Source organism: Aedes albopictus, chromosome 3 (genome assembly GCF_035046485.1).
Source record: "Aedes albopictus strain Foshan chromosome 3, AalbF5, whole genome shotgun sequence".
Lineage (NCBI taxonomy): Eukaryota > Metazoa > Arthropoda > Insecta > Diptera > Culicidae > Aedes > Aedes albopictus.
In genome coordinates this window covers 239116335-239188423 of record NC_085138.1, presented here as the reverse complement: position 1 = coordinate 239188423, position 72089 = coordinate 239116335, and the positions used below count along the sequence as shown (strand labels likewise).

At 40.0% G+C, this 72089-nt stretch overlaps 3 protein-coding genes across 3 annotated transcripts; 1 reads left to right on the top strand and 2 right to left on the bottom strand.

The window, feature by feature from the left end:
* Positions 1-36213: 36213 nt before the first annotated feature.
* LOC109420119 (phospholipid-transporting ATPase ABCA3) lies at positions 36214-44552 on the bottom strand. Its single transcript, XM_019694429.3, has 10 exons — positions 43793-44552; positions 43520-43724; positions 41200-41478; positions 40872-41126; positions 40680-40812; positions 38789-40620; positions 38522-38731; positions 37821-38454; positions 36731-37757; positions 36214-36672 (listed from the first exon to the last, which is right to left on the bottom strand). Exons 1-10 carry the CDS (start codon positions 44002-44004, stop codon positions 36489-36491), a joined length of 4971 nt encoding a protein of 1656 aa, XP_019549974.3. The 5' UTR covers positions 44005-44552; the 3' UTR covers positions 36214-36488.
* A 59-nt stretch (positions 44553-44611) lies between these two features.
* LOC109420142 (phospholipid-transporting ATPase ABCA3) lies at positions 44612-70632 on the bottom strand. The gene is made up of 9 exons (XM_029868510.2): positions 70405-70632; positions 69599-69835; positions 52083-52572; positions 51634-52021; positions 49587-50964; positions 49390-49484; positions 48755-49326; positions 46997-48666; positions 44612-44970 (listed from the first exon to the last, which is right to left on the bottom strand). Exons 2-9 carry the CDS (start codon positions 69808-69810, stop codon positions 44784-44786), a joined length of 4992 nt encoding a protein of 1663 aa, XP_029724370.1. The 5' UTR covers positions 69811-69835; positions 70405-70632; the 3' UTR covers positions 44612-44783.
* LOC134291674 (uncharacterized) lies at positions 56800-58333 on the top strand. Its single transcript, XM_062859746.1, has 2 exons — positions 56800-56992; positions 57051-58333. The coding sequence occupies exon 2, from the start codon at positions 57163-57165 to the stop codon at positions 58021-58023; it is 861 nt and encodes a 286-aa protein (XP_062715730.1). The 5' UTR covers positions 56800-56992; positions 57051-57162; the 3' UTR covers positions 58024-58333.
* Positions 70633-72089: the final 1457 nt, after the last annotated feature.

Here is a 72089-nt window from a genome sequence, read left to right as displayed (position 1 = left end):
TTTACTCACGCAAGGCCATTAACAATAAAATCAGCATCAAACTGCGATTTCCGGCCGAAATAATTTAGCATTAGCATTAGCATTAGCATTTAGCAAGTCGCACAAATTCGTAGGTGGTACAGCTCTGGACCGCTGTTATGAGGGTTGCATCATTCCTGTCCGTTATCAAAACACAAAGATTTGGGACTAATCTCTGACTCTTAGACAAGATTGACGCAATCCTCCAACGGTCGAGTGCTGTCATGGCCACGTCCTTGCGACAGCTGAGGGATGGGGAAGGAAGATTAGTTGGACACCTATGAAAGTACATAGAGACCTCTACATTCTGCGATTTCCGGCCGAAATAATTTACACTGAAAAAAAAAAATATTACTGAATGTGAAAATTGTGAAATGTTTGAATTGTCATAACTTTCTTGTTTATTAGTTTACCATCGCCAAATTTTTTATGGTAGATTGCTAATACAATGGACCGTTTTCCCTAAAAAATTACGTTGGTAAAAAGATAGGGTTTTGAGATATTTGAGTTTTTGTGACAAAAATGATATTTTTTATCAGGCTTGGCACTAGTCAAGAAGTTCACAAGCATGCTACGGTTTTGCCCAAGGGGCCTGCAACTCTAAACTTTTCCTAGTATTCACTAATAGTAGCTTGATAGTATTTCTAGTATTTGCAAAACTTTCATCGAAGCAACACGGTTGCTATGGATAAAGAAATCACAGTTTGTTGTGTGCCAACATAACACGAGCAGCTGCAAAAGAAATTCGTGTTTTCAAATGTTTGTTTCCGGCTTCTAAAAGCCGTGATTTGGTAGGTAAAATCGAATGTAATTCCATTAGATTTATTCAATCAGCAACCACAATTACAGCTAACAAATTTGTAATCCAGTACCGACCAGTTTCAAAACCAATTCGAAGACGTACCCTACAAACTCTGAAGATTATTGGCATACAGAGGCAAACTTCTGAAGATGAGTTGGAGTCTGTGTTATAGGCATTGCTCTTCGTATACACAAGAAGAGAAATAATTTAATTAATTTGTTTGATTGAAACAATAAAGACTTATCGAACAAAATGTTCAATCTATTGCTTCTTCAACAAAGTTTTGAGCCACAATGTGTGTGAATGTTTCTGGCGGAAATGACCGCGAACAACCAATATGATATTATTCCATCTCTCTACTTTTTCATCGCCACAATAAATACTCAATACATACAATCCAGTGCATTGATCAGTGAGCCCTTCACAATCACTCAAGAAAACTCAAATCTCCAACATTTTACTTATTTAAATTTTTAAGCCCTCCCTGGGTATCAGTAGGTCGGCTCTAGAGGCACCTGGGTAACTTCATTGCTGTATGCATCGCTGCAACGACGTCGTTAGTTTTAATACAACTAACTTCACAAGCATTTAAACTAAAAGCCGATTATCGCTGTACCACGCCCTGTCCGCGTACTGTGTAGTACAGTTCCTGGAAAAATACGCCTCCCTGACGGGACCTTTGGTACGTGGGTCGCTCAATTTCTGGCCAAAAACCTACTCCCAACAGGGGAAGATGTTTCTCGGCGAGATCGAGGAAATCCAGGACGTGATGGAACTGCCACAGTCACATTTAGGAACATCAGCACTTTTTTCTCGTTTAACCAGCGTTTAAATGCTTTACTTGTCAAAATCAAAACAAGGTTCTGAAAACCAGGACTCTTTGATCGATTTTCCTTCTGTATCTGCTTAGTATTCGGCTAGTATTTTTTAGTATTTTACGATACTATGAAGAGTTTAGAGTTTTGCCCATGTAATGCGTCGCCAATGAAAGCGATGCTACCTAAAGCACATCGACACGACCCAGATACCATAGGTAACCATAACGACTTTTTTCGTTAAGTAACCATCGCCGGCTAGACCATCGCTCATTTGACCGTCAATGACTAATGCTGCCCGTCTTAAAGTTCTAGGTTGATGCCGTTTGTAAAGTTTGTATGATTTATATGTAATTAGCATTATTTTATATAAATCGTTGAGGATAACTCATGCTATTGATTTAGTGGTGGAGCTTATAGAGAACCTGCGCCAACAGTGTTTGAGGATGTAACACCGTTTGTGCTGTGTACAAACAGCGCGTTTTCACAAAGGTCGGGCACTCGACACACAGTGCGATTCGCTTATTTCAACTTCATGTGTTTCTGAATAATAAGATTCAATGATTTATCCAACTTAAAATAAGCGAACGTTGCTAGTCAGAAATTGCGATATCAATCGTGTTGAAACACAAACACCTTTTCGCTACGTAGGGTTTCTAATGTTGAACTGTTGAACTGTAAATCGTTGCATAGCCAGTATATTGCATGTTGTACACTTGTATCTTTTTTTTTTTATTCCTTGTTGGGTATCTAAGTCACTGCGACCAGTTGATAGATCTATTGTGACATATGCCCCATTTTTATTTAGCTTTGTCAAGTCGACGTATCACCATTGGTATTGGTAATAATCAGACTTTGACCAGAAGCGATATCCCAACACGGTGCCACACTTCGAATGAATTGGACCACCGTATTTGGGTTTGTCCTCCAGACATCAAAGGGTTCTATTAGCCCTTTGTCGAAGAACCTAATTCTTTTAGTTATAACTGCCGAACAACGGCATAACAAGTGTTCCGAGTCTTCTGTATCTATGCCGCACAAGCGACATACATCATCTTGAAGTTTTCCAATAACCTTCAGATGATACCGGCTCGGACAATGACCTGTTAAGAGGCCAGTTAAAGTACTAATATCTTTTTTGGAAAGTTCCAGAATTTTGCGAGTGTTTGCAACGTTTGGCTTTATAAAACGCTTAGACTGCCTCGCAGTTGTGGTGTTTTCCCAAATGGATTTTATTTTCTGCTGTTCCCAAGCTTTAAACTCCATTCTGAGAGAACATCCAGAAATGCTACAAAATGGTTCAGGACCAGGCACCAAATTTTTCACTCACTCACGCGAGTAACGATCTATCACACAGTGATATTATCCGGATAAAGCAGCCTGCGATATTTTCCTTGCACCCATAGACGATTGAAAAGGCGCTTACTCCGGTTCCTTTGCGTGATAAAAGTATGCTCTCTCCAACTAGCGCTCGTTCGCTCTCGCAGGAGAAAAGGGTTGGTCAGTCTGCACCAATCTACGTTTTCATCCGGTTGACGTCTGAGCGGTGCCGTGTTATCTAGATGGCCTTGAAAATAAGTAGATTTTATGTAAACACGGTACCACTAAACGTCAAATAATTAATCTCGTGCATCGGTGGAGACGTTATGTGGCTCGCGGACGGAATGAAAATTTGGATGCTTTGTTGTTTATCCGTGAGTTGTGCATGGAGAGGAAGAGAATTATCGTGAGCACTGGTGTGAGAGACTTTTATTTTTCACCCCATGCAGTGAATAATCATGATCGCGGAGGCGGATAAATCCGGAGATTTTGATCGCGTGAGTGAAAATTTGGTTGCCTGTTCAGGACCTATGAATTGATGAGACGATCCAAGTCTTGCTAGCATATCGGCTTGCTCGTTTCCTTCAATTCCGCAATGTCCTGGAACCCAAAACAGCTTCACCTGATTGCGGAGAGCTAATTGCTGAAGTGATTGGATACACTCCCAAACATGTTTTGAAGTGCATGATGCTGATTTCAAAGCATTGTAAATTGTATCGTCTGCTCATCCAATCACCATTGCTTGTGACTAGCGAGTTGATACTAATTGTTTTTTGAATACTGAGGTGTCCTCTCAGGTCACCTTCAAAGAGGTATTTAGATCTTTTTAGTTTCAAAAGACTCTTTGCAGCTTCTAATTGAACAAAGTGATGCAATGGAAGTAGGTATAGTAAAGTGTCTAGCGCTTTAGATGGAGTACCTTGCATTGCACCAGTAATTGAAAGAGTAGCTATCCTTTGAAGTTTTTCCAGCTTCTTTTGAGCTAACCTTTCATTAGTTTTCGGCCACCAGACCAATGACGCGTAGGTAACTCTGGGTCTCACAATCGCCGTGTAAATCCAATAGATCATTTTCGGCTTTAGTCCCCATTTTTTACCAAATGTTTTTTTAGTTATCCATAGAGCATTTATAGCTTTAACAACTACTTGCTCAAGATGTAGATTCCAGTTTAGTTTATTGTCAAGATATACACCGAGATACTTGACTGAATCTGAAAGTTCCAAAAGAGTTCCTTTCAATTTCAAATTACTTATCGATATTTTTCTCTTCCGCGTAAAAGGTACGATCGTGGTTTTAGAAGGATTCACATTTAGTCCTTCTTTTTCGCACCACGAAGAGACTAAATTCAAGGCAGTTTGCATTCTGTTAGCGATGACATTGTCATATTTGCCACGAACTAATATGACTATATCATCTGCGAAGCCAATTATTTCGAAGCCTTGTGCTTCCATTTTTTTGAGGAGATCATCGACTATCAAAGACCACAATAGAGGTGATAGCACGCCTCCTTGTGGGCACCCCTTCATTGCTTTAACTCTAATAGAGGAGCTGCCAAGGGTTGATGATATTTCTCTTTTTGATAACATTTCCCCTATCCAATCAACAATGCATCTGTCAAAACCACGCTTTGTCATAGCATTCTTCAATGAAATGTAAGACGTGTTATCGAACGCTACTTCAATATCGAGGAACGCAGCAAGTGAAATCTCTTTTGCTTCGAGAGATTTTTCCAATTTTGTAACCAGGTTGTGAAGCGCTGTTACCGAAGATTTGCCTTCCTGATACGCAAACTGATTTTTGCTTAACCCGTATCGGCCTGAGTCAGCGCATATGAACTAAAAATGTCGCCGATCAGCGAATACACAACGGATTTGAATAATTTTTTAACAGTACACTCGTACATATGTCTAGTTTGTAAAAGTGGACAAAGAACGTCGGAATGGTCCCTATGGCCGGAGTTATTCCGGTGGGTCACTGGGTCAGATTCTTATAAAAAGGGCTGTTTTTCGGTACACAGAGTGTTTTCCATTATGATTCGCTATAAAACTCACTCTATTTTCACTAAAACTTATAACTCTGCAACCAAACATTGTTTCCACTCAGTTTTTGACCGTTTAGGAACTACCGGATGTGGCCACCGGACATAATCTCCGGAGGAACCTGCCACATACTGTATACTGGGGTACACAACCATAACCCATTTTTTGCAGCTCTATGTATTGACTTTAGCGGTATAGTGTCTTAGAAGATTTTGTTCTGTATACTGAACTCTTTATTTTAGGATTTTCACTTTTGTGATTAATCCACCTAAAAGTGCGACAGAAATTCACTTTTTTCAAAAATGAAGATAGAGTGTTGGTGTCTTCTGCAAAGTTGAAGAAAAATGTATTGTTGGAAGGTTTGCCGAACAAACTATTACCTTAATTGCTTAATTATAAGAGATATGTGTCGTTTTTTGTGAACGACCCCCTTAAAATAGTTTTTTCGTTATATCTTTTTCTGGGTATTTTTGGTAATTTTCGTGTGTTCTACAAAGTTGTTCTGTGTTATGAAATACACCTCCTTCTGCTTTTTTATCATTGGAATAACGCTCCAAGTGGAACAGAGCCTGCATCTCAACTTGAGGAAACGTAAATAGATTTTCTTAATGAGTCCTTGGAGAAATCCCTGGTGGAATCATGGAACGAATATTATAGAAATACCTGGAATGATAATAGGTCTCCTCCAGAATTTATTGAAGAAAGTCCCCTTGCAATAACAACCACTAGCGTAGGCAGCCTTTTCTTTTTTTCATTAATTCTTTTTGATAAATACTAATAAAACGGGATGAAGGAGAGGGCTAATCCCCCTCTTCCATCTGTCTCTGTCTTGTGCTTATTAAGGAGAGTGAGAAGCTTGCCAAAGCTAGTATTTACAGCTGAGATTCCTTCGAAATTTATTGCTGTAATTCCTTCAAGGGTTTCTACGAGGATTACTACAAAAATGTTCTTAGAATGTTCCCAGTAATTCCTTTTGGAAATCATCTTGACATTATTTTAGATATTCTTACTGGTATTACTTCAGGCATATTGCTGGGATTTATTTATAAATTTTTGGTAGAAACCATCAGGAACTTTTGCTGGGATTACGCAGGTATCTCTCGCTGCAGATCATCTTGGAGCTCTTTCAGCTGAAAATGCTTGAGAAACCCCAGCAGTAATTTCTGGAGAAGTCCTAGTAGTAATATCTGTTGCTATTCTAAGACATAGTCCTGAAGGAATTCTTGAAGAAATCTCTGGAGACATAGCAAGAGGATTCTATAAAGGACCCCTTAGATAAATCTCTGGGGGAATCCTTGTAAGGATATGTAAAGGAACTATTGCAGACACCTTTGAAGCAATCCCAACAAGAATATTTAAAATAATCCCAACAGGCATTTATTGAAGAATTCCAAGATAATGTTTTCATAAATTTCTCTTGGATTGTCTCCGGAATGCCTGTTGGGTTCCTCTAGGAATTGTTACTGGGATTGCTGATACCATCCAGGATTCTTCCTGGGAGTGCACTTGAAGTTCCTCCAGGAATTCTTCCTGTGATTTGTCAAGTGATTTCTCCAAGTATTTTTTCATGAATTCCTCCGCGGATTTTTCTAATAAATCCTGCAATAGTTCTTCCGGTGATTTCTCTATAGATACTTTCAGAAATTGCTCTCGAAATTCCTTCATGAATTCCGCCTGCAGTTCCAATGATTTCTTTATAATTTATTCTTCAGAATGCTCCTGCAATTTTTGCAAAGATACTTTCAAAAACTCTTCTGGCATTTTCACTAAAAATTCTTGCTGGGATTCCTCCAGCGATACCAGTATGGATTTCTTTAGAAACTAAGTACTCCTACTAGGAATCCTCTTCAGATTATTTTTGGAACTACTGCTGGGATTGCTACTGGACTGCTGCTGGGATTCTTCTATAAATTTCAGACTGGAATTCTCCAGGATTTTTTCTGAGTTTCCCACCTGCAGGAAATCATCCAGGAATTCCTGGAAGATTCTCAGCAGTAATGACTGGAATAAAATAAGAAATTCCTAGAGTTATCTTTCACAAATTCTCTGAAGGATTCATATCAGAAATTTCTGGAAGAATTACAAAAGATTTCCTTGAGGAATCCCAGGAAGAGTTTTCAGAGACACCCCAGCAGGAATCCCAAATCTTTTGAGAAATCCTCTTGGAATTCCTCTAGAAATATCTGATGGGTTCTCCTGCACATTTCTGGAATTTTTCATGGATTTCTCCTAGGATTCCTCCGCAAATTGCTTTGGTCATCCTTTTAGGGATTTTCCCAAGGATTCCTCCAATAATTTCTCTCGGAATAACCTTAGAAATTCCTGCATGGATTCATTCATGAGCTTCTACCAGGATTTCTCCATGTATTCTTGCTGAGAATTCTCAAGCTCTTATAGATGGTATTTCTGCAGTTTTTGCTCTTGGGAATCCTCCTGAAGCATTTCTAGCAGGAATTGCTTGAAGAATTCCAGCAACACTTCTTGTAGGATTCCCACCACGAACGCCCGGAAAAAACCATAGTACCATTTCAGGTCCAACAGGAATTCTCAAAGAAATTTGAAGAGGATTTCCAGAATACGAAGAGGAATTCAGAGAAAAAACACTAGAGGAATTCGGCAAAAAATACTGGGTGATAATTTTGAAAGAAATTCCTGTAGGAATCATATGAAGTAATCTTGGCGGAAACTCAGCACGCATACTTGAGTATTCTCCATGGTGAATTTTTGGAGGTGTCTTTTAAACATCCCTGGAGCAATCACAGAGGGAACTTCTGCAGGAATCACTCACTCACTCATGTATCCTGAGCACCTCTGGGGGTACATAGGGCCAACGTAAAAGATCTCCATCCTGGGTTGCTGCTGGCTTCAGTCTTGACCTGGACCCAGGTCAGGTTCGCCTTCGGGCCCTTGGGTCTGTCTCTGCTGCGATGTCCTACCGGATTCCAATCCAGCGCTTGCTTGCAGATTTCGTCTCCACTCTTTCGTGGTGTGTGGTCGACTTCCTCCATGTACGTTCTCGAATTTCTATAGATATCGGTTTCAAATGACATCGTCGATGGAACTCGGTACTCGGAATCCAGTTGTGAGGCCACTAGGCTCGAATTATAAACCGCAGACATCGGTTGATGAAAATCTGTAGCTTTTGTATGGTCTCTGCTGACACGCACCACGTTTCGCTGGCGTACAACAACATAGATTTCACGTTGGAATTGAAAATTCGAGTTTTGATGCATTGACTGATCTGATTGGATCTCCATATATTTCGTAGATTCGGAAAAGCAGTCCTAGCCGTCTTGATCTGTATTGATAGCCAACGATTTGGTCTTGCTGACGTTGATGGTGGACCCGCCGTAGAGGAGCGTTCGGTCTGGTCGTCGAGCTTATTCTGCATGTTAGAGCGTCGTTGGTCTAGTATGCTCCATTGCAATGGACTGCCAAACTAGCCTATGATTTGGTTCATGATCAATCGCCCGCACCATGATCTTGTCGATTACGATGAGAAACAGTAGCGGTGATAGTACCAAACTACCCGGATGGGATCCGTCAAAGCTCCGTTATGCAGGACTCTACATGTGAAAGCCTCGTACTGCGCTTCCATGAGGTTGACGATTTTCTTTGAAACTCCTTTGCGTCTCAGGGCGCCCCTGACGGTTCAGACTATCGAAAGCTTTTTTGTATTCAATGAACACCAAAAAGAGGGACCCTTGGAATTCGTTAACCTGCTCCAGTATAATACGGAGCGTGACAATATAGTTATCACAAGATCTTCCGGCACGGAACCCTCTTGCTGCCGCCGGAGAGCCGCGTCTTTTTTTCTCCTGTATCCGATTCAGGATACCTTTGGCACAGAACTTTGAGAACAACACACAATAGATCAATGCAGAAATCACGGTAGGTATCCTAGAAGATTTTCTAGAGGAATTCCTGAAGGAACTCTTGGAGAAATTCGCCGAAAATGTCAAGAGAAACTCTTGGGAAAATGAAAAAAATCTAACGTCTCAAGGAATTCCTGCTGAAATGCTGAAATTCTTGATGAGATTGCTCCAGAAGTATGTCCACGTTATTATATACAAATCCATTCTGTGATTTCTCCATAGATTTCTATAGATATTTCGAATGATTTTTCCAGATTTCTCTCTTTAGGAATTTCGCTTGAAATACTACTGGAAATCCCTGAAGGAATCACAGCAAGAAATTTTAAAGAAATATCTGGAGGATTCACAGCAGCACCTTTGTAGGAATCTCAGTTGTAAATGCACAAGATAAGGGACTTGCCCTCTCCTTCATCCCGTTTTATTAGTATTTATCAAAAAGAATTAATGAAAAAAGAAAAGGCTGCCTACGCTAGTGGTTGTTATTGCAAGGGGAATTTCTTCAATAAATTCTGGAGGAGACCTATTATCATTCCAGGTATTTCTCCAAGGACTCATTAAGAAAATCTATTTACGTTTCCTAAGTTGAGATGCAGGCTCTGTTCCACCTGGAGCGTTATTCCAATGATAAAAAAGCAGAAGGAGGTGTATTTCATAACACAGAACAACTTTGTAGAACACACGAAAATTACCAAAAATACCCAGAAAAAGATATAACGAAAAAACTATTTTAAGGGGGTCGTTCACAAAAAACGACACATATCTCTTATAATTAAGCAATTAAGGTAATAGTTTGTTCGGCAAACCTTCCAACAATACATTTTTCTACAACTTTGCAGAAGACACCAACACTCTATCTTCATTTTTGAAAAAAGTGAATTTCTGTCGCACTTTTAGGTGGATTAATCACAAAAGTGAAAATCCTAAAATAAAGAGTTCAGTATACAGAACAAAATCTTCTAAGACACTATACCGCTAAAGTCAATACATAGAGCTGCAAAAAATGGGTTATGGTTGTGTACCCCAGTATACAGTATGTGGCAGGTTCCTCCGGAGATTATGTCCGGTGGCCACATCCGGTAGTTCCTAAACGGTCAAAAACTGAGTGGAAACAATGTTTGGTTGCAGAGTTATAAGTTTTAGTGAAAATAGAGTGAGTTTTATAGCGAATCATAATGGAAAACACTCTGTGTACCGAAAAACAGCCCTTTTTATAAGAATCTGACCCAGTGACCCACCGGAATAACTCCGGCCATAGGGACCATTCCGACGTTCTTTGTCCACTTTTACAAACTAGACATATGTACGAGTGTACTGTTAAAAAATTATTCAAATCCGTTGTGTATTCGCTGATCGGCGACATTTTTAGTTCATATGCGCTGACTCAGGCCGATACGGGTTAAAGGCATTTTAATTAGGTATGACGATTTAATATGCTCGTCTATAATTTTTTTCCATTATTTTTAATATAATGGACGATAAACTTATCGGTCTGAAGGATTTTGGTGATGCTTTATCCTTCTTATTTGCTTTGGGAATGAAAGTGACCCGCACTTCTCGCCAAGCGGTAGGAATGTAGCTTAACGATAAGCTTAATTGGAACAATTTAGTTAAAACGGGTGTTAACATTTCTTTACCCTTCTGCAGTAGTACAGGAAAAATTCCATCCCTACCAGGCGCTTTGAAGGGTTCAAAGGAATCAATCGCCCATTCAACTTTTTGCTCCGTAAAAATGTCTTTGGCCAAAAGACATGTATCACTCCTGGTGCTTTCTAACTCAGTTGAATCATTATCATTATGATTATATCTCCTGATTTCATTAGTACCAGTATGCGATACAGATGAATTTTGGTCTTCTATTGAAACAAGAATAGAACACGGAAAATGGGTTTCCATCATTGTTTCTAAAATTTCATTGGCGCTCTTAGTAAAAGAACCATCTTCTTTTTTAAGAGTTCCAAGGCCAATTGAATGGTCTTTAGCGAGGACTTTTTGCAGTCTTGCAGCAATTGGAGTACTTTCAATGTTTTCACATGTGTGCCTCCAATTTATCCTCTTCGACCTTCGAATTTCCTTGTTATAATTTGTGAGAGACTCTTTGTATTGTTCCCACTGTTGTGTTCTTTTAGCCCGGCTAAACAGCTTCCGGGTTTTATGTCGCAATTTTTGCAGATTACTATTCCACCAAGGAACATCTCTATTTGAAGAGCGTTTCTTTGGTGCGCAACTGTCATGAAAGGCCTGTTTTATTATGCTCGAAAGTGTCGAAGCACTTTCTTCAAGCCCATGACGAGAATTTGGAATGTCATTTAAACTGTCCATTCCCGATATAAGATTTGTGGTGTATTGCTCCCAGTTTGTTTTCCTGGGATTTCTTGTAGTTTCTATGAGTTGATGACCAGCCTCATATTGAAACAATATTTGCTTGTGATCAGACAAAGAAACTTCGTCTGACACATGCCAATTTGTAACTTTTTCCGAAAGTGTAGGGCTACAAAAGGTTAAGTCAAGAACTTCTTGCCTTATGGCGTTTATAAAAGTAGGTTCATCGCCTCTGTTACATATATCAATTTCATTCTTTGAAATGAAATCCAAAAGGTGTTCGCCTCTATTATTGATGTTTGTGCTAGCCCATACAGTATGATGAGCATTTGCGTCACATCCAATAATGAAAGCTTTATTATGCTTTCTACAATACGAGACAAAAGCTGCTACTTCTGGTGGTGGTACATCATCCACGTCTCCCGGAAAGTATGCCGAAGCAATACAAATTTCAGTTTTTCCATGGGTTGTAGGTACCTCTACCATAATTGCAACTATGTCACGGTTTATAAACTCAGTAATTGGAATTGAATTCACCCTTCCATTTACTAAAATTGCAGCTCGTGGTGGAAGCTGCCCTTCATGATATATTAATTCCGAAGAATTTGTAGAGATTCCCAATATCCTACTAAGGTATGCGCACAGCAAAATCTGGCCAAAGAAAATCAAGCAGTAATAATTCATTCCAACTTATTCCCAAACCAAAAGCAATTCATCGTAAAAAAGCATTAATTTACTTTAAATCAACATCAAGACATTGCTGATTTGACTTGTTATATCCGTCATCTTGAGTTTTGAGCTTGAGTCCTTCTGTAAAGTTTTGCACAGTACCTTCGACCGCAAGCCATGAAATTTTTACCACCTTTGTGTCAAAATCAATCTTATTTTTCGATGAAAGCTGTCGTTCTTGACATTTTTTGAAGGTTCCAATTCACGGTTACTCAATATTTTTCAATTGGGTTGAGTTTTGAAGTGTATGAGATTTTACGTTTTTTGGAAAAATGCAGTATAATTTCTACATAGTTTTCTGTATACAAACGCAAGCATTCTCCGCCAAAAACAGGGGACAAAAATCAATTCAAATCAATACACAATATCTAAGCTTTTGAATAAGGGGTGCCAGCCATTTTTCCCGACATTTCCCGTAGTGAAAAAGATGATTTGCTGTACATGTATTTCTAAAAGTTCGGTTTTTCAAACCACAAATTCATATTGTTGACCAAACTATGTATTTCTTGCCAAACTTCGATTTTTTCTTGCTCTTAAGTTGATCTGCAACCTTTCCAGGTTGTAATGATGTATAGAACCGAATACTTGAAAGCTAACTTAGGTCTGCGGGGACGGTCGCTTTAATGTACATTGTCAGATTTTCAGCACGTTTGTGCAAAAACTTTTCGAGGACTTCTTGTTCCCTTGACTCTATTTTAAACACAATGTCAAAATATATCCCGAAGTAAATATTTTTCGATTCCTTATACAATAAGCTTTCATTTGCGCCAGAGATTGCCACGATTCGTTGAAAATAGAGAAATTTCTATCCAAAATGCGGTGGCTAGATTTTGCTGTGTGCATACCTTATTATTTGTCCATGGCTCCTGGATAAGAGCAATATCCAGTTTGCTCTCAGCAAATCTTTTGCAAAGTACAGCTGTAGCTCCCTTTGCATGATGAAGATTAACTTGAATGAACTGTATTTTATTGGGTTGCATTTGATCCTATTTAGGACCCAGTATTTGTTGATTTTTTTTTTTTACTATTATCAACACAGATTTGTAGCCTGGCCAAGCATGATAGGGTTGTTTTGTCCTCTTAACTCCACAAGATCCTAGGATTTTTCGCAATGGTCTTTGGCCTTTACGTTATCGCTAGTATTCTTGTAGGTTTTCAGAGTTACAGTTTGCCCAGTGCTTTGGTCTTTAACTACTTTAACTACACAAAAAAAAAACACAAACAGAGATAATAACACACTTAACACAATTAACAAAAAACAATGATTCAACAACAAGCTTTAAAATAAAATAAAATAAAAAAAAGAGGAAAAAAAAATAATAGAATTCAGAGAATAAAAGCTATAAATCTATATGTATATATAAACAAATTACAAAAAAAAAGTACAAAAGTAAAAAAGAAAAATACATCAAACAAAAATATATATATATATATATATATATATATATATATATATATATATATATATATATATATATATAACAAAACTTTTTTTTACCGTTCTAGGTGCATTTGTCCCCTCCCTCCCCTAACGTAGACATTCTTTACTACTTTGTGGTGATATACGCCACTGACATTGTGAGTGCGTTCATCTCACTTATGAATTGTTACTCACTCGACAGATTGTAGATCAACTAGAGGAGGAGCACGACGCATTCAATAAATACCGTTTTGCTCAGTTCGACACTCCGGTGATTTGTACTGAACGCTGATATTGCCATGCAATGGCAGTAAGGTGTGGGTGATTTATAACACTAGGCAATTAATTTCACCGCACAGCACTAGCACTTATTTTGTTTTTACTCGACCTCCGTTTCGGAGGGAAGCATAACTTGCATGCAATTTATCATGCGATTAATTTATTTATTTATTTGCCGTCAATCAAATGTAGACCGTTTAAAATACATCGTCAACTTAACATATACATTAATATTTTAGTGAAAATCTTTTTATAATAATATGTTATTGTTCTTCCATCTATTCCTTTTTTATAATCACTTCACAAATAATGGTAACATATAGAAAAATTGCCCTATATTGCTTAACTTCTACCATTTCGAATGTTATGGAAATATTTCTTTAACTGCGTTCGAGACATGTTCACGTCAATTGTTTCACAATGTCGATTATAAGTGGACATCATTTGATTTAGCGGTCCATATTTAGCATAATCTGCATGATGACGTTCCACTGAGAACAAGTTCCTATCTCGCAAACGCCGGCTGGGAGCATAAAAATTCAATTTGGATAATAATTCAGGTGAATCAGCTCTCTGTGAAACAATATCCATAACAAATGAAACCATAGCATAGTCTCGTCGTTCTTTCAACGTCTGAATGTTGATCAACATACAACGAGCTTCGTACGAAGGAAGAGGAAAAACTGTCCATCCTAACTTACGCAGCGCATATAAAAGAAATTGCTTCTGTACCGACTCTATACGTTCTTCATATTTTTTCATGTAAGGAGACCAAACAACACTACAATACTCTAATATTGACCTAACGTAAGCAATGTACAATGTTTTTATAGTATATGGATCTTGAAAGTGATAGCCAAAACGTTTTATAAATGCGAGCATATTGCTTGCTCTGTGAATAATTGTATTATAATGTTCGACAAACGTTAATTTCGAGTCTGAGATAATTCCTAAGTCTCTTACTTTGTCACATTTTTCAACACTTTGGTTACCTAACTTTATTGAAACATCTGATACACCTCGTTTTCTGCTGTAAGTTATATGATTGCATTTTTAACATTTAATTTCAGCAAAATTTTAGAGCACCATATGTGGAAGATTTGTATTTCATTTATAAATGTATGGACATCATCTTTATTTCTAATTTCTAAGAACAGTTTCATGTCGTCAGCATATATGAGAATTTTCAGTTTATGTAGTATAAAAGAAATATCGTTAACGTATAAAATGAAAAGCAGGGGTCCCAAGTGTGAACCTTGGGGAACACCAGATGTGACCTTGATTGGATTTGATTTTTTATCATTGAATCGAACTATCTGTTGGCGATCAGTCAAATACGACTCAATCCAGCCGAGGAGCCTAGTCGAAATTCCCATTTTTGCGAGCTTGAAAATCAACATAGGAATATCCAGTCTATCGAATGCTTTGCTAAAATCAGTGTAAAGTGCTTCAACACGATTACCATTATCCATTGCATTTAAAGAGTAATTGACAAATTCCAGCAGATTTGTAGCCGTTGAGCGACCTTTAAAGAAACCATGTTGGGCAATAGTTATTCTATTTTTGATCTGAGAGAAAATATTTTTGTTAATGATGCATTCGAAAAGTTTTGGAATGCATGAAATGATTGCAATTCCACGATAATTTCGAACATCGGATTTTTTACCAGACTTATAGATTGGTATCAAAAAAGATTTTTTCCACTCCAGCGGGAATTTTCCAGCTTCCAGCGACATGTTGAATAACCAAAATAATGGAGTTGTTAGTTCTATTGCTAATGGTTTTAAGAATGATGGTGGAATTCCATCTGGACCTGATCCTTTTGTGGTGTCTAGATCATTTAATTTATCTAAAATATCTTTAACATTAATGTGACTAACACCTACATCATTTGGAAAATCAGGGAAATATGAAAAATATTCAAAGTCACGATCGTTGTCAGTATGATTTGTGTAGGTTTCTTGAAAGAATGATGCAAAAAGAGTGCAAATATCCTCTGAATTATCTCCATCTTTCTCGTCTAATGTCATTTTGAAGGGAAAGCTTGTTGACTTAAGTTTAGACTTTACATAATTGAAAAAGTTTTCTGGACAGGATTTGATTTCACTTTCGGTTTTTTCGTTATAATCTGAAACAGCGGAAGAAATTGCTGTATTCAGTTGATTGCAGATATTCAAATACTTCGCCAAATTATCTTGATTTTCGCATTTTCTGTAGGTTTTATGAGCCTTTTGCTTTCGATTCTTTAAATTTAGAATTTGTTTGGTAAACCAAACAGGATTTTTGGAGTTGTAATTGCGTCGCTTTTTCATGAGTGGAACTTCTTCTTTAATAATATCTGATAAAATTTTATAAAAGACCTCCACAGCGCAATCAATATTTGTCTGACTCCTCAAAACGGGTTGCCAGTTAGCCCTATTTAACTTAGCCTTAATGTTGTCAAAGTTTGCTTTATTAAAATCCAATACATTTTCGAATTCACAGTCAAAGGGGTTACAATTATTATGTACAAATACAGAGTACTCAATTGCCGTATGAAATATTTCATTTTTCCATAAAGGAGCAAGAGATTCAGTCACACAGAAATCTTCATGTATATTTGTAAGTAAAAAATCCAAGAAACAGTTTTGTCCATTTTTTACGTGATTTATTTGATTAAGTCCCAAGTTGGCAATTTTCTCAAAAATAAATTGTAATGTGTCCTTATCCCCAACGACTGGCAGAAGAATACTCTCATTTTCTGCATCAGGAATAAAGTCTGCACCGCGCTGATTGAAGTCTCCGTACACATGTACTTTATATTCAGGAGGAAGCTGAGTTACAATTTTATCAGCTGCTTCAAAGAACTTCTCATATGTTGATTTACATGCTAGATCAGGTGGAAAATACACTGAAGCGAAAATGTGAGTTTCCCCATTAATATGAGCTTTAACCCACACATGTTCGAACTCCTAAAATTTAGGCGAAATTATTTGTTCTGAATTATATTTGGTAGAAATTGCGACTACTACTCCTCCGCCAGATTGTCTTTTGGTTAAAACTAAATCACGGTCACATCTGAACACGTTAAAGTTGCTACCAAAAGCTTCTTCATTTTTAATACCATCGTTCCAACTAGTTTCAGTGCCCAGTATGACTGAAAAATTTGAACTTAATATATTATTATACAGGGTGACTGCTAATTCGTGTTACACCCGAAAGGAGGTGAAAGTAGACCATATTTGCAGCAAAAAATTGTTCTACAGGTAGGGTCGGAAATCACTGCTAAGTGAGTTATTCAAAAATTAGTGTTATTAATCTACCCCATCTTTAAACATCTCTAACTCAGAAACTATGAATCGTATAATCAATCTTAGCGCATGGATAGAAAGCCTAAAGCTTTGTCTTTTAATGCTCTTTGGACAAGTAATTGATAAAAAGTCATTTAAGTGCAGAAATTTTGACTTTTATGTAAAAAGTGCCTAAAAATGTACCCCCTTTTCACCTTTTTTGATAGTTTACTCGTGAAAAACGTGATAAATGTGAGAAATGTTCTTCTACAAAACATTCATTTTTTGATACGCTACCAAACTGTCCTTTGGTGCAACATTGTATCTTTCATAGTTTTGTCACAATCTTGAATTCAAAATTTTGTGAAATAAATCAATGTTTTTATTGCAATACTGTCTGGCAACCCTACACGTTTGCTTGCTGTTGGTCGTCGTGCGCATGGCAACGAAGTCCAGCGTCGCGGCGGCGGTCATCGTTTGACAGAGCCAACAGTGAAAGGCAAATTGCGCGCAATGTTTATGAATCAATCTCAAGGCATCCTTTTCTTTGGGTGAAGATTCAATTCGCCTAGATGCCATACACCCAAACCTAGACCCAAACCCACTCACTGGTGGAATTTAGCGAGATCATACCGCTGGGTGGCACCGTTTTAAGGGATATTCAAACCTACGGGCTGAGACTGGGTCCGGGCCGGGGCCGCGGCCGAGACTCGATAGGGCTTTTGTCGCTTCGTTCTCACTGCACACAATGCTCACCGGGCTATAGCGCCTGCGCACCACCTAAAGACACTGTATGCTAAAGACACGAAATCTGATGATTGTTGCTGTTGATGATGATTGTCGCGTCATGACGATGATGCTGTCGAGCAATGCTTTTAAAGCGCGTTTGACAGGTCTCCTGCTCGATTGGAATAACATTGACAGCATATTTGGAATTCCAATTGGAACATTTCGTGTCTTTGCGTATAGTGTCTTTAGCACCACCAATTTATGTTGCGCGAACGCACGCACAGTGGCACAGTATGAAGTGGTTGTCATTTATTTTTGTTTTTGTTTCTGCGCACTTTCTGTGTTTGATGTACATTCATCCAGAATTTTCTTTTGTTATTTCTACAGGAATCTGGGATTCCTCCAGCTTTTTTTATGATTTCCCTTGGAGTGCTTTCTGGGACTCTCCCGTAGTTCTTTCTGGAAAACCTCTAATGAGATTCTTCTAGGAGTCCTTCCTGGTATTTCTCCAGCTACTCCGTCTGGGTTTTTGTCCTTGAGTTCTACTAAAATTTCTTCTGGGATACTTTCAAGAACTGCTTTAGAATTTTTCTCCAGAAATTCCTCCAGGAGTAGCTTCCCACAGTTTATTTATTTTCAGTTCAACGGGAAGCCCTCCTGAAGTTCCTGAGAGTGAGTCCAGGAGCTCCCCAGGCATTCCTCCAGGGCAACCCCAAAAAATACCAAGGGAATTTCTTTAGAATTAGCCCAAGAATTCCTCCAGCATTTGTAGTAGAATCACCCTAGGATTTTACTGGGAATTTCTCCATTATAACTCTGGAAATTAATTCAGGAGTTCTCCAGCAATAATGCATGCTTCTCTTCAGGATTTTTCCCGAAAATTATTGAAGGACTCATGGGATTTCTTCAGAAATTCCTGCATTAATACCACCAGGACTTCCTCAAGGGATTCCTCCAAAAAATCCTCCACGATGTCAACTAAAAATTCTTCCAGTAGTTCTTCCAGGAATAACTCCAGAAATTCATCTCGAAATTCCTCCAGGAATTTCTCTTCAGGAATTGTGGAAGGGATTTCACAAGACAATTTTTCAATAAATTGCTCCAAGACTTTCTTTAAGAATTCCCGCAAGGATTTATCTAGGGATTCCTCTGACGATTCCTCTAGATTTTTTTTCCACGGTGTCCCCCAAGAATTCTTCCAGTTATTCCTCCATGAGTTCCTGCAGGAATTCATCCCGCAATTCTACCAGGAAGACCTGCAGGGATTCCTCCAGGAATCCAACCATAAATTCCTCCTGTAATTGCTGCAAGAGATTCTCTAGAGGTTCCTCCAAAGATTCCTCTAGAATTCCTTCCTGAATTTCTCCCAGGAAATCATCAAGAAATTCATCCCAGGAAATCATCAAGAAATTCCTCTAGAAATTCCTTCAGTAATTCCTCCAGAAATTCCTTCAGTAATTCCTCACAGAGTTCCTCTAGGCAGCATCCATTTATTACGTAACGCTAACATCGAGATTTTTATACCCCCCCCCCTCCCCCCTCCGTTACGCTTTTTTGTATGAAAACCCACAATTTTTGTATGGACCGTAACGCTCGTCCATACTAGAGCGTTACGTAATTTGTGGACGGTGCCCTAGGAATTTCTACAGGGATTCCTTCAAAAATTTCTCCAGAAAGTACTCCAGGCATTTCTCTAAGAATTACTTCTTGAATTGCTCCATAAATTATTCCAGGAATTCCTCCAGAAACTACTACAGGTACTACTCCAGGAGTTCCTCCAAGAATTCCACCGGAAATTCCTCAAGGAATACCTCCAGAAATTCCATCAGGCAAGTCTTCTTGGAGATACTCCAGGCAGGAAGTCTTCTTGGAAATACTCCAGGCATAACTCCAAGAATTTCTCCGTGAGTTACTCTAGGTATTCCTACAGGATTCTTACAGATGTTTATCCAGGAACTACTGCAAGATGTCCTCAATTTTTTTCCAGGGATTCCTCCAGTGATTCCTTCATAAATTTCTCCAGTAAATGCTCCAGAAAATTCTTTAGAGATTCCTTCAGAATTCCTTCCTGTATTTCCTCCAGGAAATCGTCCAGAAATATCGCCAGTGATTCCTTTAATAAATCTTCTATGGATTCCTCCAAGAGTTCGTACAGAATCTCCTCCAGAAATTCCTCCAGACATTCCTCCAGAAAACACTCCAGGAATTCCTCTAAGAATTTCGCCAGTGATTTCTTTCGTCCAGAAATTTCGCCAGTGATTCTTTAATAAATCTTCTAGATTCCTTTAATAAATCTTCTTTCTAGGAATTTTTGGAGGAATTTCTGGAGAAGTTCGTGGATGAATTTCTGGAGTAATTCCTGGTGGAATTCCTGGAGGAATTCGTGGAGTATTTTCTGGAGAAATTCCTGGAGGAATGCCTGGATGAATTTCTGGTGGATATTCTGTAGGAATTCCTGGAGGAATTCCTAGAAGATTTATTAAAGGAATCACTGGTCAAATTCTTAGAGAAACTCTTGGGGTGTTTTCTGGAGGAGTGCCTGGAGGATGTTCTGATGGATATTCTGTAGGAATTGCTGGAGGAATTCCTAGACGATTTATTGAAGGAATCACTGGCGAACTTCTTGGAGGAATTCCTGGAGTGTTTTCTGGAGGAATTCCTTGATGAATTTCTGGTGGATATTCTTTAGGAATTCCTGGAGGAATCCCTAGAAGATTTATTAAACGAATCACTGGTGAAATTCTTAGAGGAATTGCTGGGGGAATTCCTGGAGGAATTTTTGGACGATTTCCTGGAGGAAATTCAGGAAGAAATTCTGGAGGAATCTCTAAAGAATTTTCTGGAGCATTTACTTCCAGTTATTCCTCCACGAGTTCCTGCAGGAATTCATCCCAAAATTCCACCAGGAAATCCTGCAGGGATTCATCCACGAACTTCTCCAGAAATTCCTCCAAAAATTCCTCCAAGAATTCCTTCAGGAACTCTTCCATGAAGTATTCCAGGAAATACTCCATTAATTACTCCAAGATTTGCTTCAGGAATAACTCTAGAAAATCCTCCAGCAATTGCTCCAGGAATGACTTCAGAAATTCCTACGGGAATTTTACCAGAAACTACTTCAGAATATCCTCTAAAAATCCTCCAGGAATTCTACAAGGAAATACTTACGGGATTCCTCTAAGAAAGACTCCAGGAATTCTTCTAGGATCTACTCCAGGGATTCCTGCACAAATTCTTTCCGATATTTATCCAGGAAAGCCGTCAAGAATTCCTCCTGGAAACAATCCAAGAATTCCCATAATTTCTCTTTGCATTACTCCAGGAATTCGTCAAAAAAAACCTTCCGGAATTTTTCCAGAATTCCTCCCATAATTCCTCTTAGGAATACCTCAAGGAAATGCTTGAAGAATTTATTCAGAAATTCTTTAAAGAGCTGCTTTAGAAGTGGCTCCAATCTTTTAGGAATTCCTTCACGAATTATTTCAGGAATTCCTCCAGATACGAATATCTCCAAAAATTCGTCCTGAAATTCTTCCCGAAACTTATCAAGGTTTTATTTTAGAAATTCCTCAAGAATTTTTCCAGGAAGGCCTCCAGAAATTAATCTCAGAAACACTCTAAGAATGTCTCCATGAATTACTTCAAGGCTTTCTCCAAAAATTATTCCAGAACCTACTCTAGGAATTACTCCAGGATTTCCTCAAGAAATGTCTCTAGAATTTCCTCCAAGAATTCCTTCGGTTAATCTTCCAGGAATTCCTCCCGGAATTATCTCAGGTACAGGAATTCTTTAAAGAGCTACTCCAGGGATTCCTCTGGGAAGCGCTTCATATTTTTTTTTTCAGGAATATCTTCAGAAACTCCGTTAGAAGTTACTCCAAGAATTCCTCCAGGAATCACTCCAGTAATTCCTCTAGGTAGGATGTCATCCGGAAATTTATCTAAGAATTCCTCCCAGGAGTTCCTTCGGAGTTTCTTTCAGGAATTACTCCCTGGAAGAATCCCTGGTGGAATCCTTGGAGGAACTCTTAAAATAATCCCTGGAGGATTTTTTGAAGAAATACCTGGAGGGAGTCTTGGAAGAATTCCTGGGGGATTTCCTTGGAGAAATTTCATTAGGAATCCCTAGAGAAATACTTGTAGTAAGCCTTGAAGGAGTTTTTGAAAGAGTCACTGGAGGAATACCTGGAGGAATTCAAGGAGGAATCCCTGGAGCTATCTCACAAGTTATTTTTGGAGGATTTCCTGGTGGAATTCATGGAGAAATTCTTGGAGGAATTTTTGAAGGAATTACTGGAGGAATTTGTGAAGGAATTCCTGGAGGAGTTTGTAAAATAATTCCTGAATAAATTTCTTAAAAAAATCCAGGAAGAACTGTTCGAGGGATTTTTGGAGAAATTCATAGAGGGATTCTTGAAGCAATTCTTGGTGGAAGTCTGGGAGGAATTCCTAAATAAAATTTTCTAGGATTTCTCCCAGGACATCCTCCAGAAATTCCTACAGGATCTTCCCCAAAAATCACTCCAGAATTCTCCCTGAAAATCCTCCAGAAATTATTCCAGAAACTGCTACGGGAAATCCCCCAAGAATTCTTTCAAGATTTCAATCAAGAATCCGTTCAAAAATTTTTCCAAGAATTCCTACAGAAATTCCTGGATGACATCCTACCTTGAGGAATTACTGGAGTGATTCCTGGAGGAATCCTTGGAGTAAACTCAAACGGAGTTTCTGGAGCTATTCCTGGAATCCCTGTAGTAACTCTTTAAGGAATACTGTACCTGAGATAATTCCGGGAGGAATTCCTGGAAAGTTAACCGAAGGAATTCTTGAAGGAAGTTCTAGAGACATTTCTTGAGGAAATCCTGGAGTAACTCCTGGAGTACGTTCTGGAATAGTTCTTCAAGACGAATTCCTGGAGATATTCCTAAGCAATATCTGGAGAAGTTCCTGAAAAAAATCGTGAAGGAATTCCTAAAAGATTGGCTGGAGGCACTTCTGGAGGAGCTCTTTAAGGATTTTCTGAAGAAATTCTTGAAGCATTTCCTTGAGGTATTTTTATCAGGAATTCTGGGAGGAATCCCGTAAGTATTTCCTTGTAGAATTCCTGGAGGGTTCTTTTGAGGACAGCCTGAAGTAGTTCCTGGAAGAATTCCCGTAGGAATCTCTGGAATCATTTCTGAAGCAATTCGTGGAGGAATTCCTAGAGTTATACCTGAAGTAATTCTTGGAGTAATTAATGGAGTATTTCCTGGAAGACTTTATGGAAGAATTCCTGAAGGAATTCTTGGAGGAATTTTTGGAGAAATTCCTCGAGTTATTCCTGAACCAATTCTTGGAGTAATTCATGAAGTATATCCTGGAAGACTTTATGGAAAAATTCCTGAAAGAATTCTTGGAGGAATTTTCGGAGGAATTCCTGGAGGAATTTCTTGAAAAGTTCGTGGATGAATTCCTGGAGTAATTCCTGGTGAAATTCCTGGAGGAATTCCTGGAGTATTTTTTGTAGGAATTCCCGGAGGAATGCCTGGAGGAATTTCTGAGGTAATCCCTACAAGATTTATTAAAGGAATCACTGGCGAAATTTCTGGACGAAAGAAATCACTGGCGAAATTCTTAGAGGAATTTCTGGAGTGTTTTCTGGAGGAATGTCTGGAGGAATTTCTGGAGGAGATTCTGTACGAACTCTTGGAGGAATCCATAGAAGATTTATTAAAGGAATCACTGGCGATATTTCTGGACGATTTCCTGGAGGAAATACAGGAAGGAATTCTGAAGGAATCTCTAAAGAATTTTCTGGAGCATTTACTGGAGAAATTTATTAAGGAATCACTGGAGGAATCCCTGGAAAAAAAATGGAGGACATCTTGCAGTAGTTCCTGGATAAACATCTGTAAGAATCCTGTAGGAATACCTAGAGTAACTCACGGAGAAATTCTTGGAGTTATGCCTGGAGTATTTCCAAGAAGACTTCCTGCCTGGAGTATTTCCAAGAAGACTTGCCTGATGGAATTTCTGGAGGTATTCCTTGAGGAATTTCCGGTGGAATTCTTGGAGGAACTCCTGGAGTAGTACCTGTAGTAGTTTCTGGAGGAATTCCTGGAATAATTTATGGAGCAATTCAAGAAGTAATTCTTAGAGAAATGCCTGGAGTACTTTCTGGAGAAATTTTTGAAGGAATCCCTGTAGAAATTCCTAGGGCACCGTCCACAAATTACGTAACGCTCTAGTATGGACGAGCGTTACGGTCCATACAAAAATTGTGGGTTTTCATACAAAAAAGCGTTACGGAGGGGGGAGGGGGGGGGTATAAAAATCTCGATGTTAGCGTTACGTAATAAATGGATGCTGCCTAGAGGAACTCTGTGAGGAATTACTGAAGGAATTTCTGGAGGAATTACTGAAGGAATTTCTAGAGGAATTTCTTGATGATTTCCTGGGATGAATTTCTTGATGATTTCCTGGGAGAAATTCTGGAAGGAATTCTAGAGGAATCTTTGGAGGAACCTCTAGAGAATCTCTTGCAGCAATTACAGGAGGAATTTATGGTTGGATTCCTGGAGGAATCCCTGCAGGTCTTCCTGGTAGAATTGCGAGATGAATTCCTGCAGGAACTCATGGAGGAATAACTGGAAGAATTCTTGGGGGACACCGTGGAAAAAAAATCTAGAGGAATCGTCAGAGGAATCCCTAGATAAATCCTTGCGGGAATTCTTAAAAAAAGTCTTGGAGCAATTTATTGAAAAATTGTCTTGTGAAATCCCTTCCACAATTCCTGAAGAGAAATTCCTGAAGGAATTTCGAGATGAATTTCTGGAGTTGTTCCTGGAAGAACTACTGGAAGAATTTTTAGTTGACATCGTGGAGGATTTTTTGGAGGAATCCCTTGAGGAAGTCCTGGTGGTATTAATGCAGGAATTTCTGAAGAAATCCCATGAGTCCTTCAATAATTTTCGGGAAAATCCTGAAGAGAAGCATGCATTATTGCTGGAGAACTCCTGAATTAATTTCCAGAGTTATAATGGAGAAATTCCCAGTAAAATCCTAGGGTGATTCTACTACAAATGCTGGAGGAATTCTTGGGCTAATTCTAAAGAAATTCCCTTGGTATTTTTTGGGGTTGCCCTGGAGGAATGCCTGGGGAGCTCCTGGACTCACTCTCAGGAACTTCAGGAGGGCTTCCCGTTGAACTGAAAATAAATAAACTGTGGGAAGCTACTCCTGGAGGAATTTCTGGAGAAAAATTCTAAAGCAGTTCTTGAAAGTATCCCAGAAGAAATTTTAGTAGAACTCAAGGACAAAAACCCAGACGGAGTAGCTGGAGAAATACCAGGAAGGACTCCTAGAAGAATCTCATTAGAGGTTTTCCAGAAAGAACTACGGGAGAGTCCCAGAAAGCAATCCAAGGGAAATCATAAAAAAAGCTGGAGGAATCCCAGATTCCTGTAGAAATAACAAAAGAAAATTCTGGATGAATGTACATCAAACACAGAAAGTGCGCAGAAACAAAAACAAAAATAAATGACAACCACTTCATACTGTGCCACTGTGCGTGCGTTCGCGCAACATAAATTGGTGGTGCGCAGGCGCTATAGCCCGGTGAGCATTGTGTGCAGTGAGAACGAAGCGACAAAAGCCCTATCGAGTCTCGGCCGCGGCCCCGGCCCGGACCCAGTCTCAGCCCGTAGGTTTGAATATCCCTTAAAACGGTGCCACCCAGCGGTATGATCTCGCTAAATTCCACCAGTGAGTGGGTTTGGGTCTAGGTTTGGGTGTATGGCATCTAGGCGAATTGAATCTTCACCCAAAGAAAAGGATGCCTTGAGATTGATTCATAAACATTGCGCGCAATTTGCCTTTCACTGTTGGCTCTGTCAAACGATGACCGCCGCCGCGACGCTGGACTTCGTTGCCATGCGCACGACGACCAACAGCAAGCAAACGTGTAGGGTTGCCAGACAGTATTGCAATAAAAACATTGATTTATTTCACAAAATTTTGAATTCAAGATTGTGACAAAACTATGAAAGATACAATGTTGCACCAAAGGACAGTTTGGTAGCGTATCAAAAAATGAATGTTTTGTAGAAGAACATTTCTCACATTTATCACGTTTTTCACGAGTAAACTATCAAAAACCCGATTTAATCCACCTATGGTGAACAGAACCCTTCTTACACTTATTAAAAATATTGTTGTATTATGCGTATTAAGCATGTGTGATTGACCAAATGTTCTAGAAAATATTGTGGATTTGACATCTAGTGAATTGGTTCCCAAAATAGCATCAGACCATGGACTTACCAGAAATGTCAGACACCTCCTGGAATCTTATATGGAATGTTAAAAAAATAGCTTTCATATTCTGGAATATTTTATCTTTTGTTAACTACCAAATAATCTTGAATCGATTAACAAATGGATAAGAAAATCAGCGAGATGCACTTTGTCTAATATCTCTTAATCAGTCGATTAAATTAGCTCCAAAGTACTTGGTATTCATGGTTATGGTGTAAAAAGGAAAAAATTACATATCTACTAAGTTAATCAGTTTTGACATTAACTAGTTATTTTGGCTGTCCGGTTCTTGCATTTTTCCCACAATATATAAATTCAAAGCTTTCATTTAACATATTGTTAGTTTTCATAAAATTCCTGTGTATTTGTAATTTGTTAATTATAATTTTGTTGAAAACAAATACCCTGCTAGAATACACTTTGCATGAAATCAGCATTATTTATTGAAAAATAATTTCCCATAGACTGGTGAAAAACTAATGCAAGATAACAAGTGAATATAATAATAAAAAAAAGAATTTATTGAAATATTCTTCGTAAGATATCTCAGTAATCAAATGTCGAATCGAAATAAAATTTCAGGGCCTTATACAAGGATATTGTAGCTTTCATTCGGTGCTTAGAGAACCCAAATCGGTTGACAGATGGCTGAAATATTTATTATGGTACCCTTGGTCTAAAATCTTTCAAAAAGTTAACCTGTATTACTCCCAAGTACTCTTTGAAAGATATCTCGGTAATCAAATGTCCAATCCTAATGAAATTGTATGGGGTTCTACTAGAATGTTGTAGCTTTCATTTGATGCCAGGGTAACCGAAATCGGTTGACAGACGGCTAAGATATTTATTATTACACATTTGGTCAAAAATCTCAAAAAGTTTAGTTGTATAAATCCTAAGTACTCTTCGAAAGATGTCTCTGTAACCAAATGTGCAATCGAAATGAAATTTCTGGGTGATCTACTAGGATGCTGTAGCTTTCATTTAATGCCAAGAGAACTTAAATCGCTTGACAAACGGCCGAAATATTTATTATGATACACTTGGTCAAAAATCTTAAAAAGTTTAGAAGTATGACTCATAAGTACTCTTCGAGAGATATCTCGGTAACCAAACATCCAATCGAAAAAAAAATCAATAGCGTTCTACAAGGATGTAGTAGCTTTCATTTGCTTCCAAGAGAACTCAAATCGGTTGACAGACGGCTGAGAAACGTGCGTGACTTTTTTTTGTAACGCACATACACACACACACACATACACACATACACACACACACACATACAGACATTTGCTCAGTTCGTCGAGCTGAGTTCATTGGTATATGAGACTCGGCCCTCCGGGCCTCGGATCGAAAGTCGGTTTTTCGAGCGATATTTATACCCTTCTTATGGGTGTAAGAAGGGTAAAAAGGTGAAAAGGGGGTACATTTTTAGGCACTTTTTACATAAAAGTCAAAATTTCTGCACTTAAATGACTTTTTATCAATTACTTGTCCAAAGAGCATTAAAAGACAAAGCTTTAGGCTTTCTATCCATGCGCTAAGATTGATTATACGATTCATAGTTTCTGAGTTAGAGATGTTTAAAGATGGGGTAGATTAATAACACTAATTTTTGAATAACTCACTTAGCAGTGATTTCCGACCCTACCTGTAGAACAATTTTTTGCTGCAAATATGGTCTACTTTCACCTCCTTTCGGGTGTAACACGAATTACCAGTCACCCTGTATATTGCATTAATTTTTGGTGCACTACTCATACGATTAAAATTCTGACAATAGATCAGGATTTCAGTGGCAGATGAATTTGTAGTAACCGATGGTAGTTTGTCAATTTCAAGATTAGTATCAATTGGCCGGGGTTCTGCTAAACCGAACAAAGCGCCAAAAAGATAATTCCGAGATAATTAAGCTTAAAGTTTAACCACTCACAAATAAACAACAGTGGAGATTATTTGAAACTTTTCCGCACACATGTAACTTGCAAGCCTTCATTAAGCATCAGAAATGAAGAATACATGTAAATTATTTGAAATCATTGATATAATTACATTTTACTTCCCGGTACTTTGCACTCAGTTCACTCTGGCTGATCAAAAACATTATAAAATGGTTTATAGTTCAGTTTGGCTGAATGTGTTTTTTTTGTTTCAGATAAAGCCAGTTGAATAATGAAAAAAATCGAGATTTTTCATCGTCTATCAAGTTGAATTCGATATCACTCACAATGCTTTACATGAATCAAAGAGGACGCGTATAGTATGGTAGCACGAAGGTCTCAAAATAGTTTGGAATATGAACGGCGGAAGCCCTCCCAGCTCAGCCCTTCCCACCCATGCTTTTTCTTTATAAGCGGTGCATGTGGAGGCACAGAGCAAGAGTGATTATGTCAAACAATGTCCTTGCATGACCTGACGTCCTGAGATGTGAATGCGGATCAATTTGTGTACTTCAAATTTATGCTGGTCGAAGAAAACCATGAAAATGTTCTGTTAAAGTGCACTAAGTACAAAAAAAGTTTTCAAAAATATGAAAGAGATTCGAACTTGGATCATCTGCGTGATAACCAAGCGCGTTACCTCTAGGTCATATTACCTTGCTAAAGGTCAGTCGTTAAGTCTGAATCAAGTTCTAAACATTCTTCTCAAGGAAGGTTTTTGTGAAAACGCCATTTTTCGATCAGCCAAAGCGAACCAAGTGTTTGATTATTTTCAAGTTTTATTATTCTAATTAGGCTTGTTGTTCAATGACGGCTCCTGTGTTAAATTACCAGTATGAGATGTATCGACATAACGCTGGTATTTTAAAACCAGTTGGTTTTTGTATTGTTAAGAATAAATTGATTCTAAAATGCTGTGGACTTGGTTCGGTCTGGCTGAATGTGATTTGGAAAAATGGCGATCAGCGCCATCGAAACATAATTGGTTTCTCCAACACCCATATTTCTAATAACGTCTTCATTTCTCTCACAGATTGTTTCTATGAGTCGATTAGAAGTTAGAAATCTGACGACGATGAAGAGAACTTGAAATGTTCATCATCTGAACCAAAACTAAAATATTTCGCTGATTCTATCGAATGGTTTACAGTTCACTCTGATTGGATGCAAAATAATGTTTTATATGTTCTGCCAAACAGAAATATTGAATTTACTCCACGAAGAGCTGTCAGAATTACTGGATTTTTACATGGAAGGAAGATCATCATTTTCTTCACCCAATGATTAAGAAAACTCAATTTTTCAAAAAATGGTCTTTGGTTCGGTTTAGCAGAACCCCGACCAATTATTAATAACGATTTATTACCAGCTGTGTCCGGCTCGTCTTGGTCTGCCTCTGATGAGTGCGTCAGATTGTGGGAAAACACGAACGTTCACAGGAACACGAGGTACAGTGCTGGGAGAAAGAATTCCTCAAGGCGGGTCCAAATGTCCAATTTGAAGTGGGTGTCGGGCTCGATTGTGGAAACTGGTCATCAACCGGATATGGATTCAGCGTTTCACCCTTTTGAAACCTAATTCCATGTTGTTTTTTAACTGGTGGCTTGGAGAATGTAACTTTCGCAGCTGCGAGTAAATCCTTATCCGGAGGTAGAAACGTAGTAGCTGGTTGGCGAACGCTGTCGTTGTTGTAATTGTAGTAACTGCAGCTGGGAGTGTTTTCCCTTTTGTCTTTGCTTATTTTTGAATTTTTTCTAGTGCTCAAGTGATTGCAATCCATTTTATCGCTTAAATTGGGGCGTGCATTACCGTTTGAATATAATGAACTGCTGTGCCGCTGTCTTCTAGCCTTTCTTCGTCTTCTGGCCTTATCTTTTGCTTTTTGCTGGTTTTCGCGACGCTGCTGACGAGCATCATAATCTGTCCAGTCAGATCGCCAGACGTTTTTGGAACCTAGCTTGCGCCAACCAGATTTTTCAGCATTTTGTGATTGGGCCAGATCCATTTCCACCGAAGTTTGAGCTAATTCGTCCATCAAACTAGGGGGTTTCGTCGATGAAGAAAAGCGTGCATTGCAGATATTGGTGTCCAATGTATTAATTGCTCTAGCAAGCGACTTTACTTCCTTCAAAACGTCGCTTTCAACCGTTTGTGCGGCTTGCAACTGGCTTGAGTTATGCTCGTTGCAATGAGCAGCCATCTCTATAGTCAGGCTGCTTAAATTTTGTACTTCGCTGCATATAGTCTTAAGTTCGTGCGACAAATCGTTGGTAATATTTGTTAAATAATCTTCAACTCGCTGCTTAGTTTCTTCTATTGATGAGTTAACGAGGGAAGTTAGAAGATCTTTTAAATCTCCAAGTCCATCAGCGGCTATGGCACCTTTATTTCCATTTAAAGTTTGCATCGACAACTTTTTCTTTATGTCGATGAGCAACCCCTCCATGCGATCGACTGCGTCGTGTAACACGTCAACTTTGTTTTGCTGACTGAGGCGGTGGGTAACCTCTGTGTTGTTATGCACGAATTCAGCTAGCTGCGCCTGCTGCTTCACTAGCGAGTGGAATTCAAAATTTAGTGATACAAGTGTTTGGCACGAACTGCAGCAAGGCAGAACAAAAGACTGTGCGTCCACTTTTTTCTCCTTTTTTCGCAATGAGATGCGTTGAGTAGTTAAGCCCAAGCAGGATGGGTGAAATATGCGCGAACATCCCACGCAGGTCCACATTACGGAATCGACGACAGAGTCTTGGGCGCAAATTTCACAGCTCATATTGACTAATTAATTGAACGGCACACAAGACGATACGCGCGGGTATGCACAAAAAAAAATAAATATAAAATATTGATTGCGGCTATGTAATCTTTTATTTGTTTTTTCTCCCGAACCGGACAGAATAAACACAATTCACTGGGAGCTAAAAAACTGAATTTTTGCTAATTTTTGCAACTTCCTGCCGTTTAACATACAAAAAATATAATTCTCGGCACTTGTTTATTACACGCACCATTCACTCGCGAATTATAAAAACACTTTTCAAAGCTATTTTATTCACTTTCTCGAGCGGATACGAATCTCACTTCTTGTAGTAAACAGCAGAGTTGCCACCAACACTTGTATCGTATCGAAGCGTAACTAATGTATTACCACAATCTCCCGGACTGATACTTTTTTATGTGAAACAACGTTCAAAAGTTTGGATGCGTCATAGAATCCCCTTTTCCTTATTTCCTAGGACTTTGTGACGCATCTGCTTGTTTGGACGATATGTCACGAAAACAAAAATCGTCATAAAGACCTGGGACACACTGCTGCCGTACTGTCGCGACCGTCATGACTATCGATTCAATAGGCCTAAAAATCCGAACGTCATTCAAAACATAATCGTGAGTGTTGAAGTCCCCGAGGTAACGACGCAACCGACAAACAATTTGTTTTTTCATCTTGACTACGTAGTACGGCGATTTGATGAGCCTATTGCGATTGTGTGGCAGTGAAAACGAATGCATGCTCAGGTCGGTTTGAAAGTGAGTATAAACGGTGACCAATGCCAAGCCTGTTTTTTATTGTTAAAAAAGATTTTTTTCACAGTGTATATTTTTTTAGGAATCACCATTTAGTTATCTAACTTTGCTGAACAATAAAATCAGCATCAAACTGCGATTTCTGACCGAAATAATTTACACAGAAAAAAATATTTACCAAATGTGAAAATTGTGAAATGTTTGAAATGTTATAACTTTTTTGTTTATTAGTTTACCATCACCAATTTTTTATGGTAGATTGCTAGTACAATGGACCGTCTTCCCTAAAAAAATTACGTTGGTAAAAAGATAGGGCTTTGAGTTATTTGAGTTTTTGTGGCAAAAAATATATTTTTTTTCATGCTTAAAAAGATTTTTTTTTCACAGTGTATATTTTCTTAGGAATCACCATTTAGTTATCTAACTTTGCTGAAAAATTCATAGCAATCGAACGAACCATTTTGGCTGTACAGATTTTTGAATATTTTTGAACCATTTTCACATACACCCTTTTGAAAAGTTAGTCGTGATTCAAAATAAAAATTTGATATCGAAAAATGGTGATTTAGATGGAACTGAAAAACTGTGCCAAGTTTCAGTTCAATAGAAAATCATGAATTAAAAAATTTCCTTAATTTTGATGCTGTTGCTTGGAATCGCTGATGAATCTCATTTATCAATTTTGGAAACGTGTTGATGTCAGAGTTTGATGTAGTACGTTCCTTGTTTTTGTTGTTCGCCATTTGGTTTTGTTGTCCACCCCTGTCTGTCGTCGTCCCCCTTCCGTTTGTCCTCTTCTTGTCGTTGTCTACCGATAAAGTCCTTTCTTTTTTGTTCCGTTACAGATTTGGACAATTTGTACCATCAATGTTTTTAGTATAAGTTAGCAAATAATTTAGTTTTAAACCGATAAATTCCTCCTTCTCAATTTTTATTTTTTCTTAAATCCTTAACCTCGAAACAGCCGCGAGTACTTTGGCTTCCCAAACTAACTTAGTATCCTAGTATTAAGGCAGTAATAAATTGTAAAATGTAAAATCAATGTATAAACAAATGATTTCGGTTCAGTTATGCCCATATGACGCCCGAGTCTTCCAAATTAACGAATAAGTTAAAAAAAATATAGTCAAGTTAAGAACATCCTGTAGAATTTTGGAAAATGTTCAGCATTATTGAAATATGGTAAAATGAAAGCATCTCACAAATTAACATATTAAGTTTGTTTATTAAATGTCTGTTTTTCGAAGAATTTTCAGCGTTTAGGTTATTGAAACGAATAAGATTTGTATGGGGAAAAATCTGGAAATATATTAATTATTGTTAGCAGTTATGTACACATAACATATCACCGAACACCAACCTAAAATAAAATATTTTTGATCGAAAAACTCTTAACATTAAAAAAAGCATATCCCAAAAAAACACTAAAATTTGGTCGAACTTTGGCACTTTGTTTTAAATATCTTCAAAGGTTAAATAACTCCGTTCTCTAGAACAGCTACTTCGCCAATAAGTTTAAAAACATTTCCAATTAAAAAAAATCAACCTAATGTATTTTTTATTTGCGTAATCGTGCTTTGAATGAGCATCAAAAAGGGTCCTTGAAAAATAACCTTTTTTCATTATTTAAGCTAAAATGGAGTCGATTTTTTCTTGAAAATAATTATTTACCTATATCATGAGCAAACTGGAAAAGAATATATTCGCGCAAAAATATAAAAAATACAAACATTTTTTCACACTTTTTGCAATTTCAATTTTTTAAGAGGTGTCCAAAATTTTAAGATCATGCGTTTAAACATTGAGATGAACGACCATATTAAATGATTATTTTTTTACAAAAGCAAAAGTGCCATTCTTTTTTCTAAGGTTTTATACAGTATTTCCAAAAATAAAATTATTTATAATTCCAATAAATTATTTTTTAGGATATTTTGAACATTTACAGTTAATTTCCGATACACTCCTTATGCTGGATGACTACAGTGAATCGATTGAAGAAGTGGAGTTGATTGCTTAAACGTGTTGCTGCCCACTCGATCGCTATTGTGGAGGAGTGGATGAGCTCCAGGAAACTAGATGTATCTCACCACAACATTGGTGATTGTTTTAAACAATCGGAGCAGCCGGTGGTGATCAGGGCTGGAGACAGCTCTTTGAAGCGCTCCGTCTAATATTTGGTATAAAGATCGACGTTAAGTTCACCTTTGGTAGTCATATCGATTATGCTTGCAACAGAACCAGTGTTGCAAAAATTCATCTCATTCATTTGAACACTAACCAACAAATCTTTTCAGTCATTTTTCTTTCTAGTCATGTTCAAAACGATTTCATTCAATCAGAGCACCTATCAAATGAGAAGCGAATCCTAGTCAATTGAATAAATTATCACTCGAATGAGCAGCTGGGCACGAAACACGAAAAACCCTGCAAAATTCCGCCAGACTGAAAAAATATCGAATGTCGGATCAAAGTCGTGTCAATTTTTATCGAATGTTGGACCACTGTTGGACCAACATCGAACAACTGCTGGGTCTATGTTGGGTTTGGTGGCCAAAATAAAAATTGGTGAATGATAGGTTGATGTCGGGTTTGACGTCATCAATAATGGTAAAAGCCTTAAATCTACAACTACACATATTTTGCTTCCCAGTTGGGGTTCAATCGAATAATATGTGCTTTGACTGAGGCTAGAGCAGATGTCAATTGAATGATCAGAGGCTAGTCATTTGACATTCCGATGGTAAATGGAAAAATGAGTGGTTACCTATCTCAATTTCAGTTTAATATGTCGGTTGATACTGACACTTTGCAGCACTGAACAGAACCGCCACAGCTATAGCGACACAGACCCGGATGATGTTCAATAGCTCTGCGGTGTGTGTTAATAATGGGCTGCGAAACGGTGAGTCGATAAGGAGAGCGTCCAACATGGCTCTGGTCCTCACAAGTTCCTACCTCATGCTTCCACGGGTCAAGCGATGGCAAAGACCGCCAGCTAAAGTTGTGTGCTCAGCTGGTAGTGCAGCCTGGGCACTGTTGTCCTTCTGATTTCAGCTAGATTGAAAAGGTACGACCCGAGCGTCTATTCGTGGTGCGGCTCCAACAGCGTCTGTTCTGGCATCCAGCGGGTAAGAAATGTTGCATCACGCCCAGCTAGATCCAAGATGGTAGCCCCATCAGCGTGGTCGTCCCAGTGTTGGTTGGGACGTTAAACAGAACTGGCACGATGGCCCTCCGGCGAGACAGGAGTGTTGGTGTAGGCCCAATAAGCCCCATTGCGAATAACTTAGGAGAAAATACGACTCGATACAATCGGCAAAGACCCACGCGACGAAATATGGACTACGATTGGTAACTTGGAACATGGAATTACAAGTCACTTGGTTTCACAGGATGTGGCAAGATAGTCTACGACGAACTACATCCCCGCAACTTCGACATCGTGGCGTTGCAGGAACATTGTTGGACTGGACAGAAAGTGTGGAAAAGCGGGCATCGGGTGGCTACCTTCTCCTATCGACGGTGATGAAATAGAGGCGGTTGAAGAATTCGTGTTCTTGGGCTCACTGATGACCGCCGACAACCAGCAGAGAAATACAGAGCCGCATTGTGGCAGGAAATCGAGCTTTCTTTGGACTCCGCAGAACTTTACGATCGAATAAAGTTCGCCGTAACACGAAGTTAACTATCTACAAAACGCTGATTAGACCGGTAGTCCTCTATGGGCACGAAACATGGACCCTATGTGCAGAGGACCAACGCGCCCTTGGAGTTTTCGAACGGAAGGTGTTACGTACCATCTACGGTGGAGTGCAGATGAAAGACGGGACTTGGAGAAGGCGAATGAACCACGAGCTGCATCAGCTGCTGAGAGAACTAACCATCGTCCACACCGCGAAAATCGGGAGGCTACAGTGGGCGGGTCACGTCATCAGAATGTCGACTAAAATGGTTCTCGAGAGTAGTCATCCGACCGGTACAAGAAGACGTGGTGCGCACTGCGAGCTAAATGGGTCGATCGTGGAGGACGATCTGCGAACCCTTCGCAGAGTGCGAAACTGGAGACACAAAACCATGGACCGAGTAGAATGGAGACGGCTACTATGTACAGCAGAGGCCACTCAGGCCTTAGCCTGACCGGTAAGTAAGTAAAGGCAAGTAAGCGCAAGCATCTGGATAATCTGACCTCGTCCATACTTACTTGGGTATAGGAGCACGACGACAGTTCTCGCGGTAAGCTACAATGCACGTATATGCTAATCTGCCAATGGGTGGCAAGTGCGTACCGTGTCATATCACACGATGCTTTTTGTGTCATCACCAGTGTGATGCCTATCGGCATCTTTATCGTTGTGGATATACAATGCTTCGGAATGTGCGCCACAAGGGGCATACGTAGGACTACCAGGTTGGCCTGAATGATCAAACATGAACCCACAGGTTGATTCCGAGGGTTCCAAAGTGTTCCGAGAGAACGCCGTTTCATCAGATATCAAGTCGCAATCAAAGTGTGGTTCCAGGGTTCGGAACCCAACAAACATTTTTGCTGTACAAGAGTGCAATACACCACTCTTAAACCAACTTTAGCTTAAAAAAACTGTTATTCAGCTAGTTCTGTTTCTTGGGAAGTCGGCTATGCAGGTCAAATCGGTGCCCTGCGGTCGAACTCGACCCTTCTATCGGACAGTTGGTTGCGCGAAAGACTTGTATCCAAACCCGTAGTATGGTATGATAGTTAGTTTTGGGGAAGACGGTTTTGCAGATAAAGGGAAGCTTTTGGACTTTTGGCGGTTGAGAGAAAAATAATTAGTTAAGAAATGGTCTACTTTTCTGTTTATTTCCAGTAATAAGGTCGGAAACAGCGTCTCCCCTATGACTTGGTACATATGTATTTCTGATTCATTTATTCAAATAAATATTAAATTATTTTTATCGAGATAGCCTTGAAGTCTGTTTATTGATGAAATAGATTTATCCCATAAAGCTTGTTCGCCATTCGTTTAATTCAGTAACCAAATCGTTTTCCACGTATCGTTCCGTACAGAATTCGGTTCTTTTTGCACGTGTTGATCTGCAGTCTCGTGTTACGCATCGCTAACATTCACCGGATGTCAGTCCGCAACTACTCGTTGATATTTTGTGAATGCCAAAAACACCTGTTCGAGCGTGGTTTGTCCCAGTACATAGTCTTCAATATCCAGCACTGTTTTGGCTTGCTCCATTAGTCCAAACATCGTTGACCAGCGAACATCAGATTTTGGAATCTGATAGGTGATTGATTCGAGGTATTCTTCCCTGTAAATAAGTTTGCGTTAGTTCTAAACTTCTCGAGTGCGAAAAACTCTCAACTTACTTGAGCTCTGCATCTGGAAAATGATCGTTTATATACGCTTTAATTTCTGATACTTTTTCAGGCCCTTCTTCAGTGGCCTTCTTCTTTAGTTTTATTGTCAGGAAATAACCGTTTGAGAACTTGTTCTTCAAGTGTTGCGTTGATCCTATACATTTGAACTCCCCGTTGACCATGATGGCTAATTTGGTGCACAACGCTTCACATTCTTCCATACTATGAGAAGTCAGCACAATGGATTTCCCTGCATTTCTTTCTCTGCAAATCACGTCCCACAACTGGCGCTTGGCACCGGGATCCATTCCGGTCGTAGGCTCATCTAGGTAAACTACAGTTGGATTTCCCAACAAAGCCAGCGCAGTGCTAAGTTTCCTTTTGTTTCCACCGCTGTATTGTTTGGTGCGTTTATCGATATGTTTTTTGAAGTTTAAATCCTCCGCAAGCTTCATAGAAACTGCGGATATCTCATTTTTTGGCACTCCTCGAAGCAGGGCGAATATTTTCATTGTTTCCCTCCCAGTTAGGTCATCTATTAGGGCATCGAACTGTGGGCAGTATCCAATCTGCTGGTGTACTGTGGTCATGTCGGTTTTCAAGTTGATTCCGCTAACCCAAGCATCTCCAGCGGAAATGTTCTCATCGCCGGTCATCATCTTGAAAGTTGAAGTCTTACCGGCTCCATTAACACCCAACAATCCAAAACATTGAGAATGTTCAACTGACACAGATATTTGATTCACTGCGAGGAATGATTTGTAATATTTGGTAACGTCCCGAAGCACAAGGTTTGTTGCACTTATCTCATTCATGGTCATTTGTCGAACACGTTCTTTTTCAGTCATAACATCCGAGTCTACGTCTGTTGGATTCAATAGCGGAGGTGGTTTCTTTGTAGTTATGATGTCATATAATTTATTGAACACACGATACTCGACAAACATCAGAATGGCAAAGCATCCCATTCCTAGTCCAGTCATGAACAACAGGTTTCGGTTGATCCCGGTTGGATCAAAAGAAAATATTTTAACTCCTGCAAAAAAAATATGATGTCAAATACTTCTGAATACACCAACAACATTGAAAGCAAACTCACCACAGCAGTTCGGAAACAGTTCACAAATGACTTGCTCGTTGCATCCTGGAATAATACTGCACTGAGCATCGCAAATCTGCAGAGTTGTCGATGCAATGTTTACATTGCTCAAAGCATGGCTTAATGCAAACAATGGGAAAATCATGAAACCCCACTCCAATCCACGCGCAACATGCTCTAGATCGAAACCGTCGAACAGCAGAAGAAACACAGCCATGAAAAATATTATACCCGTAAAGATGTTCAACAACATTAATTTCACAAAGCCACTAGCCGGAACTTCGAAACGGAATGACAGTAGATACGTGAGCGGTAAGAATGCGAATCCAAAGACCATCAGAATCAGAAAGACACGTCCAAGCTCTTCCGCCGTTGACCAGCCGTCCTCCTGAAACGCAGCAAGTGTTGCTACGTAGAACAGAACTGTAATGATGTAGGTCATATAGTCCCACAAAAAAGACACCATCCAGAAGGCAAACACGTTAACACCGCTCACGAACTGCAGCAGTTTGGCCCGGGATACTCGTTCTCGGATGTAGAACAAAACGTACAACGCTGCCACGAATGCCATGGCGAATCCAGTGTTGAAGGCCAGCTGGAAACCCATGTTATTGCCAGCCTGAAGCTGGGTGAACTGAAAAAAGAAAGACGCAAAATGGGTGTTTATACGATCAGTGGTTTAGTTACCTCCAGCGACTTACCCGTGTTTCCGGCCGGAATGGCAGAGGTCTGTTGGAGACATCTATCGAACAACTAGGGCACGTCGATCTTAGCAGGGCATTGTAATACAAATTGATAGCCAATGGTGCAGTGTGGAACCCTTGCGAATTAAACCACATGGTAACGTTATCGGAGCCGATGGTTGCACCAACGAGAAATTCGTTCGTTACCAACGGTGTGTTTTCTATTGTCTGTAACAGTCAGAATTATAAAGCTATGATTCATATAATTTTGTTTGGTCTCTTTACCCTTCGCAATATGTAGTCGATCATTGATTCCGTGATAGTCAAAAGTTGAGCGTCCTTTCCGTACTGTTGAATTAGTTTCTGATAAGAGTGTACGACATCCAGCTCATTAGTGGCTGCCTCAAGAACAGTAGTTGTTCGAAGATAGTCATTGAGTGTGATTCTCAATGTCGGTAGTTGAACATTATCCGGGAAAGTCCGTACAATAATTATGGTCATGATAACGAAAAATATGGGAATGAAAATCTGAACCAGCATTGAAATCCATCCTCTGTACGTTGAGATGAACTTCTTCAAAAACATCGCATGTATTTGGTTGAATGTCAATGCAGCACCAGAAAGTAGTTTTTCGTTTTCATCCAAGTTAATGGTTACAGTGGATCCTATGGCTCCATTTTCGTAAATGTGACCGTTAGTTTGATTTTCTGGCTTCTCCTGAGATAATGAATCGCTTCCAACTTTGAGGAACACTTCTTCCATTGTTGTCAGTGAAATTCCGTAGCTATTAATATGAAGTTGCTCTGAATTTTCTTCCAAGTCTTCCAGCAATGGTTGAAATACATTAGTATAGTTCTCTTCTAGAACATATGAGAGCTCTGTTCCAATGTCGGTATCCACCTCACAGCTTGGAATGTATCGTTGTATCAGAGAGGTGACATTTTGAGGAACACATTCGTCTCCTTTAACACAGATAAGACGGTAGCCTACGCCGAATTTCTTTTTGAGAAAAAATGATGAACCAACAGCCTTCAATTCCCCATCAGCCATGATGGCTATTCGATCTCCAAGAATATCTGCTTCGTCCATGAAATGCGTAGACAGCAGAATTGTTCGCCCATTCTTCTCCATGATCAATAAGTCCCAAAGTGCACGTCTAGCAGCTGGATCCATTCCAGAAGTGGGTTCATCACACAGTACGACTTTCGACCCTCCACACAGAGCAATTCCAACAGCCAATTTCCGCTTCATTCCACCTGATAAAGTGTGGGATTGCGAATTGATTTTGTCGTCCAACTCCAGTATTTTAACGTAATGACGAATCTCACTAGCGATATTCTTTCTCTCAACGCCTTTCAATCGAGCGAAAAATTCAATGTGCTCTGCAACTGTCATCTCGTTGAACAGAACGTTATGTTGCGGACAAAGACCTAGAGATTGACGAGCACCTTGAATGTTTGTGCGAATATCGCAGTCATTTATCAGAGCCGTTCCTGAAGTGGGCGAGAACACTCCTGTCAGCATCGACATCGTTGTGGTTTTTCCTGCGCCATTATGTCCAAGCAACACCGTTATCTGATCGTCAAACATATTCAAATGTAGACCTTTGACGGCCACCTTCTCTTTATCGAAAGCTTTACGCAGACCCTTGATTTTTATGCCTGCATGCTTCCCCACTGGATCCGGTTCTCTGGATTCGGAAGCTTCTAAGATTCCATTTGCGTCATCTGCAATGTCCACTTTATTTGTCCAAAAACTGACCGTAAATGGAAAATACCAAGGTTGAGCTATGCCAAATTCTCCGGGAAGTACTTTTTCCACGTAGAGTGCTATCAGAAGATAAATTACCGAATCTGCCAGTAGCATCATCATTGTAGCTCCTACACTGAGGTCGTCATCAACGGTCACTGGACTAAATAAGTTATGCCATTGTACTCCCGCTGTTGTGCCTTCGTGGCGCATCATCAGCATGAACCCGAACGACATTCCTGAATTGTGGAACAAACACAGAGCTAACTTCGCTGACAAGGACATTGTATCGTAGTTGGAAAACGCAATGTTATACGGCATCACGAATATGAACCACATAAGACCGGCGATTCCAGCAGCGGTATTCGCTGTAATAGAACATTTATCAAACATCTGATTATCCATTAGATCATTGCGACACTACTACCTTTAGAGAAAAATGTACTCATCATGAAGCAGAACGTAATGGTAGCTGTACTGTATACTAACAGGTAAACCCAAACCACTGACCATTCTGCATATGTAAACACGGCCAAGTCGGTATTGCTGGTCATACTAACCTAAACGTTTAGAATAAATTTATCATTTTCCTCACTCAAGATCAAGTCCCATCACTTACGCAAAGTAGAACCGTAATCAAGGAAATCGAAACCAGCAGCAGTACCATAGTCTTCACAAACCAAGCGGTCCAGTGTAGCCAACTCCGAAGACCCATGATCTTCATTGCCTCCTTCAGCTGCTTCTCCTTCTCCACGGCGATGTATCGAACCGTGTTGATACATGTGTAGAAAAATGCCACGATTATAATCAGCGGAAGCAGATTTTCCAAACCCAGCAGCAACGGGTCACTGTAGAACGGCGGATGAGGGTAACGCTTGAAAAGGAAACAACCCAAGCATCAAATGCCTGCCTCAGTGAGTTAAATCATACCGCTACTCAAAACTTACTCGCAGAAACACCTCAGGTATCACCACGTCCGGGTTGCGTTCCACTATGATGGACTGGGAAATGGCGCTCTGCACCTGGGCGAACGTTTCGAAGTAGTAGTTGGCCGGATAGCCGGCATCGTCCCGCATGGGATTCCTCGGGCCGGGAGTGTCAAACGGTGGGAAGAGTCGATTGGTTTGCCAGTTGTTCCAGAACTCGGTTCCGACCTGTACGAAGGTGCGCATCTCCGCCGGGAAGCGAACGGAGAACTCCACATGTTCCGGAAGGGATTGTATGTTCTGTAGTTGGCGTAATGGAAATATAAGAAGATATCATTATCAAGTTCGCGGTAATGGAAATATTTTGACATTATATAAAAGACGACAGTGAACGCATCCTCGATGAGTTCTACAGGCTGTCGTCGACTATACTAAAAGTGTAGCGACAGCATGTGATATAATTGTATTGAAGAACTGTCGACTGTCAGCATATTAGTAGACGGAAGGTTTACAATATTTCCTACAATCCGCCGCTGAAAGCTAGAAGGATGCTTAGAAAAGCAAGACCGAAGACGGCCAAGGAGAGATGTAGGCAATAACTGATTTAACCCTCAAAGGGTGTGGATAACTTTTTTGCATACTTTTACTCATACATTTTCACCTAGTGGGTGGATTTTCAAAATCAAAACGGTTTTATCAAGGGGATTAGTTGTGCTATCTTCTGCATATATGGAGGTTATGTTGTGATAGAACATTTTGGAGATATAGCTGTGAATGTAGTGTAAACCTTGTTTTTCACTCGATTTCCGGTTAAGTATATTTCCACAGACAAACAGATGTAACACTTCAACATTTTTCGATTCAAATCATAGTTTCGGAAACATGTTCGCCCAATTCCAAAAGCACTGATTTTGGCCAACCATCAACTAGGTGGCGGTAGTGGCAAACGCCAAACTCTAACAAAAACGATGCGAGCGCCACGGGTGGACAGTTGGCCAACTAGCATTTTTTAAAAGACCGTCTGAACGGTGTACGATGGGAAATGTCAGAGTGTTATGTCTGTTTGTCTGTGATATTTCTATGTAAAAGTGATACGTTTTAATGAAAATTGCTCAAAACTTCTTGTTTGGATGGTAGCTGTTAAATGAAAATAATTAATGTTGTTTTACAGCGTTAACATAGATCTTCAGTTTATCCAAAACGTCCAGAAGTTTTGAACTTAGTCTACTGAATACGAATAATTTTGTTTACTTTTCAAATCACTTGAACTTTATTCATTACATTCAAAGATATATTTTAAAACATGAAATGATGGTGGTCATGCCCTGATGATCTTCTAGGCATCATCAAACTTTTTTGGAGTTTTGGTTGTAAGGCTTTTACATGTCGTAGGATATTAAACTTATGTATGCATGTCAGAACTAATTTCATTAGGTTCATATTTATAAATACGAGTATATGATATTGAGTTAAGGCCTATTTACACGCGAAGCAATGCATTGGATACATTTCAAACTTAGTATAGTGCGTTTTGGTAGTCCTAGAAGGTTAGTTGAATTATATGATACTTGTATATACATTAGACTGGGTCAACAATCGCAAATCGACCACATTATGACTTATGGAGGATGGAAGGCGCTTCTCCGACATTATCGACGTCGGGACCTCAAACTGCGCCAAAAACTCTCCGTCATCAACAATTAGCGACTGAAACAACCGGATGTCGCCACAGCATACGCGTAGAACTTCGAAGCAGTGTTGCCAGATGAGGGTAAGCTCGAAGAGCCCCCTCTAGAGGTGTTGGAGTAAAGTAAATGCAGTCACCAACGACGCAACCGAGATCATTATCGGGTACGCGAAACGGATTCATCGGAACAAATGGATCGATGAGAAGTGCAATTGAAGGAGAAAAACGACGCGTGGGTGCTAATGCTGCAACATGGAACCCGGCATAACGTGAAACGATAACAAAAGAAGCGTAAACAGCAAACCTAGCCTTGATCTTATACCGACTTTAGCAACTCTCTAAGCAGAATATTCGCATCGAATGAGTGTAATCACTTTTGTAGTTTTTAATTCCGCTCTATTATGCTTATCCTTTGACAGAAACGCATATTGCGATCACCACTTGTAATCTTCCTCAGTCTTAGTGTCAGTTATCAACTACAGTGGATTAATTATGCAACCCAAATAAGTTGTTTCATGAAAAATCATTGGATAAAATTTTGTTTTAACTCGTTGCAAACAAACAAAGATAAATTAGGAGCACAGATACAATTAGGAACATAGAGGCAAACAAACTAATCTTAAATCGCGCTGGTCAACATTATTGTTCACTTACCACATATGAGTCCGGAAACTCGATTCCAGCCAGGAGGTTATTGTTCTGGAGAAATGCCTGCATTGTACTGGAGTTGCTGAACGAAGCCGTGCTCAACAAGGTCTCGTCAAGAAGTCCAATTGAACGTACCAATATTCGTTCTAGCAGCTCATTTTCCGGCGAATACGCGATTGTGTGCTGAAGCGGTGGATTCATTGGAATAAGTCTGTAAAATTTATTTTATCTATTGGTTTGTGCGTTCTTAGGTCTTGGAAGGTCTGTTCTAAAGTGTACCTTAAATGTGTTATCGCCCTCAAGTCGAGCGGTCGAAATATGAAATCATTTTTGAATTGTTCAGCATCCACCAGTCCTCGTACCAATATGAGCAATGTGGAAGCAATCACAGGTATTGCGATTTCGAAAAATGTTTGAAAATAGTGTCGCTTTGCGATGATCCAATTCTTCCATAGCAGTAGAATAAACTTTTGAAAACTGGAAGTCGTCATGGTTGTTTACCGTGTGTACCAACACGCCCGACGATGTTTGGACGCTTGGTTTTGATAAATCACTGCCTAATCCGATGCGAGGCAATAACTCTGATAAGGATGATTCGACGTAGTTTTGAGAAAAAAAAAATTGCTCTTCGCCTCTTTAATGGTCCTTGAACCTGATATGAATTTTGAATATCCTAATAGTTCAATGCACTTCAACTTCGGTTTGTCTTCCGTTCGCCCTCAGTTATTACATCAATTATTAACAAGGCTGCTATTATCATGCGTTTTTCTTTCATGGTCGTGTTAACTCCCACATAAAATAAACATATTTCACACAAGTTCCTCAGGTTTTCTCTTCCAATATAGAATATCTTTCAGACGGCACCAGAATTATCCTTCAAAAGACTTGCTAATGACCGGCTGTATCCGCTCCGAATCGTGATTTCTTCGACACGCAACAAGTTGTTCGACAAGTCTAGAACGGCCGGATATCAACTGTTTTTATCGATTGAACTTCCCGCCCGACCGAATTTATCGGCGGCTACTACTGGACTGATGTGACAAATGTAGGAAATCACCTTTTGGAGCCCATTTATCGGATTAGATAGCACTCATATCGTGAGTGGAGATTGATACGTGACGTAGATACGGCGTTTATTTACAATACACCACGAGGATTAACGTGTCGATATAATGTACAACCACATGTGAGTTTGGATATATGAATGAAATGAATGAATCATTTAAACTTATTATTTATTTTGGCTTGGTCTGTTAGAAGCGGGTGGATCCTAGCTGTCGTCCGTTAATCTTTGGTACTTTGTGAAAAACAGGAACACTTGCTCCAGCGAGGTTTGACCTAGTGCGTAGTCTTCGATTTCCAACGTTTGCTTGGCAGTTTCCATTAGTCCAAACATTGTCGACCACTTCATGCTGGACTGGGCAATATGGAATGTTAGAGAATCCTGGTGCTCTTCCCTGAAATGAAAATGGCAATTGAAATAGAATTGTAATTTTATCTGTATTATCACTCCTTCCGTTAGAACTTCGATTATTTGAGAACTTGAATATACTATTAACTGCAATCTGACTGATTACTGACCCTCCAAAACATTATTCTTTAAAATGCCATAGCTCATTTACGCTAGTTTGATGTACAGGGGGTGGTCAAAATGTATGGGATAGGCAACTTTTATTTCTCTCACAAAAAAGTTCAACATGCTGTAACTTTTCATAAAGTTTATTAACAATTGACTTCTTGTCAATCTATTATATGTGCAACATTGGTACAAACTTAAGCCCGATCGGTTAATTTTTCGCAAAGCTAGAATCGTTCTGGTAAAACACTATTTTTATGACAACTATTTTTTTAACTGTCATATCTCGGGGTCTCCAGTTAGTCTAGTGGTTAAGGCTATGGATCGCCAAGCCGGAGACGGCGGGTACGATACCCGTTCCAGTCGGGAAAATTTTCGCGACTCCCTGGGCATAGTGTATCATTGTACTTGCCGCACAATGGACAAATTCATGCAATGGTAGGCAAAGTAAGCCCTTCAGTTAATAACTGTGGAAGTGCTCAAAGAACACTAAGTTGAAGCGAGACAGGCCAAGTTCCAGTTGGACCGTCGAGCCAGAAAGAAGAAGAAGAAGATCTCGGAAACCAGTGAACCTAATTTAATTAAATTTTGAACGTTTGTCAACAATATATTAATGCTCCACAAGTTATTAAAACTTAGGCAATTTTGAACGTTGAAAGAAGTTAACATGGATTGACACTTTTTGGATCTTTCTCGAAAATATGTAAAATTTTTACATCATTGACATTAAATTTTAGTTTCGATATTCAAAGATTTTCTTCATCTGTTCTCAAGTTATCTCTAATAAGACACATTTAGTAATTGTTGTGTGGTATTGTAAATTTGACTTATTTTCCTCTATATGGATAAAAATGTCAACCCGGTATTACTTTATTCGTCGTGAGAAAATATTTCATTTTATAACGTCGTATCAAGTTTTAATATATTGTCGATAAACGTTCAAAATTCCATTCAATTTGGTTCACTGGTTTCCGAGATATGACAGTTTAAAAAATAGTTGTCTGAAAAATAGTGTTTTTCCAGAACGGTTCTAACTTTGCGAAAGGCTAATCGATCTCAAATTTGTACCAATAATGCACATATAATAGGCTGATAAACAGTCAAACTTTGAGAATATTTAATGCACTCTATAAAAAGTTACAGCATGTTGAACTTTTTTTGTTAAAGAAAAAAAAGTTGCCTATCCCAAACATTTTGGCCATCCCCTATATAATTCTATGTTTCATTTTGACTGAGACCTATCGAAACTGCCGTGAAGTAATATTTAGGGTCTGTTTCAATTGGCGAATTAAAATTATTTTTTACTTAAATTTGACAGCTCGACACTTAAACTTGACAGTTCTCCTAAGGAAATAATTATCGAACTGTCAAGTTTAAGTGGAAATTAATTTTAATTCTCCAATCGGAACAGACCCTTAGTCAGTTAAAACAACCGGTTACAGCACAATAGGTACATTGGGTTTTTAAATTAAGAAAAATTCAATGATTTTCTATTTTTAAACGAAAGAGCACCTTTTTTTGAACCGCTATGTTTTTTTTCAGATTTTTAGATCTTTATTTTGGTATCTAAAATCAATTTCAAAGATATATTTTGAAATCACCTTTTGACAGCTGGGCAACTGCTTGACAGCTCCGCTCAGTACAAAATGCGACGAGGGGTGATTCGACAAATCGCTCCCATACAAATTTCAAATTGATTTTTAAATAGGTTCCCGGGCACCAAAATTGATGAAAATTTGGATTTTGGCTCTGTTTGGCATGCAGATTCAGAATATGGAATTATCTCAACACCACTAAAGAAGCCAATTATCTAGGTTGTTCGGGATGAGAAGGTAACACTGATAGTTTACTTCTAAACAGCCCGAACAGCCGGAGAATCTTATTTATAGCAGTTTAACTAATCTCACCTTAGCATTGCTCCCTCAAAGTTTTCCATCACGTATGTTTTCACGGTTTGTCCACCCTGTGCATTAGCCATCTCCATTGGATTCTTTCTTATTTTAACGGTCAGGAAGTATCCTTTCGAGAATTTGTTTTTCAAATGCTGCGTAGATCCGATGCATTTGAACTCACCGTTCACCATTATCGCCAGACGAGTGCACAGTGCCTCGCATTCTTCCATACTGTGAGATGTTAGCACTATTGATTTTCCCGACTTTTTCACATTCAGTATGACATTCCACAACTGACGCTTCGCTCCCGGATCCATACCGGTTGTAGGTTCGTCCAGATAAACGACGGTCGGGTTTGCGAGTAATGCCAGAGCAGTGCTTAACTTTCGCTTGTTTCCACCACTATATTCTTTGATCCGCTTGTCAATGTGTTGCATGAAGTTCAACTCCACTGCCAATTTTTCAGAAGCGGTTTTTATGTCTTGATCTGAAATTCCTCGAATTAATGCAAATATCCTTAAGGTTTCGCGACCTGTCAAGTCCTCCAAAACGGCATCAAATTGAGGACAGTATCCGATGTGCTTGTGAACTTCGTTCATGTTACTTTTCAAATTGATTCCTTTAACCCATGCTTGGCCGGAGGATATGTTTTCATCACCGGTCAACATCTTGAACGTAGATGTCTTTCCAGCACCATTGACTCCAAGAAGTCCGAAACATTCAGAAGTATCTACTGACACGCTTAGTTGGTTGACAGCTAAGAAGCGTTGATAATATTTGGTTAGATCTTGCACGACTAGGTTAGTGTCCTGTATTTCCCTTTTTGACATTCTGGATACACGTTGCTTTTCACTGTAAACATCATTATCCATGTCTGCATTTTCAACTTCAGGGAGTGTTCTACGATCCCTTTGATATCTTCTGTTCCAAACTCTTTGAAACACGCGAAGCTCGATTGCAATGAGCACGATGAAGCCAATCAATCCAACTGCTGACATGTAGAGAAGTTGTCTATTGACGCCCTTCGTATTCCATGTAAATATCTCCGTGTCGCAACAGGATGGAAACTGGGTGCAAATAAAACTCTCGGTACAGAATGGAATCGCTGCACATTGCTGATTGCACACTGATTTAGTTGTGACCAGTACGTTTATATTACTCAGGCTTTGACTCAGTGAGAATAGCGGGAATACCATGAAAATCCATTCCAAGACGTTCGCCACATCTTCCAGATTGAATGTTTCAAACTTGAGCAAGAACACTGCGGTGAAGAATATCGATCCGCTGAATATATTGATTAGCATCATTTTCACAAATCCGGTTGAGGGTATCTCGAACCAGAACGAGAACAGATAGGTTATTGGTAGGAAAGCGAATCCAAACACGCAAACAATCAGAAATACGCGGCCGAGTTCTTCTCCGGAAGACCAGCCTTCCTCCTGGAAAGCAGCCAGCGTAGCGAGGTAAATTAGTGCGGTGATTATGAACGTGAAGTAGTCCCAAACGAAGGACACAATCCAGAATGTGAACACGTTTACACCGCTCACGAACTGCAGCAGCTTAGCCCGCGAAGTACGTTCCTTGATGTAGAACATGATGTATAGGGCGGCGATGAATGACATGGCGAATCCCGTGTTAAAGGATAGCTGAAATCCGAGATTATTACCAGCTTGCAGTTGGGTGAACTGAAATGATAAACCAAGTTTTTTTTAGGAGAACATCGCTGATAAGATATTCTGTTCAATAAACATCAAATATTCCCAATATACTTACCCTTGTATTAGGCCGATACGGAAGAGGTTTGTTCACCGTCCTGATCTCACAGCTAGGGCATACGGTTTTCAGCAACGCGTTGTAAAGAAAATCAATTCCGAGAGGAGCCGTGTGATATCCTTGAGGGTTGAACCACACTGTGTGATTGGAATCTCCCAAAGTGGCAGCAGTCATATACTTCCGATTTACTAGCCCAATATTGGCATCGGATAAACTCAGTATGTGGTCTATCATATCTTTGTTGATTGTTTGCAAATGATGAGATGATGGATAACCTTGAAACAGCGTTTGATACCCTCTAAAGATATCGTCATTCGGTGTTCTGAGTTCTAATAAAGTTGTGGTCGATGAATAATTGTATACGGAAATTGACAAAGGAGGCAAGTTGCTTAATCCTGGGAACGACCGTACTATCACAACGGTGACAACCATAAAATAAATGGGAATCAGTGCCTGCACTAGCTGTTGCACCCAACTTCGTTTTGTGGAGATCATTTTCTTCAGAAACATTGAACGAATTTGGTTGATCACGAGCTTAGATCCACCCAGGAGGGATTCGTTTTCCTCGTGTACTGGAAAAAAGAAAATGGTTTATTTTAGAAATGTTGACACAAAATCTTGTTTCAATTGTTTACATTTCACTGTTGAAGCCATGTTTGATGCAGGAGCAGTTTCATATCGTTCATTTGACGATAGTTTCTTATCCAAGGCATATGAATCGCTACCCACTCTATTATAACCAAAAAAGAACAAATGTGTGTTACAACATATCAGCAGTTCTTAAACGTTTAAGCTATTTATAGAATTAAAATGTGTTCAATACTTTACTTACTTCAAGAAAACTTCCTCCATCGTTGTTAGTGATATACCATAGTTTTTAACACCTAATCTATGTGCATTATCCTCGAGGTCTCGCAGCATATGTTGGAATATCGAGGTATAATTTTCATTGAGCACAAACGACAACTCAGTTCCGATATCTGTATCACATTCAATATCTGGAATGTATCTCTTCAGTAAGTTCTGCAATCCTTCGAAATTACACCCTTCATCTTTAACACAAATCAGCCTATATCCGACTCCAAACCGTTTCTTCAGGAAAAATGAAGACCCCACTGCTTTCAGTTCGCCTTCTGCCATAATTGCGATTCGATCACCAAGAATATCCGCTTCATCCATGAAGTGCGTGGAAAGCAAGATGGTGCGACCTTTCTTCTCTTCTATGAGCAAATCCCACAGAGCTCGTCGAGCGGACGGGTCCATACCGGAAGTGGGTTCATCGCAAAGCACTACCTTGGACCCACCACATAGAGCGATTCCAACGGATACCTTTCGCTTCATTCCGCCAGAGAGCGTACGCGACTGGGCGTTTATTTTGTCATCAAGTTCAAGGATCTTAACGTAGTGATCTATCTCTGATTTTATCTTTTCTTTCGGGACGCCTTTCAGTCGTGCAAAGAACTCAATATGCTCCGAAACGGTTAGCTCGTCGAAGAGAACGTTATGCTGTGGACATAATCCAAGCGATCCTCGGACAGAATCCAGATCTGTTCTAATATCGAACCCATCAATAATGGCTGTCCCGGAGGTAGGAGCGAACATTCCCGTCAACATGGACATTGTGGTGGTTTTACCAGCTCCGTTGTGCCCCAATAGAACAGTAATTTGATCCTCAAACATATTGAGGCTCAGTCCACTCACAGCTATTTTATTCTTATCGTATTCTTTCCGTAAATTCCGTATTTGTATTCCAGCTCTTTTGTCCAAAGGCTCCGGTTCCAACGCATCGTTGTCTGCGACGTAGGCAGGGCTAATTTTTGACGAAATTTTCGCATTTCCTGCCCAGAAGTTTTTCGTGAAAAGAAAATACCACGGTTGCCCAACACCAAACTCTCCAGGAAATACCTTTTCAATATACAGCGCAACTAGTAGATACAGCAAAGCATCAACCAGTAGCATAATCATAGTATAGCCAACTGTCAGGTCATCGTCCATGGTAACCGGCTCAAATAAGTTTGACCACTGTAGCCCACTGGAAGTACCTTCATGCCTCATCATCAGCATAAACCCAAACGACATGGCCGAGTTCGAGAACAGACATAGTGCTAACTTGACGGGAAGAGCGATGGTATCATAGCTAGCAAATACAATGTTGTAAGGCACAATCATGATGAACCAGATGAGTCCCGATACTCCTGCGGCGATGTTGGCTGAAACGATTATATGAAAACACAAGAATTTTATAGTTGCAATGTTTTCAAGAGGTTATGATGGAAAACCACTTACTACAGCTTTTGATTTCTGCTTTTTATAAATATATCAGTACCAGTCCTGCAAAATATCAGTCTCAGTGCCTGTTTTTCAGCCGAAAATGAATGACTGCGGCGGTCGTTTTCAATTCCTCGATGTGAGAACTGACAGAGTCCGAGAGCTCCATTCGTGAGCGACCCAACAAGATCAATTCCCAATCATCCACACACTACTCATGCTGAAAGGCCATTCGTCTCAAGCGGCGGCTTGTGAGAGTGAGTGCCCTATACGCTACCACGGGTGAAAACACTCAACTACAGAAAATTGAATGGAAATTTAGCCCTGTCAGCTCTCGCTTTCAGCACGCTGCGTGCGAGTGTGAATACCTATTTCATTTCGCTCCCGTGTTGCTGATCGGAAAGCAACATTGACAGGAAAACCAAAACGGAGAAAATGAAAAAAGCAAAATATCGCTATCATAAAGGCCTGTCGAAAAATTGCAACACTGATCAGTACAGTATTCAAATGTGTACAAAATTGTTTGTCAATAGGTATGAATTTAGCTGACTTATAGCGGATGCAGCCCAAAATATATTCTGCCCAAATCATTCCAGACCCTATGCTCTTACCCTTCGTAAATATGGTACTCATCATGAAGCAATAGCAAATGGACGTGACGCTAAACACAAACAGATAAATCCAAACAGCACTCCAGTCGGCATACTCGAACACGGCCAGCTCGCTGTTGGTTGTCAAATTTGCGCAAAGTAACGCAGTAATCAAAGAAATCGACACCATCAGCAGCAGGATACATTTGACGAACCATGCGCTCCAATGCAGCCAACTGGACAATCCCATGATCTTCATTGTTTCCTTGAGTTGTCGTTCCTTTTCCACTGTAATATACTTCACAGTGTTGATGGCCGTGTAGAAAAATGCGATCACAACTATCAGCGGCAGCAAATTTTCCAATCCGGCTAGCAGGGCATCCTGATAATACGGTGGATATGGGAATCTCTAAAATTCAATCAAACGGTTAGATATCAGCATTTTAACAATTTCAGAATATGATCATCACCCGCAATAAAACTGCTTCGAATTCAAACGATGGATCGCGTTCCAGGATAATCGCTCGATACACTGCACTCTGAACGGCAATGAACGATTCGTTGAAATAATTCGCCGGATATCCTCCATCATCTCTTTCGCGATCTTTCGCTCCGGCTATCTGGAACTGCGGAAACATGAGCTCCGTGTACCAATTGGCCCAGAATGCTGAGAACTGGTCCTGAAAGGTTCGCATTTCAGCCGGGAAGCGCAGTGAGTAGGACACTTTTTCGGGAAGCTCGCTGAGTGTTTGATAGCTGTCCGGGAATTCAATTCCCACCAGAGTGTTGTTGTTGCGAAGGAAGTTTTCCATTTGAAGTGCATTCTGGAAGGGTTCGCTGTCCAGTGGCTCCCGTATTTGCTGTGCTGCGTTGGAAACTATCCTGGTAACTAGTGGACATTCAGGAGAATATGCCAAAACGAAGCTTATCGGTGGGTCTATCAGAGGGTTAACTTCGGGTCTGAAAAAAAGGACAATTGTTTTTTCTTTAATTTAATTCTGCTTGCTTGATAGTTTACTTTTTTTTTATTTTTCACAGTTAGAACTTGATAGTATTCTATATCAATCGACCATTTCCAAACCGCGTTGCAATGAAGATTTATGTCCGGATTAAGGTGGCCCACACTTACATGAAAAACAAAAATTTCGAAAAATGCCAAGTCTTACCACCTAAATCAGTTGTTTTGGACTCCCAGAAGCTACGTTCAAAATTTGAGCAAAATCGGTTGAGCCTAAGGGGGCGCTCAAAACGCTTGAAGTTTGTATGGGAAAACTTGGCCAAATGTATGCAGAAATTTGAAGTTTTCGAATTTCGCCGCTAGGTGGCGCTGTAAGCGTTCAATAATCAAACCCTTTGATATTATTGTAGGTGACTATATGTCAAACAACTTTGTCGAAGACTGCAAAGTGATCCAACGTCTGTGAACAAAGTTATACCCTAGGTAAAGTGAGGATAAACTTTATTGTTGTTTTTCCAATGCATGTAAAGAAATAATATCAATACAGTCAGGTCTTTTTTTACGCGGTTTTGATTTACGCGGCCGCGTAAATGAAAACTCCATACAAAAAAAAATTTCATCGTCTTATTTTTGCATGATTCGTCGAGAAATGGTGAGACTTTTTTTACGCGGTTTTTCGAATTTTGAACTGAGTTTTTTTTTTTTACGCGGTACGTATCCCCCGCGTAAAAAAAAAACCTGACTGTAATGAAATCTCAATACTTTGCCTCACTTTGCCTAGGGTATAACTTTTTTCACAGGCGTTGGATCACTTTGCGGTCTTCGACAAAGTTGTTTGTCATATAGTCACCTATAATAATACCAAAGGGTTTGATTACACTAGTTTACAAAATAAAACGAAAGTCGTGAACTTCTGTCAACGAACGAAATTTTTGAAGTACAATTTAGCGCTGATTTCGAAACCGTGCTTCAAAAAATTTTAAGTAGAGCAGTTTATGAGTTTTGGCTCAATATCGAGTTTTACAACTTTTAAAAATATGGGATTTACTAAAATTCAAATATCTTACGGTTTGTTCAACAAACTTCAAATCTTTTTCCATAAATTAAAAGCTGAATACAATACCATTCGATCATCTGAATGCAGGTTTGGCGCCAGATTGATAAAATTTAAGATATTGGCGAGTTTTAGGGACGACCTCCTTAAATTTTAATCAAATTTCCAAAAATATATGAAGAAATGTATTTTTTTCAATAAGAAAAAAACAATCTAAAAATTCTTTCTTAACGTCTATTTGACATATCATATGTAGGCGAGTTACAGTAAAAAAAACAGCTCAATCAAAGCATTGATAACGGAAAATAAGATGTGTCAAGTGAGCGACGTTGCTTAAAAATAGAACAAAAATCGATTTCAAATCATCAACGTTGTATGGAAAGTCGAAAAAAAATCCGCTCTACTGTAATTTTTTTGCTTCGCGTTTTCGAACTCAGGGCATGATTCTACACCAAAAAAGATCATCAGCTTACCGAGTTCAAAAATGCTGTAAACTAGTGTTATTAAACGCTTACAGCGCCACCTAGCGGCAAAATTCGAAAACTTAAAATTTATGCAATTTTGAACGTAGTTTCTGGGAGTTCAAAACAACTGATTTAGGAGGTAAGACTTGGCATTTTTCGAAATTTTTGTTTTTCATATAAGTGGTCGGCTTTAAGTCAGAGTGGACTACGCGATTTTTTGGGCAGGTAAAGATAAGCGAAGAAATACGATAACTCTGAATTTTTCGACGTTTCTTGGATGCAGATGGGTCATTACATAAAAGAACTACAGTTTTTCAGAAAATAATGTGCTTGATTTGATATCCCAAGTGCTTGCAGGACATTCCCCCAAAACCATTGAAAAACAGATGGTCCGGTCTGACTGAACGCCGACCAAGTGTGGGCCACCTTAGCCAGCATGCTACCGTGATGGGCTCTCCAAAACGAGTCATCGATGTTCGTTGCTGCAGGCTACGCAGCTAACCTTGAGGATGCGATGTGCACTATGTAGCCCCTCTCTGAAGCAATGCCTTCTTGGTGGTTCCGGAGAGACGAAGGGTTTGGCGACCATAGGAATGTGTTTTAGTGGGTCGAGGATAGAGTAGTCCTGACTTTTACTTTTGTTGTAGAAGACGGCCTAAACCCCACACTACCCTAACCTTCCTGTTAGGGTGTTTGTTGAGCAGATTTTTCCCCCTATGGTTTAGAAGAAAAAAAAAATTCATTGAATACATCAAAACCAGTGGAATCATTTGTTTTTGAAAATCATTTTTTCGCAAGTGGCGTGGCTGAACATGCTCGCACCATTTTTTGTGAATGTTATAAGAACGGAGTGGATCCATGGATTTCTTGCTTCATGGTCAGATAAAAAACTTTGGTGCAACTGGTAAAGTCTGGGAGATACTCAATTTATAGTCGAACCCACTTCTCGGATGTCATAGATATTAGAACTATTAGGGGTCCCAACATCGACTCAGATCACTTTATTGTAGTTAGTAGGATTCGGGCTCGGTTATCAACCGTGTCGATCTCTAGGAACCAGCGATCGATGCGTTTCAACGTCCACAGGTTTTCAGCAGTTGGCGCGTTAGTTGACTATCACCGGATAATTGAAATCAACGAGAGCGATAATCTCAACACTCTGTGGGAGTCTATCCACGGAGCGATGAGTACGGAAGCACGGGAGGTGTTAGGCACTGCTAAAAGACGACCTAGGACGACAAGGAGTGCCAGAGGGAAACGGATGAAAAGAATGTTGCCAAAATCCGGATACTGGTGTCGAGGACCCAGCAGAGCAGGGAAGCAAGAATAGCCGACAAATGAATTAACCGCAAAAAGAAAAAAGAGGATGCGGCAAATGTGATTGCTCATGCGCAGAGTATGGAACAGAATGATATGCGGAGGTTTTTTGAAACTGTCAATAGCGTGCGAAGAAAAACAGCACCTTCTTCTGTCATGTCCAACGACCGTGATGGAAACTTGCTGATAGGGAAAACAATGCCAAGTGGAAAGAGCACTTCGAAGTATAGATGAACATTTGAGAAAAGCCTACCTGCTTTTTGTAAACAAACATGTTTTTGTCTCTGTACCCGAGCAGGAATGAATAACTGCCACATTACTGGAGCATACCAAAGTCAGGTATCATACCAAGACAAGGTATTGGTCGGTTGTCCAGGTATTGAAAATAACTTATTTTGGTATTTTGTAGGTATTGATACAATACCTCAACGAGTTATTGATTTGGTGTTGAGGACTGATTGAGGTATTATTCAGTTATGGGAAAATCGCTATTTGTATGGAAAAATCTCCGATTATTATTTAGGTATTGCCATACCTAATGTCATTATTCACGCGTTATGCACATAATACACACCAGTTATTATTTTAGGTATTTTACCTCTTATGCAGGGCTACTTAATACCTCATTCAGGTTGTAGGTATTCGGTTTTCCGGGGGTGGAAGCTCAGGTAAAATATTATCTCCTGGGCGCCCATTAAAAACACCACCCCCGGCGAAGACTGGCGCTCGAGCCTAGCTATTTAGCACTGTAGTTGGAGGAAATGCCAATGCAGAACCCGTAGCTTCCGGGAAGGTAAGCCCAGCTCCCTGGGTTAGTGGGTTGGTGTCAGGCCCTGCGAGCCAGCCGTAAAAAAGACTAGCACCGGAAAATCAACAAGAGAAGCATGCGAACCGATACCAATGGCGACGACCACAGCGACGAAAAGGGACTTGCGATTGGAAGCTCGGTACGTGGAACTGCAGATCTCTCAACTTCATCGGGAGCACCCGCATACTCGCCGATATACTGAAGGACCGCGGGTTCGGAATCGTAGCGCTGCAGGAGGTGTGTTGGACAGGATCTATGGTGCGAACGTTTAGAGGTAATCATACCATCTACCAGAGTTGCGGCAACACACGTGAGCTGGGAACAGCTTTTATAGTGATGGGCGACATGCAGAGGCGCGTGATCGGTTGGTGGCCGATCGACGAAAGAATATGCAGGTTGAGGATCAAGGGCCGATTCTTCAACATAAGCATAATAAACGTGCACAGCCCTCACTCCGGAAGCACTGATGATGACAAAGACGCATTTTACGCGCAGCTCGAACGCGAGTACGACCGCTGCCCAAACCACGACGTCAAGATCATCATAGGGGATCTAAACGCTCAGGTAGGCCAGGAGGAGGAATTCAGACTGTTGCGAATAGTTCCTATACGTTAGGCTCTTTGTGGAACTGGCAACCCTGAAGCAAGAACGTCGGGCGCCGCCGTAGCTGCCTATAGGATTTGAGAACGAAGAGCAGTGCATTTTAGTTCGCGATAGGTGGAAGAAGTACGACTTGTGCGCTGTTGTTGGGTGACTTGTCCGTGAGCTGATACTACAATGTATTAGTGTTTATATTTGAATTATATAGAAATTAATTATTCTTTAATAAATTTGCAGTTATTGAAGCTGCTTGAAATATAAGCTGCTCTCAATATAGTATCTTAGCTCCGAACGTACCACACGCCCCAACAAACTTCAATAAATTGTATTCCACAAAAAGCATTCCGCCATGGAAAGTGTAGAAGAAGAGCTTTCCCTTCTAGAAAAGAAGAATGAGTTGTGGCGGAAGCAATACGATGAAAGGGTGAAAATTATGGAGCTTCGCTACGAGCAAGATCTCGCAAAAATCGACGAGGAGTTCAGGGAAGCTGTACGAAAAATGGAATCGGATTTCAGCGCTAGAAAAGAAGCAGTGATGCGGCAATATAGTGGAAAGTCGGACTGCAAAGTAAAGGTGATAAAACCAAATGCGCCATGCGACGACACCCAGCCGCAAAAAGACTGCACTAGAGTATCGAATCCAGAAACAGCACAGTCTCACGAACATTACTCGCAACCAATGATCTTGATGAAGATATCTGCTGTTTCACGCAACATCGGCATCGGTGATCGGTCCCCCCAAAAGAGAGGAGCAAACACCAAAACAATACCAGCTGATTCGTCATCAGCACACAAGCAGGAGAAACAAAACGCAATGCCCATTGCAGCACGAAAGATACGGGTAGCCTGTCGAAAGCCACATCCAACGATGAAAGAGCAACACCGCCACCGCCGCCGCCGTCGTCGTCGTCGCCGCAGCAAGCAATGCAATCGTCATCTGTTGAAAATTCTGTTGTTCGATCCCGGTGGATATCATCCCAGGCAAGCTTATCAATGGGTAGGTAGGATTCCAAGCGTTGAAACAGTGGACGACCGATTGGTTCGCTTGTACCTACCACGCTTCGCTTCTACGACGGTATGGTGCTGCCATCTGAAGAAGGTTCACTACGTGCGCGTAACATTATCAAATTCTTTGGAGTTCCTGATCAAAATTATGCAGCAGATGAACTTCAATTGTCACCAGTTCCACGGGGGGGAATGTTGCGAATAGTTCCTATACGTTAGGCTCTTTGTGGAACTGGCAACCCTGAAGCAAGAACGTCGGGCGCCGCCGTAGCTGCCTATAGGATTTGAGAACGAAGAGCAGTGCATTTTAGTTCGCGATAGGTGGAAGAAGTATGACTTGTGCGCTGTTGTTGGGTGACTTGTCCGTGAGCTGATACTACAATGTATTAGTGTTTATATTTGAATTATATAGAAATTAATTATTCTTTAATAAATTTGCAGTTATTGAAGCTGCTTGAAATATAAGCTGCTCTCAATATGGTATCTTAGCTCCGAACGTACCACACGCCCCAACAAAACGATTGGAAAGTTCAGCGCCCACCAGCTGACGAACGAAAATGGCCTACGCCTCATCGATTTCGCCGCCTCCAAGAACATGGCCATTCGTAGCACCTTCTTCCAGCACAGCCTCCCGTATCGTTACACCTGGAGATCACCACAACAAACGGAATCGCAAATCGACCACGTTCTGATTGATGGACGGCACTTCTCCGACATTATCGACGTCAGGACCTATCGTGGCGCTAATATCGACTCCGATCACTACCTGGTGATGGTTAAACTGCGCCCAAAACTCTCCGTTATTAACAACGTACATTACCGGCGGCCGCCCCGGTACGATCTAGAGCGACTGAAGCAACCGAATGTCGCCACCGCATACGCGCAGAATCTCGAGGCAGCGTTGCCGGACGAGGGTGTGCTCGATGTGGCCCCTCTAGAGGACTGCTGGAGTACAATCAAAGCAGCCATCAACAACGCAGCTGAGAGCACTATCGGGTACGTAGAACGGAGTCGACGAAACGATTGGTTCGACGAGGAGTGCAGAGCGGTTCTGGAGGAGAAGGATGCAGCGCGGGCGGTAATGCTGCAGCATGGAACCCGACAGAATGTGGAGCGATACAGACAGAAGCGGAAGCAGCAGACCCGTCTCTTCCGGGAGAAAAAGCGCCGCCTGGAAGAAGCGGAGTGCGAGGAAATGGAACTGCTGTGCCGTTCACAGGAATCACGCAAGTTCTACCAGAAGCTCAACGCATCCCGCAAAGGCTACGTGCCGCAAGCCGAAATCTGCAGGGATAAGGACGGGAGCCTCCTGACGGACAAACGTGAGGTGATCGAAAGGTGGAAGCAGCACTTCGACGAGCACCTGAATGGCGAAGAGAATGTAGGCACGGAGGACCAAGGCAGCGGAGGAAATGACTATGTTGGTGCAGCAGAGGACGGGAACGAACCAACTCCCACGCTGAGGGAAGTTAAGGATGCCATCCACCAGCTCAAAAACAACAAAGCGGCTGGTAAGGACGGTATCGCAGCGGAACTCATCAAGATGGGCCCGGAAAAGTTGGCCACCTGTCTGCACCAGTTAGTAGTCAAGATCTGGGAAACCGAACAGCTACCGGAGGAGTGGAAGGAAGGGATAATCTGTCCCATCCACAAGAAAGGCGACAAGTTAATGTGTGAGAACTTTCGAGCGATCACCATTTTGAATGCCGCCTACAAAGTGCTATCCCAGATCATCTTCCGTCGTCTTTCACCTAAAGTAAATGAGTTCGTGGGAAGTTACCAAGCCGGTTTCATCGACGGCCGGTCGACAACGGACCAGATCTTCACCGTACGGCAAATCCTCCAGAAATGCCGTGAATACCAGGTCCCAACGCATCACCTGTTCATCGACTTCAAAGCGGCATACGACAGTATCGACCGCACAGAGCTATGGAAAATTATGGACGAGAACAGCTTTCCCGGGAAGCTGACTAGACTGATAAAAGCAACGATGGACGGTGTGCAAAACAGCGTAAGGATTTCGGGTGAACTATCCAGTTCATTTGAATCTCGACGGGGACTACGACAAGGTGATGGACTTTCCTGCCTACTATTCAACATCGCCCTGGAAGGTGTTATGTGACGAGCCGGGCTCAACAGCCGGGGTACGATCTTCACGAAATCCAGCCAATTTGTATGTTTTGTGGATGACATGGATATTACTGCTAGGACATTTGGAACGGTGGCAGAACAGTACACCCGCCTGAAACGTGAAGCAGCAAAGGTCGGACTGGTGGTGAATGCGGCTAAGACAAAGTACATGCTGGTAGGTGGGACTGAGCGAGACAGGACAAGCCTTGGCAGTAATGTTACGATAGACGGGGATACTTTCGAGGTGTTGGAGGAATTCGTCTACCTCGGTTCCTTGCTTATGGCTGACAATAACGTGAGCCGTGAAATACGAAGGCGCATCATCAGTGGAAGTCGTGCCTATTATGGGCTCCAGAAGAAACTGCGGTCAAAAAAGATTCACCCCCGCACCAAATGTACCATGTACAAGACGTTAATAAGGAGGAGGAGGAGGACATGCAAGCACTCGGAGTTTTCGAGCGACGGGTGCTAAGGACGATCTTCGGCGGCGTGCAGGAGAACGGTGTGTGGCGGAGAAGGATGAACCACGAGCTCGCTGCACTTTATGGCGAACCCAGCATCCAGAAGGTAGCCAAAGCCGGAAGGATACGGTGGGCAGGGCATGTTGCAAGAATGCCGGACAACAACCCTGCAAAGTTGGTGTTTGCTAACCATCCGGTTGGTACAAGAAGGCGTGGAGCGCAGAGAGCACGATGGGCGGACCAGGTGGAGCGAGAGCTGGCGAGTGTTGGGCGTGACCGACGTTGGAGAGCTGCAGCTGCAAATCGAGTATTATGGCGGCAAATTGTTGATTCAGTATTATCATGAATTTGATGTTAACTAAATAAATGAAATGTATTCGGTTTTCCATACCTAAGTTAGTTATTCTTCAGCTATTTTCTCCTGCTCGGGTAGGGCCCAACTGCATCCACCCACGCACATCAACACCCTTAACAGATAGCTTGAAGAACACTCTTTCTGATAAGGGTGTTGAAGTGCGTTGGTGGATGCAGATGGGCCCTACAGAGACAAAAACATGTTTGTTTACGCAAAGCAGATAGGTCCTTTTCAAATGTTTGTCTAGAAGTATTGTTGAAGCTGGGTATGAAAGAGCAATAGACGGAATTTGAAGCGATGACGACGGACAAGCTGTAGAACCTCCAACGCTAGACGAGGTCAAGACAGCCATTAGAGGATTGAAGAACAACAAGGCTGCTGGGAAGGACGAACTCCCGGCCGAGCTTCTCAAGTACGGCAGTGAGAAGCTGCATCAACTCTCCCACATAGGGGAAAACCGGGTAACACCGTCAGGTGCCGGCCAGAGTGGACGCGTCACGCTGCGCGGCGCGGTGCAATGCGGCATTTGACAGGTCGCGCGTCGACGCGCGGCAGAACTCCGTTCATTAGAATACAAGGAAAACAATCATAACGTGCCAGAGTGCGCGCGGAACGATGCGAAGCGGAAAGCGTTTAGCCGCGCGACGCACGACAAAACAGTGCATGCACTGTTTTTGATGCGGAAGTCACGCGGTTCGCGCGGAGAATTTTGTATTTTTGTGTGGATTTCGTCCGTTTTTACCAAACCATGACGTTAATTTTACGAAATTGTTTTTCAAATGTATTCAAATGTGAATATAAAAAATATTAACATGAATAATACCACATGTTTATTATACGGTGGCGTCTCGTAACCTCACTTTTCACCTATTATGCGAAACAAAATCAGTAATTTCTTCAAATTTATGACTAAAGACTTAACGGAAATAATCGAAATCTCTGTCATTCTACACCCATTACAAGCAGAGCTTTCACATTAGCCCTACCCATGTTTCATGCATAAAAAGGGTTGATACCCTCTCGTTTATTTTACTATCTCAAAGTATTCTACTAGATTGTAAGCTTAAAAAATAGTTTCAAAATAAAAATACACTATTTTTGAGTTAACAAACTTGTTCCATTGCCTTGCTGTTTAAAAATAAACCAAGGGGCGCCATTTTTTACGTATACAACCCTGTGGTAACTGTGACTACAAGCTCACTAGTTCATAAAATTTCAAAATTTGTACCTGTAGGACGGGTAGATTTGAGGTTAGGGAATCACCATTGTCCCAAATGTATATCTCTTCTGAATCATCTGAAGTAAATAGCATTTGAGGGTAAATTTAGATAAATGATTTATTTTTAATTTTAGGTTGAGCACAATAATCACATATCTCTTGGAAATTTTCCATCAGATAACATGTACTCATGTGCAAAGGTGACGGAAATTATGAAAACTTTTCAGTTTACTTTACGAACAGACGCGTTGCACCGCGTTCACTCTGGCTATCAAGCCGCGTTGGAAACCGCATCAAAAACGCGCCGCACCGCGTCGCGCCGCGTGACGCGTCCACTCTGGCCGCAGCCTCAGGGTGGGTAAGCCCGTCACCCCAATGATTCTACCAGAAAATAGTTATTTAGTAGCTTTTTGGCCACATACCTTATTTGTTTTTACCTTTTTTACTTTTTTGAGACACATGGTACCAACATTGACCTGTCAAACGCGAAGAAAATAAACAAAACAAACGCACACGTTGTTGCACCAACGGTGGAAGTAATTTTTCGTCGGTAGAATTTAGCCTCTAGACTACAAAACCAGTATAGAAATTTATTTTTTGCAATTACGTGCCATAAGATTGGACTTTTCAATCGTCGAAAGTGTGCTGAAACGGCCTACTTTTCTTCACTAGATCAATAGTGCCGAAAAGTACTACTTTTCAACACTCTTAAGAGTGCCGAAAAGTACTGCTTTTCGGCACTTTTGCAAGGGTACACATTTCACTAACACTAATGTTCTTCCGTAGCCTTATGTCGATTCGATGGCTGCTTCTATGTCATTTCGGCAGATTGAACCTGAATAGAAGCTTTCAATTCTGATTTGATTAGCCGAACATACGTAGAGAGAGAAGCAGCTGCAGCAAACAACCCTCGTTAATGACGCGACTCCGAATACTTGTGACCTCTTGTGACACCTATGAACACAGCCTACCTGATTAAAAAAAAGACGTGCATGGATGCTCGCACGTGGTTTCGCTTGAAACGTGTGTGGAATGTGGACAGTCAGAAATGATCGTACTCAAGGGTATTTCTCATAATTGCAAAAAACTTTGTATGCAACTCGTTGCAAAACTCGATTTTTTCAGCACTCGTCGTATTTATCCAACTCGGCAAGCCTCGTTGGATAAATGTACGACTCGTGCTGAAAAAATCATCATTTTGCAACTTGTTGCATAAATAACTATTTTGCAATTTCTCATCGTAATAGGCTGTTTTACCTCACGCAAATCTGACAGGAAAAGGCCTACTTTCCCACACCAAATTATCAGTGCTGTAATGGTTCATTACAGCACTGATTTGCGTTGTGTAATGAACCATTACAGCACTGTTTTCAGTTTTGATCAACTTCTTGATGCTTTCTGGACGCAGGTTTGAAAAATTTAGACAACTGCACAGTATAACCTGCTATGATCAGGCTTTCTTAAACATGGCTATGAACATCAGTGTGCTGTTTGATGTAAAAGTTTTGTTAAAAACTATCCTCAAGTGGTAATTTATGAAATTGCAAAAAACGTTGTACGCATCTCGGTGCAGAACTCGATTTTTACAGCACTCGTCGTACTTATCCAACTCGGCAAGCCTCGTTGGATAAGTGTACAACTCGTGCTGTAAAAATCTTCATTCTGCACCTTGTTGCGTAAACTACTATTAATCAATCATGTATTCTCATCTGTACTATTCGTTAGTGCCAAGATTCATCGAAAGGTCAGTTTCAACAATTTTTCAGAAATTACGGTGCAATTTGAGAAAAGGTGGCTTTTCGGGTAAGCCCGTCACTCATCGGCCAGGATTCTTTCAGGAACTCTTTTTGGGATTTCTTCGCGTATTCCTCCAGTGATTCTTCAAGACATCACCTTAGGGCTGGTAAAATAGAATCATTATTATTTTTATCTAGTTCAGTTAATCGAGGCGCAATAACGTTTAACGCTTTACGGAGCCGATCGTTATATCAAGCGTATGACCGTGTGTGTGAAGGTTCGATTTCCAGTCTGTCCAGGATAGTTTCGTAAAGGAAACTTCCTTCACTTTCTTGGGCATATACTAGAGGATATCTTGGTGCCTTCCACACGATATCCACATTCAAAATGGCCATTGGCAAAGGCAGCTCTCAGTTAATAACTGTGGAAGTGCTTATAGAACAAGCATAACAACAGGCTTTTTCCAGTTGGAACGTAATGCCAAGAAAAAAAAAAGAAAAAGAGAACGAGCGAGGTTTTTTTTTTGGTGGTATGTACTTTTTACAACGGTGCGAAAGGTGAAATCATTGGCTGTTCTTTCCAGTTATACTGATGTACATGGAGAACAACGGCATGATTGCTTAAGTAGATTTTTCCTTTATTTGGCAGCATGTCGCATATATCTTAAAATTAACGATCATATAAAAAAAACGACTGATAAGAATAATTGGTAAACCATCACAACTCATCAAAAATATGTTGGAATCATTTTCATATTGAAATCTTCAAAAGTATCTTGAAAAAAAAAGGTATGACGGACTTACCCCATAGGGGTGACGGTCTTACCCGCCCTGCATTAACAACATCAATATTTAATATGTTTGTGTTATGTACATTATTCGGTAGAATAAACATATTTTGAAAATTTTAATGCACAAACCTTATAAAATACTAATAAATCAAACATTCTGTGCAGTTAAAATATCAAATAACCTCATACATTAATTTTGAATAATCCCAATGCTTAAGGTGACGGGGTTACCCCTTCCTCCCCTACATATATTGAACATATAGCAAGATAAAGAACTGTCTGCTAGTTGGTTGGATAGTCTCATTTGCCCTCTATACAAAAAGGGCATCGACTGGAGTGCGTAAATTACAGAGGAATAACACTTCTCAATTCAGCGTCCGGAACTCTGTTTCACATGCTGAGGCCGATTGAGGAGTCCTTCGTCGGTGAATACCAGACGGGTTTTCGTAAGGGCCTATCAACAACGGATCAGATGTTCACCCTGCGGCCGATTCTTGATAAATACAACTTGCAGACTTATCATCTGTTTATTGATTTCAAGGCGGCGTACGATTCAGTGAAGAGAAACGAGTTATGGCAGATAATGACCGAACATGGCTTTCCGGCTGGGGGGGGGGGGGGGGGGGGTGAAAAGTCCCAAAAAAAATGACCACGTGGTTTATGGACAGCCCCTTAAGGGAGAGACTGCGACGATTAACAACACTAAGACCAAATACATGATTGATGGTGGCCAACGTCGGTCCGGCCATGGTAGTGGTGGCAAAGTCGTGCTAGATGGTGAAAAGTTTGATGTTGTGAACGAATTTGTTTATCGTGGTACTCTAGTGACGTGCGATAATGATGTTACCCGCGAGGTAAGATGTATTGCGGCTGCAAATCGGGCCTTTTACGGTCTTCGACGAAGACAAAACTCGCGTTGTACAAGACTCTGATTCTTCCAGTTGCTTTATACGGTCATGAAACGTGGACGTTGAGAGAAGCTGATCGGAGAGCCTTTGGAATCTTCGAACGTAAAGTGCTGCGGTAAACTGAAGGATGGCATTTGGTGGCGTTGCATGAACTACGAATTTTATGAAGTATATAAAGAGATGGAATAGTGAAGCGGATAAAACACGACAGGCTGCGGTGGGCTGGGCAAATAGCTCGTGGGCCGGAGGAACGACAAGCCAATCATATCACATTCACCAGCGAACCAGGAAGGGGAGGTCGGATTCGACCTTTTACTCGTTGTTTTTTTTTTGCATTTGAAGAAGACCTAAGGACTCTAAACGTTCAGGGCGACTGGAAGCGATTGGCCCAGGACCGAGACCAGTGGAGGCGGATACTTCATTCGGCGTAGACTCACCGCTGCGAGTTGTAGCCCATCAAGTATCAAGTAAGTATAGTCGAGACCAGACCAGATATGTGAAAGTGCTTGAGTGCGTTCCTGATCCATTAGCCCAACTACAGTCTATAGACTAACTATCCAGAGTATATCCTCCAGTGGTCCTTACAGATCTTCCGCCTCTTATCCGGTGATATAGAAACCACGGCGTGATTCACAAGCTGTCGTAACAAGCAATTTTGCACACGCCGTTCTTCGATGTTTGCCACGTAATTGTAAAGGCCTAAGGGCAAAGCAGAGGGCTTAAGCTCATAGCCTTGCGGGGGACCCATGCAATTAACCACTGGCGACACGCATAGGCGGGGAAAATCACAAAAGAATTGACGGTTCTGATGAACAATAAGACGATATGGAGAACTGCAGAAATTCAAGGCAGGCAGTTGTACATCTACCGCCGTTCTTGAACGAGTTTGGTGTAATGCAAATACAATATAGGATAGGAGCGTCTTCATAGACGAATACGTAGTATTTTTTATGTGATTGACGATGAAAAAACTTGCCCGAACTTGCCCGACAGCAAGAACGTCCTATATACATTTTGTCCTATATTTTATTTTGCCAATTAATTTCCTCGATATATGATTTATTTTAGCATTTTTTATTATTATACCTCAAAAAACGCACATTAAATTCTTTTACAGACATACTTTAATGACGTCTTCAGCAAACTTTTTCAGCACATACAGGGGATAGACAAAATGATCGGGACAGGCAAAATTTTCACTTTCCAAAAAATGTTCAACTAGCTGTAACTTTTCGAAAAGTTCATCAAATATTCTCAAATTTTTACTGTAAGTTCTTCAACTAGTTGTGTATCAGTGGACAAAATTTGGAAAAGATCGGACAATTCTTCACAAAGTTATGAAGATTTTTGGAAAAGATAAAATTATCCGATAGCCAACTTTGAGCTGTTATATCTCCGGATTTAATGAACCGATTGCAATGAAATTTTGACCATTTAAGACTTATATAATGAACTCTTGAAAACATTTGACTCAACTTGAAATTTTTAACAAGCAAAAAAGTTATAGGGATTTTATTTTTTTCACGATTTTTTAGTAAATTGGTCTATTCTTAATATGCATCTCATTACTTTTTCAATTTATTGGCGGCTATGTTGTTACTTTACTTCAAAACGCATTTATATATAAGTCATTTAGAGGGAAACTAAATGAACTATAATTTGCATCTTGAATTTTGTAACGATGTTGATGTTTTGGATAATTTGGTGTTTTATTAGAAAAATAATCTAATCCTTATAATTTTCTTCCGTGTTAAGAATATTATGTTAGGTCAATGTTTTTTCATAGCTCATTATATAAGTCTTAAATGGTCAAAATTTCATTGCAATCGGTTCATTGAATCCGGAGATATAACAGCTCAAAGTTGGCTATCGGATAATTTTACATTTTTCAAAAATCGTTATTACTTCGTGAAGAATTGCCCGATCTTTTCCAAATTTTGCCCACTAATACACAACTAGTTGAAGAACTTACAGTAAAAATTTGAGAATAATTAATGCACTTTTCGAAAAGTTACAGCTAATTGAACATTTTTTGAAAAGTGAAAATTTTGCCTGTCCCGATCATTTTGTCTATCCCCTGTATAGCCAAAAAACTTTGTCGAAGACACCATATCGCTAAAATGAAATTTGGCCAAAATTTTTTATAAAACTTTTATGCGAATAACGTAATAAAAATTTACTACCGCTCAGAATATCGACCTTGATCATAGAAATATTTTCTCTGAAGACACCAAATCAGGAACAGGTTTTTTTTCGTGTATTTTCATTCATGCCCCAGAGTGCGACAGATACAGTTCAGTTTGGATGAGCATAATCAGTATCAAATAACACTAGTTTACAAAATAAAACGAAAGTCGTGAACTTTTGTTACCGACCAAAACTTTTGAAGCATAATTTAGCGCTGATTTCTAAACCGTGCTTCAAAAAATTTAAAGTAGAACAGTTTTAGAGTTAAAGCTCAATATCGAGTTTTACAACTTTTTAAAATATGGAATTTAAGAAAATTCAAATATCTTGCGTTTTGCTCAACCAATTTTAAATCTTTTTCCGTAAATTAAGAGCTGAATATAATACCATTCGATCATCTAAATGCAGGTTTTGAGTCAGGTTGATGAAATTCAAGATATTGGCGAGTTTTGGGGACGATCTGCTTAAATTTTAGCCAAATTTCCAAAAATATATGAAGAAATGAATTTTTTTCAATTAGAAAAAAAACTATTTAAAAATTCTTTCTCAGCGATTATTTAACGTATCATATGTAGGCGAGTTACAGTAAAAATTTCAGCTCAATCGGAGCATTGATTACGGAGAATAAGATGTGTGAAGTGAGCGACTTTTCTTAAAAATAGAACAAAAAACGATTTCAAATCATCAACCTTGTATAGAAAGTCGAAAAAATTTCCGCTCTACTGTAATTTTTTTTCCTTCGCGTTTTCGAACTCAAGGCATGATTTTACACCAAAAACGATCATCAGTTTACCGAGTTCAAAAATGCTGTAAACTAGTGTAATTGAATAAGTATTTAGTATTTAATTTGTTATTACAGCAGAAAAGGATACTATCATAAGTATAGACACAATCTTCTGGCCATCAATGTAGTTTGGCCGAACTGTAAAACAAACTATCTGATAGAAAAACAGATATCAGTTTCGAGCTCTTTTCGTACAATTCCATCAAAATGTTTGTTTCTTAGAAGAACTGTATAATTTTCGCAAATCTGTGTTGATCTTTGCGAGATGGCAACGATTTTAAATCCTAGTTCAAACGTTCAATGCTATGCTGCTATGCTAATACGATAAAAATTACGTTACTCAAACTCTGAACCTTTGGTTTGCCAGTCCAAAGACTTACCATCTGAGCCAATCCTCACATTCTACTGTGCCACATTATACGTCACTTTTGTTAAAGAAATGTTTGCTTGTGCCTACCTGTCACTTGAATCAATGATCAATCATCGCAATCATCAAGAAAAAGCAAAGCTACTATGTTTCATTATTCTGTCTGCCAACAGTTGCGTCAACCCCAGATATCGAAAAACTCAGGAAAGCTTCTGCTTTTCGATTTTTGTGATTTTTTTCGTAGATCGGATAAGAAAATGATGTATGGCAATATTGTTCAGAAAAATGTGGGTAATTATTTAATGATTTGGTACTTTTTATAAAAGTTGTGTGTTTGAATTTCGTAGAACAAAAACTGTTGAAAAATGTAACTTTTTAGGGTACTTGCATGACTAAAAATCAAAAGAATATGATCAAAACATTCTCCGATCAGCACATAATGTTCACAAAAGTTGTAAGGAATAGAAAAATCTTTCATTTACTGGCGGCCGCGATATTTTATATGGCTTCTAGCCTTCATGGGCATTTTTTAAAGGTAAAAAAAGGCCAAAAAACACATTTTTGACTTGAGGCACCTCGAATTCCTCACCAATTTAGCTGAAAATTTGACCAGAAGTTTGTTTCAGCATTAGAATTCAGATGTGGGGGTGACTGGCTGAATTAGAGAAATTTCATTTTTTATGAAGAGGTCTATTGGTCATGGTTCGTTGGATTTCAATTATTTACATTTTACAATACATCACATACATTTTCATTTCTGAATGATTTTAAAACTTTAGAACTATATTTCTCTATTACCACCTTATTGGATTTATTCCAACAACATTCAATTGCATACTCACAGTATATGTTCTATGGTGTCGGTTGGAAGAGCGTTCCATACGGTAGATTCTCGGTACACTTCCGGATCCACCAGCCCGCGGATGAGAATTAGAACAGCGCACGCCAACGCCGGAATGAGTATTTCAAAAATGGTTTGCACATAGTGCCGCTTCTGTATGATCCAGTTTTTCCAGAACAGGAGCAGGAACTTATTCCAATTGGAAGTACCCATCGGTGCAGTTGTCCGCGGTGAAGAGCTGAAGGTATACAAACAAAACGGTGTAATCAGTTCGCACTCGTTTAGGTGCAAATCGTGTGATGAATTGCGGCTTTTATCAGGGTCTTTCAGTATTGAGCTGAGCTGACGTTGTGATTACCTACGCATGGATTGCCCCTAGCTTATTTTAGAAAAGGGAACAGCAAAAAATGCAGTCAAAGGTTTCAAATTTTTCAGAAACGATTAAAGTTTGAACTCGTTAAAACTTGGAACATTAACTTTAAACGCTTATCGGCCAGAAATCAGTCACACCAACGGTCACCCCTAGCGAAACCACGCTTGTGATTTGTGCAGCATGCGAATTTTTGCAGTGAGTACAGTAAACGTTCATGATTTTATGTAGACACTTATTTTCACAGAGAATATATTATTCAAGACCAGTATCGAAGCTAAAGAGACCTCAAAAATATTATGTAAAAGTAGTCAAGAAGCAACAACATCAAATTCACAAAGACAAAACCTGTAACTCACATGACTGCCACGTTTTCAATGTAATAACACTACTTGAAACAGCTATCCACTTTTTAATTTGAAGTTTCTTTTACTTACCCGCACTAAAAGGAAGTGAAAAGTACAAGTTTCTCTATATTCAAATTAAGGAGCACTTTGTACCACCTCACAATATTCCACGCTTTACTTCATTGGTTAGGCTGGGCTCATGTTTCTCCCTCGGAATTCTCGCGAGTACTGCCGTTCCGGTGGATTATCCATTGTCGTTTTAAGGTTCTCAAGTAATTATCGAACTCTCCTATCAATCGGGGCTACTATATAGCGCCTTGATAAGCTCCGATTGCTATCATCGTCACCATTATCATCGTATACCGTATAAACATGTTGAAGAATCTCACGCCGCGCGCCAATAGGAACCGTTATACACGTTGATGATGGTCAGTTATCGGAGAATCGATTGCACGGATCAGCTGGGTATTAACGTGGCATTAACGGGGACGAGTCGTTTTGGATAATAGTATGGAATTAAAACATCTCCGCCTGTGTCCTTTTTTTGAGAACGCCTCCTATGCTTAAACACTCCAAATACGGTGGCTGACCTAAATGATTGGCGGGAAATGTGAGCGATTACTAATGCGTATATGTGTAATATCAAATCATTATTTCTAAATTATTTCATTTAGTTTGGGCCTGTTTATAATTCACGTAGACTTTTTAGGGAAAGGGGGGAGGGGGCTCCATACAAATTTCATTTCTCGCGTTTAGTATCATACAGGCGTATCTACAATGATCGATTTCTCTTCATCGATCTTCTCTTCGGATTATTCCGGAAAATACGACCAATTTTCGGATGACCTATCGGTGTGTTTCGGTGAAGAACGACTAGGACTAATATCTAAAACAACACAAAGAACCGAAAATGTCTTGCCGGCAAAGTTATTAACCAAAGAGAAAATCGATGAAGAGAAATCGATCATTGTAGATACGCCCGTATGATACTGAGCGCGAGATTTTTTTATGGACAAAAGTCTACGAGCGGAGAGTGTACTACAAAAAGTATTCGGAAGTACTAGACCCATAAGGAGGTGAGAAAGTTTCAGTCAGTTTTGGAGAGGATTATTATTTTTTCATAAATGATTGTTTCTCTCACCTAAATGTAGTTAGATCCTTCTCAGACATAAACAACATTAGCTGTTCTCAAACTCAGTGAAGCGACAATATGTTTTGCTGTTGTGATTTTGGGTTTGGTTAAAACAGAATCAACATCATCAGAAAGCATTAAGTCTATTTCGACCCTGCCATATTTTTATCTGCATTTTTTCTGCTTAAAATCGATAAAGATAAATCGATCATTGTAGATACGCCTATACCTATGATTAGGGACAATGGAAATTCGCGATTTCGCGGAAGCCGCGAAATTAGCCTTTGGTCGCGAAATGTGAGAAATACAACGAAAATTTATAAAATTGTGTCAATGCTTTATTAATTTCCATTTTTTACTCATAAATTGAAAGATATCTTTTCACAATGGTAAGTTATACACGGTTCTGTATCACATAATACACGTTAACTGTATTTTCAATGCATGCTTCTTTTCTAATTTTTCGTCAAACTTGTTACTTTTTCGATGAATTTATGATTAGACCTCTGAAAACCAAGTGAATTATTTATTTGGCATGCAAAATAAGAGTTTTCTCCAGCAAAACGATAAAAAATATGGGACCGCGACAGTGCCACGAAATCAACAATAGTAGCCCGCGAAATTAAAAATAAATTGCCGCGAA

What these genes read in the sequence shown, in the direction of transcription:
- LOC109420119 (XM_019694429.3), bottom strand. Translation starts at nt 44,004, where the DNA reads ATGACGACTTCCAGTTTTCAAAAGTTTATTCTACTGCTATGGAAGAAT. An exon ending in AGTTTCCGGACTCATATGTG is followed by an intron (nt 41,479 to 43,519) that starts GTAAGTGAACAA and finishes CGCCAACTACAG; the next exon opens with AACATACAATCCCTTCCGGA. An exon ending in TCGACTACATATTGCGAAGG is followed by an intron (nt 38,732 to 38,788) that starts GTAAAGAGACCA and finishes TGACTGTTACAG; the next exon opens with ACAATAGAAAACACACCGTT.
- LOC134291674 (XM_062859746.1), top strand. Translation starts at nt 57,163, where the DNA reads ATGGAAAGTGTAGAAGAAGAGCTTTCCCTTCTAGAAAAGAAGAATGAG.
- LOC109420142 (XM_029868510.2), bottom strand. Translation starts at nt 69,810, where the DNA reads ATGGGTACTTCCAATTGGAATAAGTTCCTGCTCCTGTTCTGGAAAAAC. An exon ending in TCGAAGCAGTTTTATTGCGG is followed by an intron (nt 52,022 to 52,082) that starts GTGATGATCATA and finishes ATTGAATTTTAG; the next exon opens with AGATTCCCATATCCACCGTA. An exon ending in ATGGAGGAAGTTTTCTTGAA is followed by an intron (nt 49,485 to 49,586) that starts GTAAGTAAAGTA and finishes TGGTTATAATAG; the next exon opens with AGTGGGTAGCGATTCATATG.